This window comes from Emys orbicularis, chromosome 3 (genome assembly GCF_028017835.1).
Source record: "Emys orbicularis isolate rEmyOrb1 chromosome 3, rEmyOrb1.hap1, whole genome shotgun sequence".
Taxonomy (NCBI): domain Eukaryota; kingdom Metazoa; phylum Chordata; order Testudines; family Emydidae; genus Emys; species Emys orbicularis.
In genome coordinates, this window is record NC_088685.1 from 92860453 (window position 1) to 92932541 (window position 72089).

Below are 72089 nucleotides of genomic sequence, written 5' to 3' on the forward strand. Positions count from 1 at the left end.
GAAAATCATGAGAACTATAATGCGATCCATAAAGCTTGAGTTAGGTGCCTAAGCTCCCTATACAATGAAGGGAGAGAGACAGGTGCCTTAGAATGTGATCCACAAAAGGGCAACTTCCTGCCTAAGCTAGTCAATAGGAGATGGCAACAACAGGGGGGGTATCTAAGCCCCCTGCCACCTCTCATAGAAATAGGAACTTATCTGTGTTAGCGATCCACCATCAAGAACCCCTCTCTTGGGGGCTTAGATGCCTAAGCTGTTTCTTGTGAGAATGAGTTAGATAGGGTTACGATATTTGAACTTTCAAAAAGGAGGACACTCCATGGTGGGGGGCGGGCAGCCCCGCCCCCATCCACTCCCTCCCACTTCCCACCCCCTGACTGCCCCCCACAGAACCCCCAACCCATCCAACCCCCCCTTCTCCTTGTCCCTGACTGCCCCCTCCTGAGACCCCCCGCACCCTAATTGCCCCCCTAGGACTCCACCCCCTACCTGTCCCCTGACTGCCCCGACTCCTATCCACACCCCCGCCCTCTAACAGGCCCCCCCAGATCCCCCAGCCCATCCACCCCCCCTGTCCCCTGACTGCCCCCCCCCCCTCCTCACACCCCTGCCCCGACAGCCCCCCCCCCAGGAACCTCCGACCCATCCAACCCCCCCTGCTCCCTGACTGCCCTGACCCCTCTCCACACCCCTGCCCCGACAGGCCCCCCGACACATCCAACCCCCCCGCTCCCTGTCCCCTGACTGACCCGTGGGACCCCCTGCCCTTTCTCCAACCCCCCAGACCCCTTACTGTGCTGCTCAGACCAGCGTGTCTGGCTCCACACGGAACCAGACACGCTGCCGCGCTCCCCCGTGGAGCGCACAGCCCCGCCCCCCCAGAGCGCTGCCGGTGCGGCACGCTGAGGCTGCAGGGGAGGGGCTCTGGCTGCTGGAGGCCCCAATGTGAGTGGCTCAATCCAGCCTGGCCGCTATATCAGCCGCGCTCTGCATTGGGAGGGAAATCCCGGACCTTTTTAGATTTTTACAGTCTCCCCGGACGGCTATTTAAAACCCCAAAATCCGGACATGTCCAGGATAATCCGGACGTATGGTAACCCTAGAGTTAGATGCCTGCTTCACTCAAAACAGCTACAGGAGGAAGAGGAGCAGCCCACTGTATAAATTTTAGCCAAGTGGCTAGCACGCTAAGCTAGGCTGTGGGAGACCCAAGTTCACTTATACTCCTGTCTGCATGATCATAGACTATCAGGGTTAGAAGGGACCTCAGGAGGTCATCTAGTCCAACCCCCTGCTCAAAGCAAGACCAATCCCCAGACAGATTTTTACCCCAGTTCCCTAAATGGCCCCCTCAAGGATTGAATTTACAACCCTGGGTTTAGCAGGCCAATGCTCAAACCACTAAGCTATCCCTTCCCCCATGATGAGGAAAAAGGATTTGAACAGGAGTCTCCCACATTTCAAGGAAGTGCTCTAACAACTGAGCTATCAGGTATTCTGATGGGGGAATCTGTTAGCCTTAGTCTCCTGTTGAAACAGTTCCACTGAAGCCCTCTCCAGAGACTGCTATTCAAATCTTTTCTCCCCCTCAGAAAGAGATGGGAATTGAATCTGACCTTAAAGTTATAAGGTGGGTGCTGCCAGCCCCACGAACCAAACTTTGAATCAGATCTGATCTGGTACACAGTTTCTGAGCATGCCTACTGGATCAAGCCCCACATGCAAGATAGACGCTCCTCTGCCTATCTTCTTTTGGTTTGAGGATCATTCTTACATGCTTACTTGGGAGAGAAGCATCCAGGTGGTGCCTTGAGTGACACAGCAGTGCACATGGCTAGAGGCAGGAATTTAGGCACCAAGGAACTTTTATCCTGAAAATATAGACACAGAGTGAGTTTAGACACGTACAGGGTTAGGCAGCAGTCGAGCAGGAGTTTTGTGGATTGCAGTAGTGCCTAAATCTGGGGTTAGGCACCTAAGTACCTTTGTAGATCAGGGCCTCACTGAACACAAGCCTGAGAATGAGAAGCTTCTGAGTTCTAATAATCCCACCTCTAACACTGACTCAATGGTCTTGGGGGAAATTACTCTGCCTCAGTTTTTCCTCTGTAAAATGGGGATACTGACCTATTTACAAGGATGTTATAAGATTAATTACTAATATTGCAACACATTTTAAAGATGAAATACATATAAATATTAATGTTTTGTTGTCCAATTGTTTTACTATGTTCAATTTCCTACAATTTAAAAATGCCACACTAGGAGAGGCCATAAAATTACTAGTTGAAAAATAATTTTAAAAGCTCTTCCCAGCTTATCACTTTTTCCATGACTCATTTTTTTAATACACTTCTTCCCCACTGTCTGAGTTGAGACACTTTCACTGTCAATCCTGTACACAGGCTTTCTGGGACAAGATTCGAAGGGGAAAACATGCATGATGGACATAAATCAGCAGGCAAAAGTTTTTACTATTTTTAAAAAGGAGCCCTTTTGATGCATTTTCTTTAAAAAGTGATTTTTTTTTAACCCTCAGTGAGCATTGGGATAATTGCATAAGCACGTGTTGGCATAGCTACTGAAATATTTAAATAGAAATACCTTGCTTTTACAATGTGCTCTCAAAGTGCTTTTCAAAGGAGGTCAGTATCATTATCCCCATTTTACAGATGAGGAAACTGAGGCACAACAAGAGGATGTGACTTGTCTGAGGTTACCCTGGCTCTGGTCAGCTAGAACAGAACCCAGATCTCTTATGTACCACTCCAGTGTCCTTGCTTCTAGCCCACACTAGCTAAGAACTGATGGAATTGCTGAAGTTCGCATGTAACCAATGAAGTGTACTGTACATTACTTAAGAATTAAATGAAGAAAAAAAAGAAGCAGCAGAGAAGGGGTGGGAGAGGCTGACTTTACAAATCTTGCTTTCAATAAATTGGGGTCTTGGGAGGGTATCATGGCTTCTCCAAAAACCGACACACAATGTGACATTTTCATGAAAGAAACAAAATCTTTCAGCCTCGATCCACAAAGGGGCTTATGCATTGCAATGCTCAGCACTCCAACACCTAACTTTTAGGCACCTAAAAAAATCACTTGGAACGTGAGCCCCAAAAGTCAACATACTAGACTGGGAGCCACGAAAGGGTGTCCCTTAAGCTTTGCTCCTCTCATGGAGTTAAGTATCAGAGGGGTAGCCGTGTTAGTCTGAATCTGTAAAAAGCAACAGAGGGTCCTGTGGCACCTTTAAGACTAACAGAAGTATTGGAGCATAAGCTTTCGTGGGTGAATGCCCACGAAAGCTTATGCTCCAATACTTCTGTTAGTCTTAAAGGTGCCACAGGACCCTCTGTTGCTTCTCATGGAGTTAGGTGCCTGACCCAAGGCTGATAGTGACCCACAACTGGGAGCCCCACTTCAGGCATCAAGCAGCTGAGGCCTGGTCTACACTACGAGTTTAGGTCGACTTTAGCAGCGTTAAATCGAATTAAGCCTGGACACATTCACACGACGAAGCCCTTTCTTTCGACTTAAAGGGCCCTTTAAACCGGTTTCTTTACTCCACCTCCGACGAGGGGATTAGCGATAAAATCGGCCTTAACGGGTCGGAATTGGGGTAGTGTGGACGGAATTCGACGTTATTGGCCTCCGGGAGCTATCCCACAGTGCTTCATTGTGACCGCTCTGGACAGCACTCTCAACTCAGATGCACTGACCAGGTAGACAGGAAAAGCACCGCGAACGTTTGAATTTCATTTCCTGTTTGCTCAGCGTGGAGAGCACAGGTGACCACGCAGAGCTCATCAGCACAGGTAACCGTGATGGAGTCCCAGGATCGCAAAAGAGCTCCATCATGGACCGAACGGGAGGTACGGGATCTGCTCGCCATATGGGGAGATGAATCAGTGCTAGCTGAACTCCGTAGCAGTAAACGAAATGGCAAAATATTAGAAAAGGTCTCCAAGGCCATGAAGGACAGAGGCCATAACAGGGACGCACAGCAGTGCCACGTGAAAATTAAGGAGCTACGGCAAGCCTACCACAAAGCCAGAGAAGCAAACGGAAGGTCCAGGGCAGAGCCGCAAACATGCCGCTTCTATGCGGAGCTGCATGCCATTCTAGGGGGTGTAGCCACCACTACCCCAACCGTGTGCTATGACTCCCTCACTGGAGAAACACACAGGGAAGCGGGTTCGGGGTATGAGGAAGATGAGGATGGAGATAATGTAGATAGCTCACAGCAGCAAGGAAGCGGAGAAACCGGTTTCCCCAACAGCCAGGATATGTTTATCACCCTGGACCTGGAACCAGTAACCCCCGAACTCACCCAAGGCGTGCTCCCAGACCCTGAGGGCACACAGGGGACCTTTGGTGAGTGTACCTTTGTAAATATTACACATGGTTTAAAAGCAAGCGTGTTTAATGATTAATGATTAATTTGCCCTGGCAATCGCGGCCAGTACAGCTACTGGAAAAGTCTGTTAATGTGTATGGGGATGGAGCAGAAATCCTCCAGGGACATCTCCAGAAAACTCTCCTTCATGTACTCCCAAAGCCTTTGCAAAAGGTTTCTGGGGAGTGCTGCCTTATCCCGTCCGCCATGGTAGGACACTTTACCACGCCAGGCCAGTAGCACGTAGTCTGGAATCATTGCATAACAAAGCATGGCAGCGTATGGTCCCGGTGTTTGCTGGCATGCAGACAACATCCATTCCTTATCACTCTTTGTTATCCTCAGGAGAGTGATATCATTCACGGTCACCTGGTTGAAATGGGGCGATTTTATTAAGGGGACATTCAGAGGTGCCCCTTCCTGCTCTGCTGAACAGAAATATTCCCCGCTGTTAGCCATGCGGTGGGGGGGAGGGGTGAAGTGATCATCCCAGAGAATTGGGTGTGGGGGCGGAGGGGAGTTAGTTGGGTTTGTGCTGCATGTTAACCCGGAAACCGCAGCCCCTCCTTTTACATTGCAAACCCATTTTAAATGGCCAACCCAACGGGTGCTTGGTATGGGAAATGAGAGCGCTACTGTTTGAAACCATTCCCACATGTTAAGAAGGTTAAAAAAGCCAAAAGACTGTGTCTTACCATGGCTGCCTGCAAGCCGAAATCTGTTGCCTGGCACTGCGTGAGTGATCTCTCACACCAAACCGGCAGGCCCTCAATATAAGAGGAAAAATGTGACCTTGTAACGAAAGCACGTGCTGTGTAATGTGAACAGCAAAATTTAACGTGAAAGAGTGTACCCATTGTTCTCTAAAATGTGTCTTTTTTAACCACCTCTCCATTCTCCTCCACCAGCTGCAAATGTTTCTCCTTCACAGAGGCTAGTGAAGATTAGAAGGAGAAAACGGAGGACGCGGGATGATATGTTCACGGAGCTCCAGATGTCCTCCCATGCTGAGAGAGCACAGCAGAATGCGTGGAGGCAGTCAATGTCAGACTACAGAAAAGCACAGTATGAACGAGAGAAGAGGTGGCGGGCTGAATCGCGGGATGAACAGAGCAAGTGGCGGGCTGAAGGTGATAGGTGGCGTCAGCTTGCAGACAGAAGGCAAGAGTCGATGCTCCGGCTGCTGGAGCATCAAACTGATATGCTCCAGCGTATGGTTGAGCTGCAGGAAAGGCAGCAGGAGCAGAGACCGCCGCTACAGCCCCTGTGTAACCAACAGCCCTCCTCCCCAAGTTCCATAGCCTCCTCACCCAGACGCCCAAGAACACGGTGTGGGGGCCTCCGGCCACCCTGTCACTCCACCCCACATGATTGCCCGAGCATCAGAAGGCTGGCCTTCAATAAGAGTTAAAGTTTTAAACTGCAGTGTGTCCTTTTCCTTCCCTCCTCCCCCACCCATCCCGGGCTACCTTGGCAATTATCCCCCTAGTTGTGTGATGAATTAATAAAGAATGCATGAATGTGAAGTAACAATGACTTTATTGCCTCTGCAAGCGGTGCTCGAAAGGGGGAGGGGAGGGTGGGGTGGTTGGTTTACAGGGAAGTAGAGTGAATCGGGTGGGGGGGGGGGGGGCGGAGGGTTCATCAAGGAGAAACAAACAGAAGTTTCACACTGTAGCCTGGCCAGTCACAAAACTCATTTTCAAAGCTTCTCTGATGCGCACCGCGCCCTGCTGTGCTCTTCTAACCGCCCTGGTGTCTGGCTGCGCGTAATCAGCAGCCAGGTGATTTGCCTCAACCTCCCACCCCGCCATAAATGTCTCCCCTTTACTCTCACAGATATTGTGGAGCGCACAGCAAGCAGCAATAACAATGGGGATATTATTTTCGCTGAAGTCTGAGCGAGTCAGTAAGCTGCGCCAGCGCGCTTTTAAATGTCCAAATGCACGTTCCACCACCATTCGGCACTTGCTCAGCCTGTAGTTGAACAGGTCCTGACTACTGTCCAGGTTGCCTGTGTACGGCTTCATGAGCCATGGCATTAAGGGGTAGGCTGGGTCCCCAAGGATCACGATAGGCATTTCAACATCCCCAATGGTGATTTTCTGGTCCGGGAAGAAAGTCCCTTCCTCCAGCTTTCGAAACAGAGCAGAGTGCCTAAAGACGCGAGCATCATGTACCTTTCCCGGCCATCCCACGTTGATGTTGGTGAAACGTCCCTTGTGATCCACCAGGGCTTGCAGCAGCATTGAAAAGTACCCCTTGCGGTTTATGTACTCGGTGGCTTGGTGCTCTGGTGACAAAATAGGGATATGGGTTCCGTCTATGGCTCCACCACAGTTTGGGAATCCCATTGCAGCAAAGCCATCCACTATGGCCTGCACATTTCCCAGAGTCACTACCCTTGATATCACCAGGTCTTTCATTGCCCTGGCAACTTGGATCACAGCAGCCCCCACAGTAGATTTGCCCACTCCAAATTGATTCCCGACTGACCGGTAGCTGTCTGGCGTTGCAAGCTTCCACAGGGCTATCGCCACTCGCTTCTCAACTGTGAGGGCTGCTCTCATCCTGGTATTCTGGCGCTTCAGGGCAGGGGAAAGCAAGTCACAAAGTTCCATGAAAGTGCCCTTACGCATGCGAAAGTTTCGCAGCCACTGGGAATCGTCCCACACCTGCAGCACGATGCGGTCCCACCAGTCTGTGCTTGTTTCCCGGGCCCAGAATCGGCGTTCCACGGCATGAACCTGCCCCAGTAACACCATGATTTCCACATTGCTGGGGCCTGTGCCTTGTGAGAGGTCTATGTCCATGTCAATTTCCTCATCACTCTCGTCGCCGCGCTGCAATCGCCTCCTCAGCTGGTCCTGGTTTTGCTTTGGCATGTCCTGGCTCTGCATATACTCCAGGACAATGCGCGTGGTGTTCATAGTGCTCCTAATTGCTGCGGTGATCTGAGTGGGCTCCATGATCCCAGTGCTAGCTATGGCGTCTGGTCTGAAAAAAGGCACGAAACTAGTATCTGACGGACCGGGGGAGGGAGGGAGGGAGGGAGGGAGGGGCGAGTGACGATATGGCGTACAGGTACAGGGAATTAAAATCAACAAAGGTGGCTGTGCATCAGGGAGAAACACAAACAACTGTCACACAAAATGCCCCCCCCCCAAAGATTGAACTCAAAACCCTCGGTTTAGCAGGCCGTTGATTTCACGGAGGGAGGGGGAAGCAAATGAATACAGAACAAATCTGTTTTTTACATCTTAAGCTGGCAGACGGTGCAGCATGACTGATAGCCCTCAGCCTCTTCTGGGTGCTTGGCAGAAAATACTGGGCGCTTGGCAGAAAATAGCATACTACGATTGATAGCCATCATCATCAAGACAGTTCGCTAGGACTGAGCATGTCTGCCCAGGTGCCCATGATTGACAGCCACTGCAATATGACGATGATGGATACCAATCGTAATATACCATCTTCTACCAAAAGGCAAGGGGCTGCTGCTGTGTAGCAATGCAGCCCCACGTCTGCCAGCCCCACGTCTGCCAGCACCCAGATCGCCCTCGGCCTCTTCTGGGTGCTTAGCAGAAAATACTGGGCGCTTGGCAGAAAATGGCATACTACGACTGATAGCCATCATCGTCATTGTGAAGGCAGCAGAATATGACTGGGGGGATGGGGGACATACGGAGTTCCAGCCACTGCTGTACGATGACGACGGTTACCAGTCGTAATACACCATCTACTGCCAAAAGGCAAAAGGCTGGTGCAATGCAGCCCAACGGCTTCCAGCACCCAGAACGCCGATGAAGGCTACCAGTCATGCTGCACCGTCTACCGCCAAAAGGCAGTTAGCTGCTGCTTCTGTGTAGCAATGCAGTACCACGTCTGCCGGCACCCAGATGACATATGGTGACGGTGAGCTGAGCTGAGCGGGCTCCATGCTTGCCGTGGTATGATGTCTGCACAGGTAACCCAGGTAAAAAGGCGCGAATCTATTGTCTGCCGTTGCTCTGACGGAGGGGGAGGGGCCTGACGACATGTACCCAGAACCCCCCGCGACACTGTTTTTGCATCATTCAGGCATTGGGATCTCAACCCAGAATTCCAATGGGCAGCGGAGACTGCAGGAACTGTGGGATAGCTGCCCATAGTGCAATGCTCCGGAAGTCGACGCTAGCCTCGGTACTGTGGACGCGGTCCGCCGACTAGAGCACTTAGAGCATTTTATGTGGGGACACACACAATCGGCTGTATACAACCGATTTCTATAAAACCGGCTTCTATAAATTCGACCTAATTTCGTAGTGTAGACATACCTGAGACACCTAAGAAGTTTCTTGTGACAATGAATTAAGCAGCTGCCATTGCCACACCCACCAAAAGAGTGTGGGGAGAAAAATGCTGCATCCAGCCTTTAACCGAGTGATTAGAGCACTGGCCTGAGCGCCCCAGGTTCAGCTCCCCGCCTTTGCCTGGAGTTGGGAGGGGGGATTTGAAGAGGCGTCTGGCGCTTTGCAGAGAGAAGCTAGACACGCCGTAGGCGATGGTGGGTGTGTGTGTGTGTGTGTGGCTATTAAGCAACTTGCCGAGCCTGGCGCAGGCTCTGTGTAAAGCTAAAGTACTTGGCCCCGCGGGGTCCCAGCGCTCCCGGCACAAAACGCAGCGCCGCGCCTCGAGGGGCCGCTGTGCCCAGGTCTCTGCCTCCAGCCCCTGTGCGCGCCCGGCAACAACAGCACCCGGACCATCAAAAGCAGGCCTTTCCTGTTGGCCACGTCATTCTCGCCATAACCGAGGAAGTGACGCAGCCGCTAGGATTTCAGCCAATAGGAGCTCGGCGGCGTCGGGGTCAAAGGACAGGCGAAGTACAAAGATGGCGGCGCAAGCGGTAGTGGCTGAGCAGATGAAGCGGTGTCAGTGAGGAGCAGGACAGTGGCCGGGCTAGGCAAGGCGTGGGTGGGGATGATGGTGCGTGGCGCGCGCTGTGGCTGAGGATCCCTTTCGCCCTCTAGCCGTCCCGCGCACCCGCCCCTCTCAGCTGGTGCCCCGGCCTCGCGCTCCCTTCTCTCCATGAGCGGCGCGTGCGAGCTGGTGTGGCGCCTGCTGCACGCCCTGCTCTGCCTGCTGCGCGCGCTGCTCTCGTGGCTCCGCGGGCGGCTGCGGGGAGGCCCTCGGTCGTGGCTCTGGCGCTGGTGGCGCCGCGCGGCCTCTGCCGCCGCCTCCTGCGCGCTCCTGGCGCCCGCCGCCGGGGCCTTCCCCTTCCACAAGCCCGGCGCGGCGCGGCGAGTGCCTGGCGGGCGCGGGCGGGGGCGCTGGGACGGGCGGTCCCTGGAGAAGCTGCCGGTGCACATGGGGCTGGTGGTGACCGAGGAGGAGCCGAGCTACGCGGACATGGCCAGCCTGGTGGTGTGGTGCATGGCGGTGGGCATCTCCTACGTCAGCGTCTACGACCACCACGGTGAGCGCGGGGGCCTGGCGGGGAGAGAGGGGCCTTGGGTGCCACCTTCCCGTGCTCAGTAACGGGCGCGGGGTGGATACAGCGCGGCGGGAGTTGGCTCGGCGCGTGGCCACTGTGTCCTGTCAGGGGGCTTCTCTGGCTAGTCGGTGTTGGAGAAACGCCCGCCCCCTCACCACCACTTTCATGGACTGGGGAGAGGGGCCGCCCGCCCCCTGGGGGGCTCCGCCTGCCCCTGCACGCCCCGGGGGTTGTTACCAATGAGCTTCCTTCCTGCGTGAATAACTCCATGCCCGCTCCTCGTCTTTGCTGTCCTGGGATCGCCAGGCTCATCTCTGCCTGCCTGGCTCTAAGAGAAGCTGTGAAACCAGCAGAGACCTCTTGGCCCTGTTCTGCTGCTGCTTGAGAAAGTGTCAGGCAGCAGCAGAGTCCCCATACCCGTCTGCCTGCTAGCTCAGGAGGGTAGGGTGACATTCATTCACATGAGGTTATGATCCATGGTCTAGGACTAAAGTTAGCTAAATGGGAACTTGGATTCTGTAGGAATTGGTGACTTAGGCCTCTGCTGCTCAGTAGGGAAAGATTCAGGTTTACTGCTGGTAAATGGATTTGCTTGTTCAGTTTGCTGTTTTTATTCTATATTCTTGTGTCTGAGCACCTTTCAGAAGTTTAAGCAATGTAACTAGTGTCTTTTTTTTTTTTCCAAATGATTCTTCCTTCCTCTTCGAAGGGGGAAAGATATGTACATTTTTATTTAAACTTTACATTATTAAACTGTATTACCTGTCATGTGTTATGTTCTGTATTGATGAAGGCAAGATCAAGGAAGTGTGCCTTGAGCTTGGAATAAAGCATTGAGATTGTGAGTCTTAGATCCTGCAGAAGGTCCAGTCTTGGATCACCCCTCAAAAAAGTTTAGTCTCCTACATAGATGAGTTTTACCCTTGTAGTAAACAACTCTATTGTGGCAGAGGAGTGGAGCTGTTGAACGGATGATCTTTAGGTATTCTGGGCCCAAACTATTGGGTTTCTTGACTAGAAGGACAGACCTTGAATTTCTCATTTTATGGGAAGCCAGTGCAGTGAGCAGAGGACAGATTTCATATGCTCATGCTGTCACATGTTGCTGAGGACTTGTACGAAAACAGCACTTGATCTGAGCTCCAAGGAGCTGAGAAGCAACAGGGCATATCTTCATTAGTAACATTAAAGTGCTGTGTAGTTGCGGCACCAGTGCTGGGAGAGAGCTCTCCCAGCGCTATAAAAAAAACCACTTCCACGAGGGGGTCTACATTGCTATGTTACAGTGCTGCAACTTGCAGCGCTCGGGGGGGTGTTTTTTCTCTAGGGTGACCAGACAGCAAATGTGAAAAATCGGGACGGGGTGGGTGGTAATAGGAGCCTATATAAGAAAAAGACCCCAAAATCGGGACTGTCCCTATAAAATCGGGACATCTGGTCACCCTATTTTTCTCACCCCTGAGCAAGAAAGTTGCAGTACTGTAAAGTGGCAGTGTAGACATGGCCTTAGTTTCTTGACATCTGATGGCTTCGTTCCCAGATAGACTACATAGCTTTAGTCCAGCTCAGAAGTGATGGGCATCTATTACTAACGCTAGCTAAGTCTGGGCCCAATCCTTTCCCCAGTACAGCTTTGTTCGTTCCAGCTCAGGTGTAACTAGGGGATTTCTCATGACTGGCAGCCCCCTTTGTTCTGTTTCACCCCCTTTTATATCTTTGCCACAAGGCATGAATCTTTTCTCTCTCTCGGTCCCTACCCCTCTTTCTAAATGGAAAAGCACCAGGTTTAAGATGGATTCCAGTACCAGGTGACATGGTCACATTTCCTGTGAGGACCGCAAGTCTCCATTCTTCCTGGCCTGACTCACAGGAAGGCTTGCAAGTAAACAGGGCCAATTTACAACCAATTGTCCTAGTCAATGGGAGCCATCAAGATTCCAAGCCACCATTAATAGCCCACACTTTGTGATAATTACAATAGGACTTTAGAGTTATACTTCATATTTCTAATTTTAGATACAAGAATGATACAAATAGGATGAACACACTCAGTAGATTATAAACTTTGTAATGATACCTTACAAGAGACCTTTTGCATGCAGCATATTCAGTTACATTATATTCACACTCATTAGCATATTTCCATGAAATGTATGGAGTGCAACGTCACAAGGGGTTTGACATAAAAAGTTTGGGGATCATTGCACTAGTGGAACTACACCATTGCTGTAACAACAATGAGAATTTCAATGAAAAGCTCAGTAACAGCCCTAGTATGACTGCTAATGCTATTTAGAAGCTTTTTAGAAGAAGTCACCCATGGCTTTGGTTAGTAGGTAGAGGAACCTTGTACTGACAACAAATAGTAAGATATCAGAGTAATTTTAAAGATGTAAATATCAATCTCTGAAGTATTGTGGTTCACTTCAGTATAAGAACCGCGGGTAAGATCCCACTAGAACTGCTTACTTGAGCTTGATACTGTAGGGCTCTCTATACCTCACAAGTCTGGTGACACTGATGATATCTAGCTTTATACTTTACCGTCTGGCCTTCCTCTCAGTAATTCCTGAGCATTAACTGTATGCCTCTTAGGGAGAATAAAAATATTACAGCAAGATTTAATTGAAAATGTTGACCACAGTAAGAGTGTGGAACTATTAGTAAGGCATGCTACAACAAGATGATCTGTTTTACTATGCATTTTGTACAGTGCCCAATGCGATGGGGTCTGGACCTTGGTCAGGCCTTTTGGGCTCTAGTTTAGCACAAAGAGTTACTTCTAAATAGACAAAACATACAAAGGGTCAGAGAAGTAGTAGTATTCCCTATTTATAGAGGGAAAACTGAGGCACAGAATAAGATACTTGCCCAAGGTGACATCTGTAGCCTGTGGCAGAGCTGGGGATTAAACCCACATCTCTTGAGTACCAGTCTAGAGCCTTAACCACAAATCCATCTTTCTTTGTATTTAGCAAGCATCCCAAGAAAGCAGCTGTCTAGTAGATCATGCAGACTTTCAACAAAATAGTTCCTGATTCATTATCTTAGTGTGCCAACTGACAAAGTATTTCCCATATTTTTTTCCTTGGGAAGGTTTCCCAGCTGAACTATTCAAGACTGAGAGGGGACGTGATAACCAAGTTTTTCAAGTACATAAAAAGTTGTTACAAGGAGGAGGGAGAAAAATTATTCTCCTTGTCCTCTGAGGATAGGACAAGAAGCAATGGGCTTAAATTGCAGCAAGGGCCGTTTAGATTGGAAATTAGGATAAACTTCTTAACTGTCAGGGTGGTTGAGCACTGGAACGAATTGCCCGGGGAAGTTGTGGAATCTCTGTCATTGGAGATTTTTTGCATTTAAGTGCAACCCAGGATCTACCTCAAAGAAAATGTAGAAATAACAGTAATCTCACAAACCCAAACACCCTTGCCCGGCCCCATTTCCTGCTCCTGACCCACCCCTTCCCCGAGGCCCCATCCTGCTCACTGCATCCCCGCATCCCTCCAGCGCTCGCTCTTCTCACCCTCACTCACTTTCACTGGGATTGGACGGGATTGGGGTGCAGGCTCTGGGCTGGGGCCCAGGGGTTTGGAGTGTGGGAGGAACCCGGACTGAGCCTGGGGTAGGGGGTTAGGCTGCAGGAGGGGGCTCAGGGCTGGGGCAGGAGGTGGGGGTGTAGGGTGCTGGCTCCAGGAGGGGGCTCAGGCAGCGGGTTGGGGTGCAGGGTGCAGGCTCTGGGAGGGGGCTGGGGCAGGGGGTTGGAGTGCACAAGGGTGCTCAGGGCTGGGGTTTTGGGGTGTAGGAGAGTTTTGGGGTGTGGGCTCCAGCTGGGTGCCGCTTACCTCAGGTGGCTCCTGGACGGCAGCGGCGCAGTGGAGTTAAGGCAGGCTCCCTGCCTGCCCTGGCCCTGCACTGCTCCCAAAAGCAGCTGGCATGTCTGGCAGCAGCTCCTGGCGGGGGGGGGGGGGGGGGGAGGAGAGGAGGCGTGGAGGGTCTCTGTATGCTGCCTTCGCATGCAGGCATTGCCCTTGCAGCTCCCATTGGCCGCAGTTTCCTGTTCCCGGCCAATGGGAGCTGCTCTCCCTGCCACTCTGACTGCATCTGGTTCCCAAAGGGCAAGATGTGGCAATTTACAAAAGAGCCTAATGCTGATGGTCAGTGTTTTCTCAACCAAAGTTTATCAAGTTAAGTGTCTTCAGTTGGGATGAAGACTTGTAAGAACCTCTATTTAAGCAGCTAGTTTTTCAGGGCTTGACAAATTTCTTAGGTCTTGTCTACACTTAAAAAGCTACAGCGGCATAGCTCTGCAGCTGCAGCACTGTAGTGTTTCAGTGAAGACTGTGCCTGCACCGATGGGAGGGGTCCTCCTGTCAGAGTAGGTAATCCATCTCCCTGAGAGCCAGTAGCTAGGTCAGCGGAATAATTCCTCCATCAAACTAGTGCTGTCTACACAGGAACTTAGGTTGGCTTAACTATGTCTTTCAATGGTGTGCATTTTTCGTACCCCTGAGCAATGTAGCTATGCTTACCTAATTTTCTAGTGTAGACCAGGCCTCTCTACTAGCGAGAGATTGCCTAAATAAAAACCCACCCACCCTGGACCCTGCTTAGTGCCTTTCTATTTTGTTGGCAAGCTAACAAGCAAAGCAGCTGTCTTATACACTTGATGCTCCATCTCTTCCTAGTTGCCTTTGGGGTGAAGGAGACCTCTACCTTCGAGTGTTCTGGATGCTGTGTGGGGTTTGGAATAGATCTCTGCTATTCTCCCTCCCTTGTTTCCCTTATTTTGGGTTGGGGTGGGGGGTTTGTCTTCCTCTCTGCACAACTGAAATGCCTATTGCCACTGATTCTCATAGCCTGCAGCAGTGTGAAATTGACAAAATCATGTGTTCCACTGCTACCAGTAGGGCTATGAATAGCTGTGACACTGACCAGTTTTGTTAATTTAACTAGACTTCATTGATCAGCAATCTTTTTGCAGACTAGGGCAGAAAAATCTGCATGACTTTACATGCAGTTTACATTTGTAATCTTGTATTTAAAATAGAAGGCTAGGATCTTGGTTTTTTAAATGAATACTTGTGTGTTGTAGAAAATGGTCACTTAGATCCTCATCCATATTGGGGAATTCTCCTCTGGCAAGGGGACTTTTAACCTTGCATTTTTCCCTTCTACTAATGGCTGAGTTGGCACAAATATAGTCCGTTTAAGTTGTATTGCATTGAAAATAATACTAATCAGGGAAAGCGTGAGTGTCTCTCTGTAGCATGGAAGTTTTGGCACTCGCCTAGGATGTGGGAAACCCAAGTATGGGTCCTTGTTCTAAAGTTAATACGAAGTGGAACAGCTTCAACCAGAGAGGTTAAAGATGCACCCTAGAATATCTACTAGTCCAGTGGGAAGGGCACTCTCCTGCAGTGTGGGAGACCCAACTTCAAATCACTTCTTCATATCAGGTAGAGAGGGAATTGCACCTGTTTTCCACAGCCCAGGAGAGTGGGCTATATGTTAAAGGTAATCCCTCCTTCTCTCTGCTTTCCCTCTGGTCCCCCAAAAGGTGTTTTGTGACTCTAGTCTTTTGCTTTAGTCGAAATTCCTGAAATAAATTTTGAGTTGGGATGAAATGTTTGGTATTGACATTACCTAAATATTGTGTGTGTGTTTCAGTTTGGTCACTGAAAAAATTTCACGGAGTTCTAGTCATCCAGGCCATAGAGTTAGCCAGATCCAGGCTAGAAGGATCAGTGAGTCTTGCTCACGGGTGTTAGGGCTGATAGTAACTTATACTTATGTCATCCTCTCTTGCAAGGCTACAGATGTGATCCTTGAAAGGGTTGCTGAATCTGAAACATGCACACCACTTGGACATGAGTTATTTCCATCAGCATGTCACAGACACTACTTTGATGGACACTACTAAAGAAACTTTTAAGGGGATACCCTTCTCTCAGCCTGCTTGTTATAATTAATAGGATTTTTTTAAAAAAGCTACACTTGTATTTACGACCATCAGTCTTTAATGCCTTAATTTTGGAAATTTCTAATTTCTTTTCAATATTAAATGTTTCAGGCTTTTTCAGCACTTAATTTTTACATTAGTACTCCTTTTAATTATGCTAATGAGTTGTAGTGTGTTACCGACCTTAATTCTGATTTACTGTTGATCTAGTTATATTAAATTCTACTTTAGATTATTAAGATTAGAAATTAGGGCTGTCAAGCGATTAAAAAAATTATTCACAATTAATTACACTGTTAATAATAGAATACCATTAATTTAAATATTTTGGGATGTTTTCTACATTTTCAAATATATTGATTTCAATTAACAAAGAATACAAAGTTTACAGTGCTCAATTTATATTTTTATTTACAATATTTGCACTGTAAAAAAACACAAATAGTATTTTTCAATTCACCTAATACAAGTACTGTAATTCAATCTCTTTATCATGAAATCAAGTATCAGAGGGGTAGCCGTGTTAGTCTGAATCTGTAAAAAGCAACAGAGGGTCCTGTGGCACCTTTAAGCCTAACAGAAGTATTGGGAGCATAAGCTTTCGTGGGTAAGAACCTCACTTCTTCAGATGCAAGAAGTGAGGTTTTTACCCACGAAAGCTTATGCTCCCAATACTTCTGTTAGTCTTAAAGGTGCCACAGGACCCTCTGTTGCTTTTTAGCATGAAAGTTGAACTTACAAATGTAGAATTATGTACAAAAAAATAACTTCATTCAAAAATAAAACAATGTAAAACTTTGGAGCCTACAAGTCCTCTCAGTCCTATTTCTTGTTCAGCCAGTCTCTCAAACAAGTTTGTTTACGTTTTCAGGAGATAATGGTGCCCGCTTCTTGTTAGTGTCACCTGAAAGTGAAAACAGGCGTTCGCATGGCACTGTTGTAACTGGCGTCGCAAGATATTTACGTGCCAGATGCGCTAAAGATTCATATGTCCCTTCATGCTTCAACCACCATTCCAGAGGACAAGCACCCATGCTGATGGATGGTTCTGCTTGATAACAATCCAAAGCAGTGCGGACCGATGCATGTTCATTTTCATCATCTGAGTCAGATGCCATCAACAGAAAGTTAATTTTCTTTTTTGGTGGTTCAGGTTCTGTAGTTTCAGCATCAGAGTGTTGCTCTTTTAAGACTTCTGAAAGCGTGCTCCACACCCCATCCCTCTCAGATTTTGGAAGGCACTTCAGATTCTTAAACCTTGGGTCGAGTGCTGTATCTTTAGAAATCTCACGTTGGTACCTTCTTTGCATTTTGTCAAATCTGCAGCGAAAGTGTTCTTAAAATGAACATGTGCTGAGTCATCATCCGACACTACTATAACCTGAAATATATGGTAGAATGAGGGTAAAATAGAGCCAGAGACATACAATTCTCTTCCAAGGAGTTCAGTCACAAATTTAATTAACACATTACTTTTTTTTAATGAGCATCATCAGCACGGAAGCATGTCCTCTGGAATGGTGGCCGAAGCATGAAGGGGCATATGAATGTTTAGCATATCTGGCACGTAGATACCTTGCAATGCTGGCTACAAAAGTCCCATGCAAATGCCTGTTCTTGCTTTCTGGTGACATTGTAAATAAGAAGTGAGCAGCATTATCTCCCGTAAATGTAAACAAACTTATTTCTCTGAGCAATTGGCTGCATGAGAAGTAGGACTTGTAGGCTGTAAAGTTTTTTGCATTGTTTTATTTTTTTAGTACAGTTATGTAACAAAAACAAATCTACATTTGTACATTATACTTTCATGACAGATTGCACTACAGTACTTGTATGAGGTGAATTGAAAAATACTGTTTCTTTTGTTTAGTTTTTAACAGTGCAAATATTTATAATGAAAATAATATAAAGTGAGCACTGTACACTCTGTATTCTGTGTTGTAATTGAAATCAATATACACCTCTACCCCGATATAACGCTGTCCTCGGGAACCAAAAAAAATCTTACCACGTTATAGGTGAAACCGCGTTATATCAAACTTGCTTTGATCCACCGGGGTGCGTAGCGCCCCCCCCCCCCCGAGTGCTGCTTTACGCCTTGTATCCGAATTTGTGTTCTATCGGGTCGCGTTATATCGGGGTAGAGGTGTATTTGAAAACGTAGAAAAACATCCAAAAATATTTAATAAATTTCAATTGGTATTGTGTAACAATGCGATTAAGCGCGATTCGATTTTTTGTTAATAGTGTGAGTTAACTGCGATTAATCGACAGCCCTATTAGAAATATATTGCAGTTTAATTATGCTATATTTACTTCAAAAACTCTGGATTGGAGAATGACTTAATGCATGTTTTCACAGTGAGTTGCACAGTTATTTACTAGTCAGACACAGAATATTGGTCAGGAAGCCTGGATCCTATCCCTAGAGAGAGGAGTATGGGGTATAGAATGGTTAGAACTAGGATAACCAGAACTGGTTTAGTCAAACTCTGCAAGGTACTGCAGTACAGTGAATAAGAGTGGTATTGCTCCTGTTAAAGACCTAGGTTCTGGGTCTGGAGTGAGCTTTGCATAAACTCTCAAATTTATTTAAAAGGTTTGGGCGGGGGGTTGGAAGAAGTTAGGGAAGAACTTCTGAATAGTTCTCTAGGTTGAAGTTCTGGGCTATAGTCAGTAAGTATAGTGAATTGCATGGGGACTTGAACTCCTGGTCTTCTCTTCCCAAGCTCAGGGAACTCTCCCCTAAGCTATGGAGGTAGTTAGGCATATATTCATTCATTCTCTCTTCAGACCTCATTCTCTTGGCAACATTTTTTTTTTCCTCATCAAATTAAAATTCATTGATTTTTAGATTGAGACACACGCTTCCCATTACTGTGATAATGGTGTCATCATCCACCCCCTGCCGAAAGACAAGTGAGAGATTCTCCCAGGGGAAAAAGACAAGCAGCAGCTATTTTTAACTGCTTATTATGTACACCAGACAATCCATAATTGGATAAAGTTTAGAATCACTTTTTACCAAAACTATCTCAAAATCCGCAAGATATTCACCATCATTCTGTCAAAATTAGTTTGTAGTGCAACCTTAACTATGGTGCCGCTACCATAACACTGTAACAAAAGGCATCTTCACAATGATTCTGCGTTGGGGATCACATCTAGGTTTTTACTATAAATTGGGCGTGGCCAAGCTGTGGCTCGTGAGCCACATGCGGCTTTTACAGCTAAAGTGCGGCTCCCGGAGCCTCCCCATACACCCCCCTATTCCATTCTCTGCCTACAAAACTGGGCTGGCGATCTTGGGGCTTCTGCCCTGCGATGGGGTGGTGGGACTAGGGGCTTTAGCCCCATGGCTGGGCATTGGGGCAGAAGCCCCGCATGCTGGTAGGCACCGCCCCGTGGGGCAGGTTGTGCATGTCTTGTGGCACTCAGATTTCTGAAGATTATTGTATGCAGCTCAGAAGGTCAGTAAATTTGGCCAGTCCTGCTATAAATCTTTGGAGACCTTGAGAATCTAGGCTCCACACACATCCCTTTCCCCCATAGATCTGAGGGTAACTAGTGTAGATTCTCAGACAACATGATTGTAATGTGTTCTATGCACGAACAAGTTGGAGTCCAGTTAACTATGTCAGGAAGTATTCAATCTGCAGAAATGGTGCATCTGGAATTAAATGACCCCTGTCTACTCTGCACTGGCAGGTATAAAGACCACCATTGCAGATGAATCAAAAAGGTGCAGATAATCACAAACCGGCCTCTTAAGGTTTCAGTACCTCACTTCACAAATATCAAATGGTCAGTCTGAACACCGACTTATTTACTATAACTTGTTATATTCTCAAGGTTTTGCTCATGAGCAGACAGGGCTCCGCAATGTGTATTGGATGTCTTTCTGTTTACACTGAGGGGATGGGTCTCTTACGCTTTTCCTTAGTTTCCTCTCATTCCTGGAGTAGAGGAAGATGTCAGGAAAGAGCCAGTCACATTAGTAGAGCTAATGAGGGCGTTATAGACCTGGTTCTCATCACCTAGTTTAATCCAAAGATTCCATTCAATCCCTCTGAGTCAGGCTCTTTTTCCATAAGAGGAGTAGGTTGCTGCATCCAAAGTCCCTTCACCAGACAGCATGACTGGGTTTCTAGCACAGGCTGCCTTATCCTTTTCTGAGGAAAGAAAGCAATCCTTTTGGAGCCTAAAAAGACTAGGACATGTTATGTGCCCAGAGAAGGGGTTTAAAACACTTAAGACAGAGAACTGCAACCCGGGTAAAGGCATCTTAGGCTTCTTCGCTCTGGCCAAGTTATGCCCAGGACCTACGTGAAGGCGTTCTTAGCTGTTACTTCAGCCTAACATATCTGTGTGAAACAGAGCACCTAGCTCTTTTTAGGAGGTGTGACAAACTTATCCCATCCTATCTAAGAACTTGTTGACACTAGATTCAAATTCCAAGGATCAACCAAATTTATGGGAGAAGGCTTGGGAGCTTACTCTCCATCACCTCTAGCTGAAGGTTTCACTTATGGAGGCCATTCCTACTCAGATGTTTGAGTTGTAGACCCTGCTTATTTATTGCTATATTCAACAAATGCCAGTTGGTGCTTAATGCTTGACCCACATTTCTAATGAACTGCTTAACTTTTGCTTCTGTCTGCCTTTTTCTCAAAGCTCTATAATCATCTGAGGCGGTTACATACTCTGATATTGAAAGAGATAAAAGCTGTGACTCACTTCTATGTCATATGGAAAGTCAAATGGTCTGTTAGTGGCTCTTATGTTTTTTCTCTGACGTGAGCCATTTTGGATCAATTAAATATACAAGGAGCTATGTTATGAACTTGCTAATGTTCCTGTGCCTGAAGGTCTTGGTACTCACTTAGCTAGGGAGAGAAGATAGTTGCAATGGCACACAGAGCATGTCTTTGTCTGACTCCAGGTAGCTTCTCTAGGGATGTCAGGTTCACACCTTCACAAGCCCCTATTATCTTGATATTTCATCAAGAGCAGAGGTGGGATTCAGGAGTGATTTTAAGAGAGCCTTTATTCTTAGCTGTTTAAGTTCAATCAGTGTATTGTCTATTTGTAATGGTCTATCCTAGCTCTTCATTTAACTTACCTGGTTTGTCCCTCTTCTCTCCTGCTCCTTCCACCTCCCATGAACCCTTGCACATACTTCTGTCATTTTTCTTTTCTCCCTTTGCTTCCAGGGACAATAATGCCTACTGCCTTATCTCCTTCCCTGGACGCTTCAGTCCTGCTGGTAGCTCCAGTCCCTACAAAATACTTCTGTATCCTCTTAAATAGTGTCTCTCTCAGACAGCTATTTTCTTCTATTCAACACCAACCATGTAGCTTGAATAGAGTGCCAATGCCATGAGACAGCCTGCTGTGTGGGATGCAAGCAAGTGCTCCATTTGCCAGTTTTGCTGAGTCTTTCATAGAGAACTCAGCAGTGATTTTTTTTTTTTTTTAAAGCCTTACCTGTTTGAACCAGATTACAAATTAGTCCATTTGTCAGAATTATTAACTCTTGAGAAGTCTGTCAGAATGATTATATTTAGCTTTTCTAAAACAAATTTATTGGCATTGGGAGAGGGGTTGGAAATTGGGGAAAGCATGGTACTGTTTCCTCTCATTCTTGATTGAAGCTTTTCTAAAAAGCTTCAATAAGACTATCTAGTGTGGTAGTCAGACAGTTTTCATCAAATATTTTATTTAACAGGCTAACCTTCCCCTTAAGAAAAGCCCAGCCAGGAATAATAAGCTAGAAGGGAGAGATCACTGAGCTTGCTGCTGCTGTTTGCTTGGCATACTAGTTTGTAGTCACTGTTATGTTTCCAAGTATAATTCTTGTTTCCAAAACACAAGTGCTTACCCTAGCAAAAATTGCACAAAATAACTTTCTATTTAGGAAATGTGTACAGTGTGACTATTGGTTGTTTATAAACAAAGTCCATTCTGAAAAATACATGAGATTTTAAACCTGGTTGAGGCAGCTTACAAAGTCCAGAGGATTTGCCGTTGACTAAATTTGCTTACAGTTGTGTCAAAGTATCTTTTCCCCTATAAGAAATAAGCCTAAAATACCAGCATTTTATATGCATCCGAAGAAGTGGGCTGTAGCCCACGAAAGCTTATGCTCTAATAAATTTGTTAGTCTCTAAGGTGCCACAAGTACTCCTGTTCTTTTTGCGGATACAGACTAACACGGCTGCTACTCTGAAACCAGCATTTTATATATTTCTAAATAGCTTCTATTCAGTGCAGCCTATGTTATCACCAAACCGGCTGTGACTGCTACAGCAGTTTCTCTTCAGATCGTATAAATGTTTTGCCTTTTACTAAAGATTTCCTATGTTGCTAAAACTATTCTGATCTCTTGCCACAGAAAGCTAACGTGCTGACACTGAAGTCATGAGTTTTTAAACTCATAACTATGGAAAATGGCAAACAGGAAGCTGGAGGATATTCCATACATGGAATATATGTTGCTTAGATATATCTTAATACGTTGTCCAAAGGGAAATATTTAAAAAATGCATAAACATTTTCAAATTGTCTTTAGTTAAATAAAACTACCTTAACCGTGCTGGATGCAAAAGGAAAAAAGTTATAAGAATTTGCCAAAAAGTTTTGCATTTAATACTGACTGGCTTAATAAGCAAAGGGAGTACTATTTATAGCTACTGGACTGATTGTTTCTAGTTGAATAGCTCAAGACTTCAGAACTAGTAGATCTGATCCTCTCATACCTTTTTTTTAAAAACCCCATACGTTAGAAGGAAAAACAAACAAGATTTCTTGCTTTCCCAGTTGGTTTCTTAAGTTTGAATGAACTAGTCCTCGAACTGAACTAGTTGAATAAAATGAAGAAAAAATATTTTCTCTGCACCTGCAGAAGAAGCTATTGATGTCAAAAACTGGCTTAGCATTCCAACAAACTCTAGTTCTGGGTGCTTAGCCAGTGACTTCACCAGTGATCTGACTTACTTGTTTGCTGCTGAAGTTATAAAGAATCACTTGAATACTTGTTTTAATTAATTTAGACTATTTTAATGGATTATAGTAAATTTAGGCCAAAACATACGTTGTCGTAATTTCAAAATTAATTCTAAATGTGTTTGCTTTGTAAAAAAAAAAATATTTAAATCAGTTTAAAGAAAAAATATTTCTGCCTTGATTTGGGTTCAGTTTCAAGCTCCAAATTTGGAACTGGAAGTTCCCAAGATAGAACCACCCCTCTGTCCTCCCCAAATTACATGACATAAAAATTAGGGTTTTTTTGCATGCACCTGGGTCAAACTGTGGCTTTGAGAGCATGTCTACGCTACAAGTGCTAGAGCTCCAGCTATGCCGCTTCAGCACCATATTTACTACAGCGATGGAAGGAGTTTTTTCCATCACAATAGTAAATCCATCCCCCTGAGAGGCTGTAGCTAGGTTAAGGGAACAATTCTTCTGTCAACGTAGCTCCATTTCCAGTGGGGGTTAGGTTGACTTAAGTGTCACACAGCCATCAATTTATCACAGCCCTGAAGAACTAGATCAACCTAATGTTTAGGTGTAGACCAGGCCTGGTCCTCTTCAAACATATATCACCCACTTTGAGCTGGTGTCCCACACTTGCTGCCCCTTTAAGGAAGCAATATTTTAAAGGATGTGAAAGATTTGGGGGATATGATGGTCACATTCCATTTTTACTTGATGAACACCATTTGATGGTAACCCCTGGTGTGACTTTAAGAATTCATTCTCTCAGGCTATGTCTACACTACAGCTTATTTCACTTGGGTGTGAATAAACTGAGCGACATAAGTTACACCGACATAAGCGCCAGTGTGCACAGCGCTGTGTCAGCTGGAGAGCTTCTACTGCCATAGCTTCTGCCGCTCGCAGAGGTGGCTTTATTATGCCGACAGAAAGCTCTCTCCTGTTGGCAGAGTGTCTTCACCAGAGGCACTGCAGGGGTGCCGCTGCACGTGTAGACATTCCCTAATAGGAACTTGACAGAGTACAGAGACTGTCTGGGAAGCTGTCACAGAGCAAACAAAGGCCATCAATAGTGAATGGCTCTCCCCTGGTGGAACAATGAGGTTGCTAGTGGCAGGGCCATTGACTTTGAATGACATTTGTGCCCTGAAGTCAGTGGGATGTTGAAGCATAGAAATTCCTCTGTGGAGGAGCATGGACAGAACAGGTGCCAGAGGCATTTTAAGAAAAATGCTCCATAAGGGAAGGAAGCTAATTCATTAGCAGAAACAGGGGACCAATCTGGAGAGAGTGGAGATAGGGACTTTACCTTCCCTGAGGATGCTGATCAAACCCAAGCCTTCACAAAAGGCAGTGAGGTCAGACGAAGGCCTGGTCTACACTAAATAGTTAGATGAACCCAGCTACATTGCACAGGGGTGTGAAAAATCTACCACCTTCCCTGCAGAGACATAATTAAGCTGACCTAACCTGGGGTAGACAGTGCAAGGTCGTTGGAATTCTTTCATTGGCCTTGCCTCTTGGGGAGGTGGATTACATACTCTGAAGGAGAGCCCCCTTCTGCCAGCGTAGATAGTGTCTAGGCTGAAGCGCTGTAGCTGTGCTGCCGTAGCATTTCTGATGTGGACAGTGCCTAAGGGAAAGTGTTCAGGAGTTTTTCCATAGATCTGTAACACTCTTACCTTTTGAGCATTGTGTGTGTGTGTGTGTGTGTGTGTGTGTGTGTGTGTGTGTGTGTGTTTTTTAAGGACTTCATTTGCTAAGCCTGTATTTCCTTACTTTACTTCCATACCCTTTTTGAAGGGTGCAGCTACGTAACCAGAGCTCCTGCAGCCAACTGGACTCTGGGGGGACATATGTCGAAACAACAGTGTCTTCAGAGGGCCAGGAACTGTCTTCAGGATCTAAGCAGTCCGACTACATGGTCCCACTACTTGAGAAGGTTGTCAGACCTTGGCATCAGCACCTGAGAGTGCTCTGGAGCATAGGCGTGTGCAGCACATTTCATTAGGGTGTGCACCCAGGGAGCCCTGCCCTGCCCCCATCCACTCCCTCCTACTTCCTGCCCCCTGACTACCCCCTCCTGGGAGCCCTGACCCTAACTGCCCCCCAGGACCCCACCCCCTATCTAAGCCTCCCTGCTCCTTGTCCCCTGACTGTCCTGACCCTTATCCACACCCCTGCCCCCTGACAGGACCCCCAGAACTCCCGACCCATACAACCCTCCCTGCCTGTCCCAACCCCTCTCCACACCCCTGCCTCCTGACAGCCTCCCCCGAACTCCCGACTCATCCAACCTCCCCCAGCAACTTGTCCCCTGACCACCCCCTCCAGAGACCACCCTCCTTGCTCCCTGTCCCCTGACTGCCTTGACCCCCTATCCACCCCCTACCCCCTGACAGACCCCAAGACTCCCATGCCCCATCCAACCCCCCCCACTCCCTGACTGCCCCCTCCAGAGACCCCCCCCCCCGGGCTCCCACCCCCTATCCTACCACCCCGCTCCCTGTCCCCTGACTGCCCCCACCCCTTATCCGCCCCGGCCCCCTTACTATGAGGTTCCTAGCAGCATGTTTGGCTCCGCGCAGAGCCAGACACGCTGCCCCGTGGGAGTGGGCAGCCCCACCCCTCAGAATGCTGCGGGCGTGATGGCATGGCTCCGGATGAGCGGGGAGCGTTTCTTCCCTCCCTGCGGAGCCAAACACTGCCCCGTGGGAGCGCGCAGTCCCGGCCCCCAGAGCGCTGTGCGCGTGGTGACATAGCTCCAGGGACGGGGGGAAGGCGGGGGAGGGGCTGGTGACTTGCTGTGCTTGGCCGGGCGCTCTGGCCCAGAAGCACAGACCCCGCGGCTTGCCGCACCGGGAGAGTGGGGCCATTTGTCCACCCCTGCATTAGGGTGTGCCTGGGCACGCCCCATGCACATGCCTATGCTCTGGAGTAAACCAGAGCTAGGAGCAGAGATCAGTCATTTCCCAGAAACAGTGAACTTAGCGGCAGGTGGGATTCAGTGGTTGGATCCCATTGCAACAGATGAAATGCCTGTTCAGAGAGTGGTACTGGACCATTTTGTGACAAAAGGTATTAAGAGTAAAAGTTGGATCTACAATGTGGCTCTAGCAAAGCTGCTGAACCAGAGAAAATCACTTGCACATTTGCAACGGAGCCAGCCAGTGTTGCTTGCATGCCAGAGTGTTTGCAAACATCAGAGTAAGTAGGCAGCTCAAGGTAACATCCTGTGACCATTGAACCCAAACAGCAGCCATATACTGTGAGTTCAAGTCCTATCCATGGTAGCATCCTGAGAATGTTTTGTGCACGTTACTGGCTTTCTAAAACATTCATATCAAACTCCAAATCTTCCCCCTCCCATAAACTGTAATAAAAAAATCAAGCAGTGCACAAATTACAACGAACATTTTTAAGTTCTGTTGCTTTGGTTAAAGCATCATTTTTGTAGACTTTTTCCACCCCTCTTAAAATGAAACCCCTGCTTTAAGCTTGTGTTGGTGCTATTACCCGCCAGTGTATTGATGTGTCACATAAAGGGCTGTGGTAGAGCTTGTGGTACAAATGTAACTTTAGCACCCTTGTGGTCCAGATGGAGTCTACTCTGCAGGCAGCTCTAGCCTCTAGCCAAGAAAAGGCATCCGCAGGAACGCAGCCGTGACTGTCCCTTCCACAACAGGGTCACCTGTTCTAACACCCCCCAGAGTAAACACCCATGGGAAGACTACAATGAATATAGAAAAGGGAAATATTTGTTTACAGAGGGATGAAAGGAGAAAAACAACGGGGTGGGGGAGAGGGGAGATGGTGGGGAGCAGTAAAACACGGTTGCATTTAACACAAGGCCCCACCAAGCAATGTTCAGGAGTCCTGGGCAAAGTTCCAGTCCAAGGGCGAGTCTTGAGTGCTCCTAGTCATCTTTGGTGTTAGCAAAGTTTCCCCAACAAACCTCTCTGGTGTCCTCTTCTCCTGCTCTCTGCAAAGCCACACAGAGCAACAACCTCCCCACTTAAGCTAACAGCCTCCTTCCTTATTCCCTTTGCAAAGTCACAAGCCCCAGGAATCATGGCCCCATACAATTCTGGGCAGCAGTGATATTGGATCCAGTTCCAGTTTGTCCTCAGGCGATTCCTCCTTGGCACAGTGCTCCCCCTGCTCCTGCCCTGGGGTGTCCCTGATGGGCCACTCTGTCCATCCCAGGCTTTGTGCAAGTTATCAGCTGCTTCACTTTGTGAGGGCCTGCTGGCCTTCTGTCTGGAGCTCCACACACACACACACACACACACACACACAGTCACTCTCCCCTCACCCCCTCTCTGCTCCTCCCTGCCTCCCAACCATAACTTCCTCCTTCTGGAGCAATCAGCACTCTCCTCCTCCCCCCCCCCCCCAGTAAAAAGATTTAAAGGGGCCATGCTCTCTAAACCCCAAAGGGATTACACAAATTTAGTGTAATTTGGTCAAGGGATTATCAGCATCCACCCATCACATTAAGCTTCTTTTAATTTTTAGCATCATCTCACTGTGCATATGAAAACTGATATCCTACAACAAGGGCTGGGGTAGACTTCATGATGGGGAAAAGAACACCCATGGAGCTAAATGGGTCATCTGACACCTTTCAGAACTATTGTCAGATTGTATTAATCTCCATGGCATGTTGTGATTCATTTCAGAACATCCTACTGAGATGAACAAGCCATTTCACATGTCTCTGCAGTCCTCCTAGCTGCAAAGGGTTTTGCTGAGCTCTTTCTTTCAAAATGGAGTCTGGTGTCCATCTCCACTCCTTGGTGCCTGCAGCTGGTAGATGTGCTCCTTGCAGCCAACCCATAGTCTGTTTTCTCAAAGGTCTCTCAAACGCTACTGGGGGCATGGAGGAACAAGGAAGAGGATAAACCTGGTAGCTTAGTGGCAGCAAGGTGTTTCCAGGAAGACTTTGTGCACCTTTACTACTAGCACCACTTTCACTTTTGAATTCACTGTTTAAAAAAAAATTTGGTTAAGAGTGACCAGCCATGTCTCGTACCCTTCCAGAACATCAAGCACATGTATGGTTGAACCTTAAAATACCAGGACATAAAGCATTAAGGTACCTACCAGACCCACACTAGAACTGAAACCCTGCCCTCTGAGTGAAGCCCCTTTCCATGCTGACAGACAACATAGCACACTATCTTTCCAGATGATATGGGGTCAAAATATATGGGTATGGTAGGAACACCTCTGTCCTCACTAAGGCAAACTCTGCATTTAGAACAGGCTTAGTGAACAAAACTGGCTATGCCTGGCTTGTACTTAATCTGTTCTGCAAAAACATCAGCATTCCAATTGTTACTGTTCCTTGACCTTTATCTTAGTCTCTTGAGAACATTGCCTGCACTTACTTCCCCCTTGAAGTGTACTCTCCTATGGTTTCAGAGTTCTGCAAAACCCCACAGCAAGAATTGGCTGTTGTGCTTTTCAGCTCGTGCAACCTACATAACTCAGCACAGAAATGAAGGGTTCGTGATCTCTTTGGATGTAGATGTACTTCTCCTCATACTGCAGTGTGAACTGTGGTAAACTGCTGCAAGTAATCCTTTTAATTTAATGAAGATCAGTTGGAGTGCATGCAGATGAAGGAAAGAATACAATTATGTAGGGCATACCACATTACATAAAATGGTATGCTTACTTCATCATTCCTTAGGTATGTGTGCTTATTGTAGAGTAGCCCTGGCTGAAACATACTTTCAGTATATTCCCTGTGGCTCTTGCCAGCTCCTAGGAGCAGAATTAAAGTGGGCTGAGGTTGGTGTGTTCTTAAACCTCTGAAAACCAAGAAATGAAGTAAAGTGTATGAGGCACTGGTGGTCAACTTTAAGTACTAATGAAGTTTTGAGCAGTGAAGTTTTGTAATAAAATGAGCAGTATTATTCTCCTAAGTGTCAAATAATGAGTTGATCCCAATATGCTGTAATAAATATAGGCCTGTACTGTCAGTATTGGCTATGAAATCTGACTGTAAAAGTTATAATTGTTCATGTTGCCTCTAACATTCATCTGCCCTAGCTACACTTCTCATAACTTAGTCTACAGTGTATTTTACAAACATTGATTCTTGTAAAGCTGTTAAGAACATGTAAGAGGTTATGCTGTGCACCATCGCTTTACGGCTGAGCTTGCCGTGCACTATTTACCTAGAGAAGTCTTGATGCAGTTTCATTTGTCTTAGGCCACAGAGGGAGCTGGTGCAAGGCTAGCATTAGAACATGGGAATTCCTTGCTTCTGCTTGTTTGTACATCTTCTCTATCTCTAATTGCATCTGACATGTAAATGGTAAATTGGTCATAGAATTAGAGCATTCTAGCAGTGAAGTGACAGTGTTCTACTTTTTAAAGAACTATCAGATGTCACTGTGTAGTGGTTCAGCTATGCCAAGAACAATAGCAGCATACACCAGATCTAAAGTTGTATATAGTTAACTTTCTCTTCCAAGGTCATCATGAAGCCAGATTTATGTAGTATCATCTGCTTCAGTTACTTATTAATCTTGTCGAGTCTAGTTTAAAGCTAGTGTTTACTGCCTGTTTCTTTCTATTTTCACAACGTTCTTTCTGAAAAAGTGGAAACTGAAGTGACTTATGTTTTGTTATGGGTTTTTTAAGGAATCTTCAAGAGGAATAACGCAAGGCTGATGGATGAAATTTTAAAACAGCAGCAGGAACTCTTGGGTCTAGATTGCTCCAAATATACAGTGGAATTTGCAAATCAAGACAAAACAGACCAAGGTAGGATTGTGGTAATGAGCGCCCTGAGAAAACTAAGTGGTTTGTTCATTGAGGGTTATGTATCATCCTATATGTACATTCCACCCTCTCACAGCTACCTACCCCCTCTTTTCTTCCCCTCTTTCTTTCTTAGCCCCTCATTAAAGTGGATGACAATGTTTATAATCTTCCTGGGCTAGTGTTGTTTTTGTGGCAGTTGCTCAAAGGATCCTGTTATCTAAGGCAGTGGCTCTTAACCTGTCCAGACTACTGTACCCCTTTCAGTAGTCTTTGTCTTGGGTACCCCCAAGTTTCACCTCATTTAAAAACAACTTGCTTATAAAATCAGACATAAAAAGACAAGTGTCACAGCCCACTATTACTGAAAAATTGCATACTAGCTCATTTTTACCATATAATTATAAATCAATTAAAATATATATATTGTACCTACATTTCAGTGTATAATATATAGAACAGTATAAACAAGTCGTATGAAAATTTTAGTTTGTACAGACTTTGCTAGTGCTTTTTTATATACCTGTTGTTGTAAAACTAGGCAAATGTCTAGATGAGTTGATGTACCCCCTAGAAGACCTCTGCGTACCCCTAGGGGTACACATTTCACTGGTTGAGAACCACTGGTCTAAGGGGCATATTGTCCTCATAATCTGTGTGAGAATTATTAGTGGAAGAAAATACTCTTAAATTTAAATGTCCATAGTTGTGCTAACACTTCACAGTTAGCTGTAGAAATGAGGGGGACGCTTCCCAATAGAAGATGCAGAATAAGCTCATTTCGTAGGGGAGAGGTCACCTGCATATTCACTCCTGCTTGGTTTTTTTGCATGCCGGCCAGCCTCCTCTCTTTATGTGAAATTAACTAGTTCTGGGTAGGAGAGGGATGTCGGAGCAAGCATTGCCACGATAGTAGCAGTGTGCACAGTACCCCTAGGAGGGGAGAAGGGAAGAGTGAACAGAAGCTCTTCCACTGCTGCGTGCAACAGTAGCTTCCTCATGAAGCATGTGGGGACCCAGGCAGGAAGGGCAGGAATGTCTACAATAAGGTTACTTTCGCAATTTAGCATACACAAACAAATCTAGTGAATGTTTCCTGTTCCACAATTAACAGGAAGACACTAGGAATCAGTTCTTCTGACTCAGCTAACTAGCTTCAGAGTAGTAGCCGTGTTAGTCTGTATCAGCAAAAACAACGAGGAGTCTTTGTGGCACCTTAGAGACTAACAAATTTATTTGGGCATAAGCTTTCATAGAATCCACTTCATCAGATGCATGGAGTGGAAAATACAGTAGCAGGTATATATACATAGACTGACCTCCCCCCCCCCCCCCCCCACACACACACACTTGGTAAGGCAACTCCCATCTTTTCATGTACTAACAAGACAATTCAATTAACAGTAGAATACCAAGGGGGGAGGGGGGAAATCACTTTTGTAGTGGTAATGAGGGTGGCCCATTTCAAACAGTTGACAAGAAGGTGTGAGTAACAGTAGGGGGAAATTAGTTTTTGTAATGGCCATCCACTCCCAGTCTTTATTCAGACCTAATTTGATGGTGTCCAGTTTGCAAATTAATTCCAGTTCTGCAGTTTCAGGTTGGAGGTTTGGCCAATGTACATGGCAGAGGGGCATTGCTAGCCACCCTCATTACCACTACAAAAGTGATTTTTCCTCTCTTGGTAGTCTACTGTTAATTGAATTGTCTCATTAGACTGTTAGATTTGTTAGTCTCTAAGGTGCCCCAAGGACGACTCCTTGTTTTAGCTAACTAGCTGACATGGCTAAATATATTTGCTTTCTTGATAAGATAGAGACCTCCATGTGCAAGGGGGACAGCGTGTAACTGAAGGCCTCAGTATATAAACTTCTCTGCAAGTGTTTTTAAGGCACTGGGTAGGATGCTGCAAAGTGCAACTGGCTGATGGGGTATATAACTGATATTCTAACAATATAGTGCCAGACAAACAATACTATTGTGCTAATCAAGGAGTGTATTTGTAAAGACAAATACTGTACTTGTAAGCAATGCTACTTGCCAAACAGAGATTGTTACTTTAAAAGTACTGTCATCAAGTTGTATCCTATTGTGAATGTGAGGGACCCAATAATTTTAAAATTAGTCTTTTACTGCTTGAGTCATTCAGTTCTTTACACTCACAGGGTTCTCTCACCAGATTTGCAGTACTGCTTTAGAAGATTTCCTGAGAGAAGGGATACATTCCTTTTAATGTGCCAGCCGGCATCTGCCCCAGAAGTTTCTATTTATTGGCAGTTCTTCTGAAAAATAAATTTTAAAGTTTTTTTCATTTCCTCAACTGCAAGAATTCTGGGGTGAATTTCTATGTCTTATGTGCCATATAACATTAATAAAGTACACATTCAACAGGGGTTCCTTGGATTTCCAGGGTGTAAGACTGTCTTGTTGCCTATCTCCTCTTCCAGTAGTGAAGACACGCTAACAATGAGTATCATGTTCCTCTTGTCCCCATGCATCTAGATGCATCTGCTTCTCACCTGCTCACTTATCTGTTCCTCTCTTGGTAGACAGCATGGCAAAGTCTTGCTGGTGATTTTGGTTTTAGACTGCAGCATCAGTTTCCTCTCTCTTTTCAATGCAATATTTGTATTAAGTAACATTCAGAGACCCCGCTGTACTAGGCAACGTATAGGCATGTTATCTAAGCCCTGGGCTACACTACAGAGTTAGGTTGATTTAAGCTGCCTTATGTCGACCTAACTCTAAATATCTACACTAAAATTCAGCTCCCACTGATGTAACTCGCCCACTACGCTGACTTAACTTCACCTCTGCGAGAGGTTGATGTAGTTAGGTCGACACAGTGTCAGTATAGACACTGTGTTGCTTACATCAACTGTTGCTGCCTTTCAGAAGCCGTCCCACAATGCCCCACGCCGGCAGTTAAATTGGTGCAAGTGCTCCTGGTGAGGATGTGCACTGTGGACACAAGGAGCAGAGTGTGGACATGCAAAAGCCATTTAATTACTGCAATGGCTATAAGTCAACGTAACTTAGGTAGACTTAATTTTGTAGTGTAGACTTTCTGTAAGTATCATTGGCTGAATTCTTACTCTTGTCTCAGCTTCCTCATGTAGGGCAGGCTCTTAGCTGTAAGAGTTTGGGCTCTTTGATGCCAAGGTAGGTCAGCCTCATTTAGGCCAGCTGCCAGTCCCTTTGTCCTCTCAAACAATAGTAATTGTGACATCAGGGGGAGCTGCTGAGTGTTCAGCACTTCCGAAAATGAGGCCACTTATTTGTGTCTAAACATACGCTTATTTAAGAGCTTAATTTTAGGCATCCATTTTTAAAAATATCTTGGTCCAAGTCAGTAAAGTATCTTTAGAGATCAGATAATTCTTCTTCGAGTAGATGCAGACATCTGTTCCACTTAGATGAGTGCATGCCAGAGCTGGAGATTTTTCCCTACCATTACCCATAATGGGGCCACACTTGTGGCTGTGACCCTTCCGCTAGCTGTAAGAGGTGGCAGCATTTGCTTTGTTTCAGTGAGGCCCACCTTAAAAGAGCACTGTTTTGATCTGTAAATCCTTTTTAAAAAGGAGACTCAGGTGACATTATACCTTGGGTGCTGCCTGAGGCAGTTTTTGAACAGGCCATGCTGTCTGATCCCGTACCGAGGCCTTTCTCAGGCCAAAGCTCACCCTCGGGCTTGGAGGGCACTGCTGCCCCTTGTTCCAGTGCAGACACCTCGTCAAAGAGAGAGAGGAGCTGTTCTCCATTGGCGCTGAGGAAGAGGTCTCATAAGACTAATCAGGACCACTCCAAGTCTTGGGTGACTGCTCTGCCTCCCCCAGGAAAAGTGCAGACTGGCACGGAGCTGGTTCTGGTGCGCAGGATGACACAAGTACCTCTGACCCTTCCCCGGTACCGAGTGGGGAGGGCAGAAACTCTGTACTGTTGACTCCGGCCTCCAGGCACCCCTTGAGTCCAGTACTGCTGAGGGAGATGCCGGTGTCGACTCTGTCCATGTTGTCTGTATCAGGCAGCTACAGACTTCCTCTGCCTTTCATTCTGAATCTAACCGTTGGTCTAGGGCTGTCCCACCTATAGTCCCTCCAATGGAGCAAGCTGCTGAACCTCCGTGTCTGTCGCCACTGCATCCAGACCTTCCTCTTCCTGTGGTGGGGATGGAGCCAGTACCAGAATTGGGGCATGGGACTTCAGCACTGGGGACCCTCTTCGGCCCCACCGCATTTGACGCTGCAAGTGCTCCCATGATGGCTCTCACCACCCTTGACGTTGACGCATTCGGGCGCTGTGGTACTGATGTTTGCACCAGGACTGACACTGCCCATGGCACCAGCATGCTCAATAGAGATGATACTGTCTTCATCGCAGATTCCCTCCTCGTTCTGGGTGATGGATAAATCGGACCGCCTGTTGCCTCCCTTGTGCGTCGCTCTACCCATGTTGCTGAGATTCCAGGGCTTTGATTCCAAGTCGGAGTTATCATCTTTCCACTCCACATCACCTGAGGAACTCAAGGGACTGCCAATGGACCAGTTTGGCTTCCAGGGTTGGTGTGTGGCAGGGACCGTGGTCATTGGCCCGGCCCCTACTGGCCACCAATGCCCTACACATCAGTGGCCTTGGACTCAGTGGGATGTTTGTTGTTCACCGATCCTGCTTTTCATCCTGGTTGAAGCCAAAGCCATGCCAGGTCGACAATGGTGGCTTCGGATCAGCTGCAGGCCCAGGCATTGGCGTTCTGCCTCCCTGCGGAATTGCTGGAGTCCTCCCTTCTGGGTATATCTCCCCAGGAGCAAAAGCTTATTTTGGCTCAGCCAGGACCTTCATCCTCATTGCTTGACAATGCCGTGCTGCTTGGTTTGTCCTCCCCTTCTATCCTGGAGAACTTGAAGAGGGACCAGGACCTTTTACTCCACATAGCCACATCCCTTGGCATCCAGTCAGAGTTCCTCCAAGAGAACATGCATAAACTGGCCATTTTACACCCTGCTGTCCCTGGGAGAATGGCCCTCCCGGTCAATGATGCACTCCTCAAGCCAGTGACAGCCCTGTGGAGAACACCGGCCTTGGTACTGCTGATGGTGAAATGCATGGAAGAGCACTACTTTGTTCCCATGCAGGTATTTGAAGGGTTCTATTCCCACCCGGCCCTGAATTTCCTGGTCATAATGGTGGCAAATGACAGGGCCTGGCAGGGTACATTAAAGTCTACCATCCAAGGATGGACTCCAAGCAGTTGAATCTGCTGGGCAGGAAGATCTATACCCCATTGTCTGTACAGATGAGGATAGCTAATTAACAAGCTTTGCTGGCCAAGTATGATTTCTTCAGTTGTCAGCCATGGCTAAATTTGAGGACCAGTTGCCCGAGGGGTCATGTGAGGAGTTCCAGGCATTTGTTGCAGTAGGCTGTTTGGTGGCCAAAACTTCCCTGCAGTCCACTTTTGATTTTACCTTGGCCAGGGTCATGGCCTCTGTGGTAACTATAAGGAGGGATTCCTGGTTGCAAAACTCTGGGATTGCTCTGGACATCCAGCAAGCCATTGAGAACTTGCCCTTTGATGGGTGAGTCTTATTCTCTAACAAGACGGATGACACTGTGCACTCCTTCAAGGATTCCAGGGCTACCTTGGGAGTGTACACGTCTTATTCTATAAACAGTCTCTGGGTGTCTTACCCTTAACTATGGGGACTGCTCTCTTCTTATGAAGAAATTGAAATCAGATGTTGGGGACAAGGGGTACTGGGGCACCGGCGATGGTCTCAGACTGAGACTTATCTGTATGTTTCAAGAGATGCGGTTTTGAGAGATAGGGGAATTGAAATCTGCCTTGTGCTAAAGAGTACGAGTCCAGCCAAGCGATAGTTGTAATCCTGTTTCTCTTAAGGTTCAAATGTGTATATTCTGCAGCAGCCTGTATTGGAATAGCTGTGCTGGTCCCATCTTATTTCTGGGTGCTTCTGCAAACCTCCAGGCTCTCCTTTGCACTGAAGAACCTGGACATCCTTGAAAGCAGCTCAAAACAAGGAGAGCCAGCACTATCAGCAAGTGCTCTGTAGTCCGTGACTAAGTCTGAGAACCTAAATAATAAACATGGTGTGTTACACACAATACAAAGCCTATTTAATGATTCCGAGCTGTATTCCTGGTTCTTTGGATAAATGCATTGGATGCAAGTAGTCAGTTGAGGCCCATTACAAAGCTTGCCCCTCATGGATGAACTTGTGACTGACTATCTTTCTTCACTCGTCAGACAAGAAATGTGGAATGTATATCTTCTTTCAAAAATGGGCCATAAATACATCAACTAGTAAGAAGCTTGTGTATTTTAGCATGGGTGCCCTGCCTTCATCTCTTCCATTTACTTAGACTAAAAACTAGTGGTTGTCTTCCCTAGGAGCCTCATAACCCTTGTTGTGTGTGTGTGTGTGTGTGTCTGTCTGTCTGTCTGTCTTAATTTTTCTGTTTATAGCCTTTTCAAAGACTCCTGTCAAGCAGTTCCTTGCAGCCAAATACTTTAAAATTATAAATGTATTATGAGTTTCTTAAAGATCCAGTCTGCCTTTCACCCATGTCCCATTATGCTGTGTCTGGAATTGTCACATCCTGCCTCCTGTTTTTTGTTCTTTGTGCTGCTCCCTTGTTTTTATCTGTTCTTTCTTTCATTTGTCTCACCCTTCTGTTTTTTATTGGTATGCTTTCCATTTTTCACTCGTTTGCTACTCCATTTGGAGTCCAGGTGATCCCTCCATTCTCTCCCCTGCCCCACTCCCCAGTGCCATAGCCTTCTGGCAGAGTGCTTCCAGCAGTCATATGCAGCAAGAGCCAATGCAGCCTTCTGGAGTGGCCTTGCCCTCCAGCCCCACAGGTTGGAAACTGGCCTGAGACTAATGGCACTGTTAAATTTATAAGTGGTAGGCTTTTAGGTACTTACAAGATCCCTGTAAGATGTCCTAAGGTCAAACTGCAGGAAATACAAAGTCCAGGTAACAAACCTGGAGACTATCAACACCATAAACTTTTAAAAAGATGTAGTTGTGATATACATATTCGTACACTGTGTAGAAATGCTTAATGCATTGCTTCTTAAAATGTGAGATTTCAAGATGTGCACACTTTGTTATTGATACAAGAACTTGCATCCCTGTCCCTGTTCTCTGAATAGTTCATCAACCTAGAACTGTAAACAAATAACCTTTCTTGCAAAAGTTCACTTGCTTTTAAAACAACTTTGTGCTTTGTACTTGCAGTTTTAAATTGCCAATCTACATTGAAGGTGCTGTCCCCAGAAGATGGAAAGGCAGACATAGTGAGAGCCGCTCAGAACTTTTGCCAGTTGGTAGCACAACAGCAAAGAAAATATACAGACCTGGATGTGAATGTCTTAAACAACTTACTAAATAGTAAGTATTCTATTGTGCCTGGGGCGGGGGGGAATACTATGTGCTAACAAGTCAATTTGTAACAGGCATATTTGGATCAGAATGGCATTGGATTTACATCTGGATTTGATCTCCTGCTCGGCATTGATGACCATTTTAGAACTTTTGCCCATATCTTGATAATATATAGCTTAAATCATAACATTTTTCATGTCCCTGTCACAGAACTAAGCAAATAATATTTTTTTTTTTTTATTATTTCAGTGTTTGGGAGTAAAAAATGGTTCATTTTAAACCAAAATGGAATTTTCATTTTTTTCCCCTCGACTAAACAAAAAGCTTGAAAACCTTTCAAATCTCAACTCAAAGTGACATTTTGAAAAAAATGTGGACACTTAAATTTTTTTAGTGTTTTTCAGCCTAAACTATTTCCCCAAATTTGAGAATAATTTGAGCTCCTCCTCCCCGCCCCTAAAGATGTGTTTTGGCAAAATTTCTATTGGTCAAAAAAATGTCACCGAGTTCTGCTCCATTTGAAGATGCTGCTGCTAAACTCTTTTGCAGACCACTCTGAAAACATATCTCACTGGCTTCCTCTCCCTTTCTGCATCAGTTTCTTCTATGCCTTCAAAGCTCGATTTAACTCCTCCCCTCCAAGTCTTCCTCCTGTCTGTGTTCTGTATAGCCTCTCCAACACCAGTCTTCATATCTTAGTGTGTTTTATGGGATTCTCAAACAACTTCCTTCTGAAGGTAGGAGAGAAGTTCAACTGAGTCAGCTGAATGTATTAAAGCCTGTCTTCACATTCAAATTAACTTGAATTATCTACACTCAGGCTAATGCCAACCTACCTCAAGTGAGAGCAGCCAAACTACAGAATAATATGATGCAGAGTGTGAATTTTTGTTAACTTTTAACTTAACTAGAACTTGGAAACTAAACTTTTTTTGAAACTAAGAAAATTCAAGCTTTACTCTTGAATTGTGCTGAAAAATTGGTGTAGATGCACAGTTGCTTTTATGGACAAAAGACAGGTTTGACTTTTAGGGCCAAACAGAATGCTCTTACTGACAACATCATAATACTGCTGACATAACTCTAATTTAAGTCAGTTGTTGTCTAGGAATTAAGTTTGTGTACATATCTGAAATTAAAAAAAATTACAGGTAGGGCTTAATTATCTCTAACACAAGCACTATAAAAATCAGGAATTTCAGAATTATGTTTAGTTATTTGAATGCTAAGAGATTAGGTTAAATTTAAGAAATCTAAACATGTTAAGGTAGCAAAATGTACAGTAAAGATACTTAATTCTCCCCTGTAATGACACAAAGAGGGAATGTGGAAATGAAAAATCAGTTGAATCTATGACTACAAGCACAGATGTCGTGATCAGAATTGTTTGGTTACTGCATGGCATTATTACAGGGCAGAGTTAAAACTAAGGAGAAAACTTTCTCCCCATTCTTGATCTCTATATTGCTGTGTCCTATACTGACTTGCATGTCCTTCCTAGCCAACTTCCTAGAGTACATGGATGAACTGAGCTCAGTGACTGCTTTTCTCTTTGTCCTGAACTATTTTGTGGGCCACATCAATGGCTCTGGCATGGAAGATGTGTGTTGGAAGCTACAATTCCTTTGCAACCCCAAATCTGTCCAACTAATCAGGGCACCACACTCTCTCCAGCCTCTGGAATGCAGTAGGAAACACTCAACAGGAGCACAAGATAGTTACTGTGGCTACCTCAGACTTGTCCCTCCTTCTATGGAAGCCTTTCTTGTGTATATCACCATATAGTCCGAATGGCTCTAAATCTGAAATGTCCCTTTCTTTTCCTTCAGAGACTAACTCTTCCAGAGGCGAGGACGCTTGCCTCAGTCAACCACTTCCATACCTAAGGTTCTGTGTCACAATCCTAAAAACCAGAATAATCTCAACCAATTCCCAGAGGAATGGAGTAGGCGAACAACCCATACTCCAGTGATAATTCTACCCTTATCAGAAGGTTTTGAAATGATTTTTAGCATGGCTTGGTGTTGTGCCTTTGTTTGGGACTTTCCCATCGATGTCAGATACAGGGCTCCAGCTCTGCAAGAAGAACTGAGCTACTTGGTCCTCTGTTTCCTCCCTTAACACAATACTAGAGCATCATCCTAGGAAATGAAGGTGTCAGACTTTCCATATAGACGGTTCTTACATGTCTAATTTGAAAGAGGCATATCCGATTCTTGCTGTACATGGAATTACTCCCCAAAATGAAGGAAATTTGATTCCAATCTTACATTTAATACCAAAAAAACCCAAGCCTAGGTATTTTCTTACTGTGGGGCCATTCAGTTAGTTAAACTACTGACAGAACTACAGTATGTTCTGCAGATGGTTGAAGAGACCTACAGTATGATTGGCTCTATGTGGGAGTTGTCCAAGATGGATGTAGGCAGAGCATTACAGTGTAGCCTGAAGTGTGTAGTGTGGGTAGGAGTTTAAATGTTACCACACAACCCTGCTAAGCCTGCTTCTAATAATCCTGCATTTTTAAAACTACCACAATGACAACTTTATCAAACCATATTGAAATGGAATTAGTCTAGTTTACAAATTGAATCCACAGAGCTGGAATGCAATGTGGCCTAAATAGAGCACTGGACTGGGACTCTGGAGACCTGGATTCTATTCCTGGTTCTGCCAGTGGCTTGCAGAATGGACTCTGGCAAGTCACTTTATCTTTCTGTGCCTCCATTTTCCCACAGTATTCTTGCCAGCAAGTTAAAGAAGTATGGATTGGATGAGTGGATTGTAAGGTGGATAGAAAGCTGGCTAGATTGTCTGGCTCAACAGGTAGTAATCAACGGCTTGATGTCTAGTTGGCAACCGGTATCAAGCGAAGTGCCCCAGGGGTCAGTCCTGGGGACGATTTTGCTCAACATCTTTATTAATGATCTGGATGATGGGGATTAATTGCACCCTCAGCAAATTCACAGATGACACTAAACTGGGGGGAAAGGTAAATACGCTGGAGGGTAGGGATAGCGTCTAGAGTGACCTAGACAAATTGGAGGATTGGGCCAAAAGAAATCTGATGAGGTTCAACAAGGACAAGTGCAGAGTCCTGCGTTTAAGAAGGAAGAATCCCATGCACCGCTACAGGCTGGGGATTGACTGGCTAAGCAGTAGTTCTGCACAAAAGGACCCCGGGATTACAGTGGACGAGAAGCTGGATATGAGTCAGCTGTGTGCCCTCGTTACCAAGAAGGCCAACGGCATATTGGGCTGTATTAGTAGGAGCATTGCCAGTGGATCGAGGAAAGAGATTATTCCTCTCTATTCGGCACTGGTGAGGCCACACCTGGAGTATTGTGTCCAGTTTTGGTCCCCACACTACAGAAGGGATGTGGACAAATTGGAGAGAGTCCAGTGAAGGGCAACAAAAATGATTAGGGGGCTGGGGCACATGACTTACAAGGAGAGGCTGAGGGAACTGGGGTTATTTAGTTGCAGAAGAGAAGAGTGAGGGGGGATTTGATAGCAGCCTTCAACTACCTGAAGGGGGGCTCAAGAGGATGGAGCTCAGCTGTTCTCAGTGGTGGCAGATGACAGAACAAGACGCAATGGTCTCAAGTTGCAGTGGGGGAGGTCTAGGTTGGATATTAGGAAACACTGTTTCACTAGGAGGGTGGTGAAGCACTGGAATGGGTTACCTGGGGAGGTGGTGGACTCTCCATCCTTAAAAACCTTTAAGGCCCAGCTTGACAAAGCCCTGGCTGGGATGATTTAGTTGGGGATTGGTCCTGCTTTGAGCAGGGGATTGGACTAGATGACCTCCTGAGGTCTCTTCCAACCCTAATATTCTATGATACTTCCCTCCTTTTAACATCTACTGATCTCAGAGGAGGTAAGTATTGTCTATAAGAGACATTATGGGGTCAGAGGCATCCTTTGTGGATGCATTGGGGTATCTCCATGTCCAGGAACACTCTGGATGAAGACAGAAATGCATTTGACCTTAGGATTCCTACAGACACTTTATTAGAACTACGTATTGTTACTTGTCTAAAGTCATTAAGAACAATGGCGAAGTACAAGAAATTAAGCAGTTCATGTCTGTTTTTGTGTTTAAAGCACAGGGATCACTAGATAGTAAAAATCTGTCAGAAGCTGTATGTTAAGAGCAGGCTGCTTTTTTTTTTTTTTTTTTTAAGTTCTCCATGTAATAAATTACTAAGTTTTCTCAGCTGTGTCCCAGTGATTGGGGTGTTTTGTGGAGAGTTCTGTGATGTATGTTATGTGACGTCATGGTCAATATATCAGCTAATTTGATTTTTCACAGTAGGATTCTAATGTCTTCACATATATATGTGAAGACATTAGAATCCTACTGTGAAAAAATATATATATATTCATTTTTATTTTATTTTATTTTTTTTAAACCAAGTCCCCAGACTATAGCTGGTGCAAGACATAGAAGCCCACTCTTACCAGTAATGGCCTCAATCCAGTTACTTGTTTCAAAAAAGGTGCAGGGCTCATCTCTTTTCTCTAACACTTTTTACTGTCTCTTATGTGATTTGATTTTTTTTAAATGAACAAATGCATATTGCATGTGAAATAAGTCTTTTAAAATTCTAATGAGTCTAAATATCTAATCTCATAAACTTTAATTAATTTCCCTCTCTTTATTTATTTATTTATTCATTTATTTTGTAGGTAATAAAGGTTTCCCTGACCCTGATTTAATTTTGAAGTTTGGTCCTGTGGACAGCACATTAGGATTCCTTCCCTGGCACATCAGACTGACAGAAATCATGTGAGTTGGTTATAAATCATTATGTTAACCAGAATGGAATATAGTCATTCTTTAACTTAACAGTTTTAAATGTTTTTTTTTGTTTTTGTTTTTGTTTTTTTAATTTTAAAGTAGTGCAGAAAGAAAGAGATGAAATCCCTCCAGCAGACAAAAAGTAAGTCCTAAGTTCTGCTTGGAGACAGTGATTGTACAGAAAGTATCTGTTCTGTGCATCAGTTTTTACCGTCTCCTATTACAGAGAGATAATATTGATTGGTTCCCCGCTTTTGGGCTTTGCTTGTCTCCTACAAGAAGCATTTACTCCATTAGTTCTAGAGGTTTTTGTCCCTTGAAGCCCAGAGAGGATATATTTCCAGTGTCTCTGTTAATTGATTATTGCACTTCAGTTCCTTTTCTGACCATGATGCCCCCCCCCCAAAAAAAACTTCTAAAAGTGTTGTCATGACCAGTTCAGTTAGGAGGATCCTGAATCCTTTTGTTATATGCCCTGTTTGATAGGTTCTTCAGAAAAGATTCAGTAGCATCTTAAATAAAGACCATTGGCTTGATAGTTGAAAAGGTATCAAGCCATCAGTTTTGTGTGGCGGTGTTGTGCCTCCGCTTATATCAAGTTGTCTTTGAATTGTATGTGTTTGACCTTTGCTCATAACAGGAGCATGTCTCTTGCTGTTGATACGTACTTTTCACTTAGAGTTAAGTTATGTAAGGCTCTGTTGCCCTCTGTCTACACATGGAGGTTGTTAAAATATACTTGTCTGTTTTCTAGATTTAACTGAAGAGATGTTACGGGGTCAGAGGCATTCTTTGTGGACGTGTTGGGGTTTTTCCATGTCCAGGAGCACTCTGAATTAAGGCAGAAGTGTGTCTGACCTTAGGACTCCTACTGACACTTCATTAATGAAGTCAAACCTGTAACTGTCTTTGAGTGCTTTAATAGAAAAAGGGCTCAATCATACTTTCACCCAGAAGATTTAAACTTTCTTCTGTGGTTTGAAAATATTCGAAAATTTATCAGTGTTGTGGGAAGCAGCAGCTCTTTGTGCTATTTGTGGGCTACTTCAGAAGCCAGTAGAAGAACTCTTAAATAAAGGGCATGGTAATGGTACTACATAAGTTGCTTAAAAGTACTCTAGTGTCTTAAGGCTTTTCTACACACAAATTTACCATATTTAAACTGAAATAGCTAGCCTCTCCGTAATTAACACGGTTTTTATTTTGGCACAAGTCTCTGGCTCTCACTTATTTCACAGTGCTCTGTAAGTGTCCACGGACAAACTTGTGCCAAAATAAAAAATGTGTTAATTACAGCCAAATTAGCTTTTTCAGTGCAGTTTGTGTATAGATAAGCCCTTCATTATGAGGGTTATTTGAGGGGTACCAGAACTCTGCAGCTCAGTTAACTGTTGTGATTGTGATAATTAACCAGAAATTACATTTCCTTGCCCGGGCAAACTCCTTTATATAAAATAGTTGCCTTAATATGACTCCTTCCTAATTTGTTTCCTCAGTTCTTTGCCTTCACACCTGAACATCAGTTATGAAGATTTTTTTTCTGCCCTCCATCACTATTCAGCCTGTGAGCAGCGTTGGGGAAAATGACTTCTTGCTGAGCGCTCTGTCAGGCTTTCCATGGAAAGGATCCAGTATCTCTGTTTACAAGCACCCTGTGATCTGTACAAGTCTGGTTCATAGTAATTTTCTTAATTTATCAACAAACTCAATAAAGTGTCTTACCTTTCTAGAGAGTCTGTCGTGTGAGTGTGTGAGAATCCTTCTGCGGAAAGGGGGAAATGCACAGGTTTGTTAGTTTGTGCAAATGACCTTGTATAAATTTTAAGCAGAGCTGATCAAATGCTCTATGCCCCCACCTCTGTCTTTTTCTTTCCAGTGACCAAAATGTTATGTAAGAATAATGTTGCTCTTTTCTAAGGGGAAACATTCATAGTATCATTGTGAAAACTACAGTGCAATATAAGACGTTGCCACATGCATTGGAAAAGTGGAAGACTTGTCTGCCATTATATGCCTGTCCATTCCTTATCCTCCCTGTGTTCCTCATAGATGAACACTTGAGAACTATTGGCCTGGTTATCTTCAAATATGTTAGGTGTGTGTTTGTGTATTGTGTATATCAGTAACTGTTCTGGTGACCATAAAAATGGAATGAAAAGATTCCCATTTATAAGCTGACAAGACAAAGCGTCTAATAGGATAAAAAGCACAGGTAATAAGTTTCTGGAATCTGAAGAGGCCACAGATTCTTTCATTACCTTATTTTGGGGTAAGTGCATTAAGCAGCAGTCTGTTATGAAATATCCAGGGTGAATTGTGGGGTTTTTGGGGGGGACAAGGATGTTTAAAAGCAAAAGCCTTCTAAAAATGTACGTATAGCCCTAGATATATTCCCTTCCCTAGGACCCAGCGAAGCCAAATTCCAAATTCCTGTTGAGTTCAATGGACACTGAATTGAGTAGGTGAAGAGATGACGTAAATTGAGATTTCCAAAACATAATTAACATTGTCAATTACTTTTTATATTCCACTGATCTGGTACTATTCTTAAAATTAAAACTTTAAGTGAATTAAGTCTCTAGCTGGATAAACCAGTCTCGGATTGTGTTAGAATCAGCAACCCAAAATCTAAATCTATTTTTCAATCTCTATTTAAGAAACCATACAAATTGCCACTGTGCTTTCCTTATTACTGTTTAGCCATAAGGCAATGTTTAATTGTGTACATTTCAGGGAAGTCTCCATCAGATGTAAATATACATTCTGAACTAGATATGTTCAAGATTGAGTTTAGGAAGTCTGCAAATAGCAGTGAAGAGAAGGAATGGATTTAGTGAACAGACAGTGCTCTTATGTGTTTTTCATGTTTGCGATCATGAATGATGAAGCAATGTAACCAGAAGTGCAGCATTAGGTTAATATCTGAATAAAGAACTCTTGACAGTTACAGGGGGAAAAAACCTCCATGACAGAATGTCCTCATTTAATTATTTAAATATAGAAAATACACTTGAAATAAAAGCTCTTAAATTGAAATTGTCATCTGTCTAAATGCTTTTAAGTAGGAAAGAATAAGCAGTACCTAAAAAGAGAGCTGTACTGTTTATTGCTGAATGTTTGTCTTTTTGAAACTATATCCTTTATTTTGTCCTTGAGTTTATGGAATTGTTAGCTGATTCTTGAACAAGTGTTTCAGATCTGTCCCCCTCTTCAGAGATTTAGTCCTCTTTTGCTTTCTCTTTAAGACGGTGGGAAGCTTGGTAAAGCACTACATGGGAAATCTTTATTTCAGTTTAAAAAGGGAACTGTCAGATTTTAAATGTGTGGGGTTTTTTTGTTTTGTTTTGTAAAATAACACACTTACTATGCTTTGTCATGGATAGATATAATGTTACATTACAGGTTGGAGAGATATTGTTAGCATCAGTAATTTTTACTTTTTATTTTCCTCTCCCTCCTTTTATATAGTGTTGCAGGTCCCAAAAGAACCTATAATAATGTGAACTGCCTCATTTCAAGTTTTGTATGAGACAAAGGGACCTTGATCAAGTTGCTCACTGCTTTGAGCTGATCCTTTCAAGGACGTCAAGATGATATTCCCTATGGGTTGTAATGCCAGTACAGTGTATTTAATCTCATTCGTGGGGTTGGCTTTTGATGTTCACCCTGTTTCTACTATGATAAAACAAGATAGACAATTTAACATGCAATGCCTTCTTGGGGTCCCTGTAATTCCCCACTAAACATACATTTAGCTTTTGGGGATGGGATGAATGACTTGCTCTTGAAGAGAGAGCTTGGGTATTGTGAATTAATTTTTTCGCGAGGCAAAGACCACCTTCATGTAAACATAAAGGTTGTCAAGCAGTTCTGGTATTGGCAGTAAACAGAAATAAAACAGGAAAATGAGACTTAATTCTGTGTTTCTTTTGATCTTTTCACCAATCTGCAGACTGCCAAAAAAGTCTTGCATTACCTGAACTGGTTTTTGGCCCTTAACAAATTCCTGAATATCTTTACTAAAGCAAGTATTTCCTGTTTCAGAGCCAGACCTTAAGATTTAGTGAGCTGTGCCAAATACACTGTGTATATCCACAACTTGATCTTCGAATGTGTCATTGCAGTTAGCTCCCCCACCCCAGCTTGTCCTGTGTACATTATATAGCTGTGACATTGTGTGGCTGTAGTCTCTGGCTACATGTAAATAATGTGTAAAGCAAGTTTTTTATGATTAAGGAATCAATTTATTTAACTTTATTATTGAAAGTTAAACCTGAATCTGTAAAACAAGAAACCAATAAAAGAATATAATCTTTCTACAGCCTATGGTGTTATATGAACACTTTCTCTAGAGTTTTGAATTGGGAAATAATTTATATGGCTCACAGTGGAATGGTATCACTTTTCTCTCTTCTGGAGTGTCCTGCTCCAAGCAGGCCTTACCTCTTGGGTGAACCTCCAAAACATTTTTTGTGGACTGTCCCCCATTTTTTCTGTGAACAATTCATGTCCATTGTGTTCATATTATCATGCAGAGCATCTGCACTGGAGAGTTGGTGAGATTGTGTGGGGATGGGGGGGCAAAGAGGGGAGGGAGAATCTGAAACTTAACTCAGTCCTTTTATATAAAGGGATCTAAACTTTCTGCTGTAGAAGTGGAACCCAGATGCTTGTTCTGGGGCTTGTTTACATTTTTTTTATTCTGTAAACAAGCTAGGAGATGCTAGTCCCTCAGCCACAAGGAGTTTGTATGTGTTCCAGTGAATCTTGCCATTAAATAGTAATACTTCCATAATGATCTCCAGTTTAGAGGAGGGAACAAAAAAGATTTAAGTGGCTTATGATCAGTTGTTAGAGCTGGAATTAGAATGTACTAACCCTTGCTCTACCTTGTATTTAGTCCACTAAACCAATATTCCTCTTTGAATTACTTTTCTGTAGCCCAGTGATCACATTAGCTGTTCAGCTGTGGAGTAGCTTCAGAAGCCAGCTGGGGTGAAGTTTGTGATTGATTTAGTAGAGTTTAAAAGGCACGACTTCATACTGCATATTCCAAAATCAGGAATCACTGAATAATGGGTCTCAGAGGCAAGCTCTGATCAGTCATCTGTGGAGGCAGAACTCTGAATAACCTAATGATCTGTTGTAGGTTTTCCCATATTTTCAACCTTAATAATTAGTCTTCAGAATGTAGATCTAAACTGTCTTTTCATGGGAAAGGTCTATAAACAACTTTCTTAAAATTTAAGATAAGATTCACACTAAAGATCCTTAAAATGAGGGAGTGGATGCACAGTTGGATCATTTTTTACCAGCAGTGACAAAGCACTTGAACTGAGACAACATTCCTTTCATGATAAACGTAGAGATCTTACATAACAGGTGCTGGTAATAACCTCTGTGGTTTGGTTACAAAATACTCTTCTTGTGATGCTGTTTCTACACACTTAACTTTGTGAAACTGCTTGCATGACTGAAACTTGGGGAAACTTATCCCAAGCTGCTCCCTGGGATCTTGAGTTTCTCTCAGTGGAAATGGAGATTTCTCCATCTTAAACAATACCTCTATGTACACACATCAGTCCTGTCAGGCATTTTAGAAGTGTTGATGTCAGGATTTTGGAGCAGCTGGACTAAACCCTGTGGGTAGGGTCCAGCTGAGCTAATGCCATTTTGTAAAAGCTTCGTATTCACAATGAGAAGAATCCACAAATTGTATGTTTGAGGGGGTCAACAAACATGGACAAGAGTGATGCAGTGAATATAGGATACTTGGACTTTCAGAAAGCCTTTGACATGGTCCTTCACCAAAGGCTCTTAACTAACTAAGCAGTCATGGGATAAGATGGAAGGTCCTGTCATGGTCCATAACTGGCTAAAAGACGGGAAACAAAGGGTAGGAATAAATGGTCCATTTTCAGAATGGAAAGGGGTAAACAGTGGAGTTCCCCAGAAATCTTTACTGAGACCAGTGCTGTTAAACATTCACAAATGAGCTGGAAAAGGGGGTAAACAGTGAGGTGGCAAATTTTGCCAGTGATGCAAAATTACTCAAGATCAGGGATCAGCAACCTTTGGCACGTGGCCCACCAGGGTAAGCCCCCGGTGGGCCGGGCCGGTTTGTTTACCTGCCGCGTCCGCAGGTTCGTCTGCTCGCAGCTCCCACTGGCCACAGTTTGCTGCTCCAGGCCAATGGGGGCTGCTGGAAGCGGTGGCCAGCACATCCCTTGGCCCACGCCGCTTCCCGCAGCCCCCGTTGGCCTGGAGCAGCGAATTGCAGCCAGAGGGATCGGCAGGTAAACAAACCGGCTTGGCCCGCCAGGAGCCTTACCCTGTTGGGCCGCGTTCCAAAGGTTGCCGATCCCTGCTCAAGATAGTTAAATCCAAAGTAGATTGTGAAATGTTACAAAGGGATCTCATAAACACCGTGATGAAATTCAGTGTTGATAAATGCAAAGTAGTGCACAATGGAAAACATAATCCCAACTACACATACAAAATGATGGGGTCTAAATTAGCAGTTACCACTCAAGAAGGATCTTGGAGTCATTGTACATAGTTCTCTGAAAACATCTCCTCAATGTGCAGTGGCAGTCTAAAAAGCTAACAATGTTAGGAACCATTAGGAAAGGGATAGATAAGACAGAAAATATAATGCCCCTATATAAATCCATGGTACACCCACACATTGAATACTGTGTGCAGTTCTGGTCTCCCCATCTCAAATAGAAAAGTTAGAGAAGGGCATCAAAAATAAGGATATGAAACAGCTTCCATACAAGGAAAGAATAAAAAGACTGGGACTGTTCAGCTGGGTAAAGAGATGACTAAGGAGGTGGGGGGACATGATAGAAGTCCACAAAATCATGAATGCTGTGGAAAAAGTGAGTAAGGAGGTCTTATTTACCCTTTCACATAACAAGAACCAGGGCTCACCCAGTGAAATTAATAGGCAGTAGGCTTAAAACAAAAGGAAGTACTACTTCACACAATGTGTAATCAACCTGTAGAACTTGGTGCCAGGGGATGTTGTGAAAGCCAAAACTGTACCTAGGTTCAAAAAAGAATTAGATAAATTCATGGAGGATAGGTCCATTAGTGACTATTAGAATAAGATGGTTAGGTATGCAACCTCATGCTTTGGGTCTCTCTCAGCCTCTGACTGTCAGATACTGGGACTGGGTGACAGGGAATATATCACTTGATTACCCTTTTCTGTTCATTCCCTCTGATGCGTCTGACTGTGGCCAATGCCAGAAGACAGGATACTAAACTAGATAGACCATTGGTCTGACCTAGTATGGCAATTATGTATTTTGCACCAGTTAATCAAGCCCCCTAAACTCTGACCCACAGTGAAGTGTCTTGCATTGGGAAGTGAGTGCCGTATTCTAGATTTCCTCTGCACACAGGGGAAAGACATCCTGTATAACACCTGCCTGTGATAATGGGAAGTCCATTACTCATGTAATACCCAACACTTGCTGCAAGTTAACTACACTATAGCCCTGAACATCAGTATATTTTTCTTTGAGCTGAACTCTTATACCTAGCTAATATTAGCTTCCTAAACTACTTGCTGCAGTGAAAATTGTTGAGCTGCAAAGTCACCTGAGATCATTGTGAGCTCTCTGCTTGGGATCTGGAGAGAGGTAAATTTGGGAAAAACTATACTCTGCATATCTTGGTGTGGACCTGTGGTTTGGGGGTTGTTGGTTTTTTTTTTTTTTTGGGGTGGGGTGGGGGGTAGCAAAGTGTGGGTGAGTTAGGCATTCAGCACAGTGGCTCATGCATGGGGGAGCTAATGCTTAATTGGGTTCTCTGGTTTGGGGGGCTGAAGCCTGATACAGTTACTTGTGGGGATACTGTACTTCTGGGGCTGCAGGCATTGTATCCCGTTGTAGATCAGCTCAGGGTACAAAAATGTTAATGAGAACTGACGTGGGGTTCTAAATACTTAACGTGTGCCTAAGTTTAAACAGCCAGAGAGCTGAGAGAGTAAATTGGTTTCAGAGGAGATTTAAAGTGATGGACATGGACACAAGCTACTTGTAGATAAGGGCTCTCCCCCCAAGATTTTGGTTATATTGTATTTGCTCTTTCTTTTTTACCAGATATACTTAGGATTTACAGGGAAAGAGATGGTAGATTTACTCAAAGTTGGCTTTTCTGAATACCACTATTACTTGAAGAGCAGAGATGGCTACTCATAAGAACATAAGAATGGCCCTACTGCGTCAGACCAAAGGTCCATCTAGCCCAGTATCCTGTCCAGTGGCCAGTGCCAGGTGCCCCAAAGGGAATGAACAAAACAGGTAATCATCAAGTGAGCCATCCCGTCGCTCATTCCCAGCTTCTGGCAAACAGAGGCTAGGGACACCATTCCTGCCCATCCTAGCTAATAGCCAGACATACGTTTGTAGAGGTTGGCACAATATAGAATCCCTCCTGAATTCTGTTGGGGGAGGATCCTCATTAATCGTGCAAATCTCAACTCTCAGCGATACCCACAGACTCCATTCTGCCTTTTCAGTCAGCTGGTTGACTTTTGTGAACAGTGGGGGAGAGAACAGCTACAACAAGCGCCTAAGGAGACTGCTTGTATTTTACTTATACAATATTTATCTACTGAATGTCCCATTGCTTTTGTATCATGAGGGAGGGTAAATAGGAATGCCTGGTAAGCTTGGAAAATGTGGTAAAGGAGAGAGGTAACACCCACAAGTAAATCTGATCTGGTTACATTCCCAAACACCGATGCCACCTTCTTGCCAAAGATGTGGCAATAACAAATAAAGCCAGTCAGCCAGCCAGCTCAGTAGCCTTTCAGGCATCTGCTGCCTCCACGTCTGCCACTATAGCTATGCTGGCATGTTTGTGTCCCCTTCTAGTTTAAAAATCCTTCCATGATATGTGCTTCTCTGGATGACCTGAGTTTGACAGTAAAAGCAATGAGTTATAATTCAGTGTCGTAACACCAGCTCTGGCTAAAGGTGTGGAAAGCAGGTGGTGGTCACGGTGAAGCACATTGGGGTGAATGCTCTGAGACCCTATGGATAAAACTCCCATGGAAACGTCCTTTGGGGGGTGGGAGAGGGGGAATCTAAGAACCTTGTTCACCTTCATAATTAAAAAGAAAATAGACCCTGTTGTGGGTCCTGGCATACCTTTCAATCAGCTAAGACTTACACGAGGCTTATCAAACCACCAAGAAAATCAAATGGACCTTTAAAATACATTTTTTTTAAAAAAAGGAGATGGATGCAAAGCATTTTCTTGCACTTTCAAGCAAGCATGACCATAGACTTACCCAGTCCTATGTGATTCCCCCATAAAAGGGGCATGCTGCAGGAAATGTTCATGTTTTGGATCCATATTATGCCAGGCACATGGGTCTTAGGCACATCCAACTTGGGTTACTTCTTAGAAATGAATGCAACTTCAAATCCAATGTTACTGACACCACCTATTTCCTCTAACCAATTGAAACACCACCATATGTAAATAGCAATATATCACTGGTTTCAGTTTAGAGCAAATGAGGACTCTAATCCAAGCATTCCAACAACAACAACAGAGCAGTACTCAATCTGAAGTTTTCCCTCCAAAAGCTAAAGTTTCAGGAGGGAGACCACCCATTTCCCAGTCAGAGAATTTTTTATCTACATACTACTTTATAACTTTCTCAAGAGAGGTCTGTCCACTTAATGTGCAAAAGACAACCTCCTCAATATGCTGCTTTTTACCCTTTGGTATACCTACTTCTCTAAGAGTGTTTTACCAAAGTGCTACTTATCTTCTGTACATGAACTCTTTCCAGCTTCCCATTATAAAATGACCTGTTCATCAGAGCACCTTGCCTGGAGAAGACTCACAAAGCAATTATTACACCTGTTCTGGAACAACATAGATTTGTCAATACTACTAAGAGTCCTATGCCTCCACCCAGTTTATTGCATCTGGGGAAGTCCTAGATGCCAACTTTCAAAGTGGCTTTTGTTTTTTGTTTTCTCTAGCAGGAGCTGGTGCCCAAGATACCACCAATGTTACCAATTCTCTGTACATCTTTGAGGACTCTGATGGCTTCCTGGACTGATGTACTGCTGTGGGTGAAGTTCTATGTACTTCCTCTCAAGAAGTTTCTCATCTTCCTTAGCCCACAGTCTGTGTCCTCCCTAGTCCTAGTGCTCAGAGGAGCATAAAGAGAACATGCTCGCTCTGTGGGGCTAGAAGAAGGTAGGTACTCAGATGGCCACACCATGTCAGGGTTGGTGGTGACAATCAATGGCCATTTCAGAAGCTCAGTCAGGGAACGTGAACAAACACAGCTCCAACACTATAGCAAGTGGCTTGAGCTCAGAGCAATCTACATGCCCTAACAACCCCAACTCCAATCCTGATCAACAGGCATCCTTGTGATGTCTTACAATGCTTTCAGCAGGGACTTATATCAACAAGTAAGAGAGGTACCAAATCCTTGCTCCTTCTACAGGAGCCCAATCTCCATTGTTCTTGGGCAGACAGGAATCTACACAAAAGGGGAGCTAAACATGAAAGATAGGTCAAGTTGGTAAAGAATACACGTGGGAGAGTGGAGCCCACACTCTTTTGGGGAGACTTGGGGCCCTGTATACCCATCAATTGACCTGTTTACATTTGGGACCAGACAAAGATACTGAAATTTTCCTTCCAGATATAGCAATGAATAAAGGATTGCTGCAGTTTTGCTCTTCCCCCATTGTCAAAAGCATGATTGTATGCCATTCATAGTGCTCTCCAGTACTATTCACCAGAAAAAGACAGCAGAAGTGAGGCTGATGGCTCCACATTCTTCATGGCTCTCAGATCCAGTTCAAATGGCACCCATCACTCTGGTATTCTTCCCCCATAGGAAAGACCTGCTCTCACAAGGTTCAGCAGCCAGGACCAAAGAAAATGAAATTACCTGCTTGGTATTTGAGAGGCACCAATTAAAACAGATTATTCAGACATATTCATAAGCACTTTTCTTAGGTTCCAGAAAGTACTCCATGAATAGGGCATTGTTCTGAATCACCTACTATGTTCACTATAAAATTTTAGAGCTCTCTTCACGTCCAGAGTATACCAGAGGTTCTCAGAATGTGGTTTGTATATGGGCAAAAAGATGGAATGAATTCTTATGACCTATAGAATATAGAGCATATTGTAGGGGTGAAGGTTGTGTTAACTCTTTGCACACCTTTGCCCTCTTCAGGTGTCCAGTGCATCTATTGATGAAGCATCAAACTCCAAAAGTCTTCTTTCCAAAAGTGATTGTCACCAGGAAGACAACCTTTAGAAAGCATATAAAAGCACTACTAATAAGGGATCAAAAAAGGATAGATAGTATTAGATTTTAGTCCCCTGGCTGCATTTCCATATTAGCCTAAGCCTGATGTGTGAAATAACTCTGAAAACGCTGATGTCCAGATGAAATGATGTCTTGTTCTCACGTGCTGCTTCTAGCACGTTGGAAAAGGTCACCAGTTTTACCGTTGCTTTGACTAGACCCATGCTAATGCCTTTGCACCCTGCCTTAAATAAATAAACCAAGCCTTTGAAAATCTAGTTCTTGTTCTGTACCATGTATCATCATCATTCCCCTTCAAAAAATGGGTTAAACTGGCTAAATCTCCTCTGAATGGCTGTTGTTATTCACTCAGCCATGGCAGCCTCCTGGTTCAAAGGATCATATGCAACATACAGAGGTCATGTAGGGGGCCATCTGGTTATCTTTCTACATCTTCACTAAGGCTTGGTCTACACTTACCCCCCAATTCGAACTAAGGTACGCAACTTCAGCTACGTGAATAACATAGCTGAAGTTCGAAGTACCTTAGTTCGAACTTACCTCGGTCCACACGCGGCAGGCAGGCTCCCCCGTCGACGCCGCGGTTCCCCCGTCGACGCCGCGGTACTCCTCTCGTCTAGCTGGAGTACCGCAGTCGACGGCGATCACTTCCTGGTTCGACTTATCGCGTCCAGACAAGACGCGATAAGTCGAACCCAGAACTTCGATTCCCAGCCGCCGAACTAGCGGCTGGGTGTAGACATACCCTAAGTTAATAAACATTCAAACTTCTTCTTTTAACTTACCCCAAAATGTCAAGTCCACAGATCCATCCCACCCAGCACAAGTATTACAGTTCCGAGGGAAGGTTTATGCTACCATAGCTCTCCTCCATTTCCTCATTGGTGCACAATATTTGTCTATCTGTCAGTAGCTGGTTGTGAAGTGTTTATATAAATTTTTTAATTTTATTTTCTATAGCCTGTTCATTAAAGGAATTCACTCTACAAAGCAGCTTTGGAAGTATTTTGAACTGCCTGGGTCTTCAGGGTTGTGGCTGCTCCCAGCCTGCCTTCACTGACCGGTCTGGTTCTGCTTCCAAGGAACTACAAGTGCAAAGTAATATGAGAATTAATTCTTTTCTCCACTTGATGCAAGCACAAGGATATAATATGTCAATTAACATAGCCACCTCTGTTCTTTAAAGGAAACACTCAGTAAGCATAAGAGAAATATGTAACTTAAGAACATAAGAACGGCCATACTGGGTCAGACCAAAGGTCCATCAAGCCCAGTATCCTGTCCTCTGACAGTGGGCAATGGCAGGTGCCCCAAAGGGAATGAACAGGCAGGTTATCATCAAGTGATCCATTCCCTGTCACCCAATCCCAGCATCTGGCAAACAGAGGCTAGGGACACCATTCCTGCCCATCTTGCCTAATAGCCATTGATGGACCTATCTTCCATGAATCTATCTAGCTCCCTTTTGAATACCGTTACAGTATTGGCCTTCACAACACCCTCTGGCAAGGAGTTCCAGAGGTTGACCGTGCATTGCATGAAAAAATACTTTCTTGTGTTTGTTTTAAACCTGCTACCTATTAATTTCATTTGGTGGCCCCTTGTTCTTGTATTATGAGAAGAGTAAATAATACTTCCTTATTTACTTTCTCTTAACTTATTTTAAATGTCCTCTAACATATATGAAACACAATAATTTTTAAATCTACCTGCTGGGATTCCCTCATGTTTCATAATTTCAGTTTGTATATGAAATCAAGACTGCATTGAATGATCCAGAGTGATTTGCTAGAAGTGGAAGATTTTCCTTTAAAAATAAATTAAATGTATGTCTTTATAGTTCTATGAATATCTCTCTCCTATTAATCAAGGATTTGCTGTAATTAAAAGATTGGTTTATGTAACTCAAATGTGCATACAGATGGTTCCAGTCTTCATCTGCTTAAACCAGATGTGCCATCTGTGTTGCTTTAGTTTACAAGCTTCATAATAATGTTCGAGATAGGACTCTTAATTTATCTTGCTATCAGGGATTGCATCACAGGATTGTCACATGCTGACAAGTCAGCATTTCACAAAGGCATTCATTTACAACTAGAAGAGTATTAGGGGACAAATCTGTTTCCTCACTGCTAACATTTTACAGCAGGGGTCAGCAACCTATGGCACGTGTGCCAAAGGCGGTACGCGAGCTGATTTTCAGTGGCACTCTGCTGCTAGCCTGGGGTTCTGTCTGCCAGCTCCACTCAGACCGCTGCCGGCCTGGGGTACCAGCTGCCGGCCCAGGGTTCTGTTCCTGGCCTCAGCCTGGCGCTCTGCAGCCACCTCCAGCTGTGACCCAATGGCCCCAGCCTGGGACAGTGAGAGGTGCAGATGGGCAAGAGGGGGCGCAGCTCAGAACCCCCATCTTAAAAATTGTTCCAGCGCCACTGGGATATTTTTAAGTCCTGATTTGCTGCTTATACCACGCCACGTGGAACAGCACATTGCGTTTGATGTTGTGCGTGCCGTCTGTCGCGATTTCCCCCCCACTGTGAGTTGAGGGGTACATTTGACAAAATGTCAGCTCCTAAGAAAGCAAAATTAGATGTCCATTCATGTCAGCCTTTTTGGACAGACACGTGGATTTATTCGAAAGAAGGAACGTGCTGTGCTGTTTGTGCTTTCTGTTGTGAAAGTGTTGTTTGTCACACATCAAGTGTTTGACGACATTTTGAAACGAAGCACGAGAAAACCTTTCTTGACAAAGCAGACAAGACTGAATCGATCCAAAAGGCAGTAGCAGGATCTGAGAAGCAAAGCAGTGTTTTTAAATGCTTAAGTGTAAGTAAAAATCAAGCTACAGAAGGAAGTTACAAGATTGCACAGTGCACTGGAAAAAACAGAAAGCTGTTTACAGATGGGGAATATATAAAAGAAGTTTTTCTCAGCAGTTCGAAGGTTTTGTTCAATGATTTGCCAAATAAAGATACGATCGTATCTAGAATAAAATAATTGCCTGTCTGTGCCAGAACAGTTGAGAGACGCGTAAGTGAAATGGCAGAAAACATTAACGAAAAGCAGACGACTGCATTAAAAGACACAGGAGTGTTAGTGTTGCAGTTGATGAGAGTGTGGATATAAACGATGTTCCACGTTTGGCAGTTGTTGCAAGATATTGTGTTTCCGATGAAATCCAAGAGGAACTTTGTTGCCTAAAACCTCTGCATGGCACAACAAAGGGGGAAGATATAGTGGAAAGTTTTGTAAACCATTTTGAAGAACGAGGAGTTGACATCAGAAAAATATTTTGTGTGACGACAGACGGTGCTCCTGCCATGGTCGGAAAACAGAAGGGATTTGTAAAGTTACATGAAGATCAAATTGGCCGCCCGACGGTCAAATTTCACTGTATCATCCATCAAGAAAACCTGTGTGCTAAAATTTTTAATTCAGAGCTTAATAATGTGATGAATACAGTAGTGTGAATTGTGAATTTCCTTGTTGCTCGATATGCTTTGACTCACAGGCAGTTCCAAGCACTGCTAGAAGAGATGGACAGTGCTTATAATGACATTCCACTTCACAGCAACATTCGGTGGCTAAGTCGTGGCAAGGTTTTGGTGTGCTTTGTAAACTGTTTTGATGCAATCAAGACCTTTTTGTCCAAAAAAGCACAAAACTACCCCGAACTGGATGTTGACAAATGGCTGTGTAAGCTCATGTTTCTAACTGACATCACTGCTCAGATAAACGAACTCAACCTCTGTCTCCAGGGTGCAGGGCAAACGGTTCTGGATTTTTATGAAGCCTGGAAGGCATTTGTTGTAAAACTAGCATTTTTTTCTTGGGATATTCTAACTTCGACTTTCCGCTACTTCCAACACATAAAAGAGCTATTGACACGTTGCACTGTCAGTGTCGATGAGATTGGAATGTACATGCAAAAACTGGAATCAGAATTTTCTGACAGATTTCAAGATTTCCAGCGATTTGGCCCAATGCTTTCTTTTCTAATTAAACCTGAAAAGTTCAACAAAAGCGACTTGGATTTGTCTGTATTTCAGTGGATGGGTGTTGAAGATTTCGAAATGCAGCTAATTCAGTTAAAAAGCTCAGAATTGTGGGCATCAAAGTTTGGAGATCTGTGGAGTGCACTTGAAGCTACCGAGAGAGATCCTGGGGCCTCTATTCTGACCTGCTGGACGTCCCTGCCAGTGAAATTTAACTGTTTGAAGAAAATGGCATTTGCAAAGCTTTCAACATTTGGATCCACATACCTGTGTGAACAGATATTTTCACATATGAATCCGGTGTGCAGCTTAAAGTATCCAAATACGTGCCAGACATTGGAAAACTCATCAAGGAAAAGCAAGGGCAAGGATCACACTAAACTGATAAGATCTGCATTTTAATTTAATTTTAAATGAAGCTTCTTAAACATTTTACAAACCTTATTTACTTTACATACAACAATTGTTTAGTTATATAACATAGACTTATAGAGAGAGACCTTCTAAAAATGTTAAAATGTATTACTGGCACGCGAAACCTTAAATTACAGTGAATAAATGAAGACTTGGCACAGCACTTCTGAAAGGTTGCCGAACCCTTGTTTTACAGGATGCTGACTTGTGTGCTACTGCCCTCTACTGGATGGGAACTCTCAGCTCTTAGAAAGCAACAGAGGGTCCTGTGGCACCTTTAAGACTAACAGAAGTATTGGGAGCATAAGCTTTCGTGGGTAAGAACCTCACTTCTTCAGATGCAAGAAGTGAGGTTCTTACCCACGAAAGCTTATGCTCCCAATACTTCTGTTAGTCTTAAAGGTGCCACAGGACCCTCTGTTGCTTTTTACAGATTCAGACTAACACGGCTACCCCTCTGATACTCAGCTCTTAGAGTGGCGGCTGAGGGTAATGGCTTTGCTCTCTTGTAGCTTTCCTGAACAGAGGCTCCCCGCTCCGGTCCTGAGAGCTAATGCAGAATCTTCTTCATCTCAGCTGGAGCACAAGGAGTTCTACCTCATGCTATGTGAGGGTTACAGACAACCAAAGTTTCTAAGCATGTGGCTATATACCTTATCTGTATGACAGGAGTATTATTAGTGAATGTCAACAACTTCTGGCTCTGTCTGCCAAGAGCTGAGCCGCTCTGAAAATATTTAAATGTTAGTTTAAATGAGTTAAACAAGGGCTATTCTTTAAATATACACGAACCGTTCCCTTAAATCTGCTAAGTTTAAAAGATATGTTTGCAAGCACTTCCCTTGCTATGCATGGCTTTGTTAAATGATGCAAGACCTTATTGAATTCTGTTGATTCAATCTATTGAGAGCCTTTGGATTGTTCTTAAATTGCACCTGAAACCACTGTCTTAGAGGCTGAATAACGTTACATATCTTTATATGTAAGCGTGCCTCGATGCTGAAGCACTTCATAAATTAATATTTAATGAAACTGTTTGCCTTGAGGTTTTTCTCTGTCCAAGCTAACTGGCTGAATACCAACACGATCCCTGGTTGTTTCATTTCCCAGACAAGCTTTTGCTGCATTAAAAGAATGTATATTCCCTATCCCGCAAAGGTTAATGTTGTCATGTCTACAAACAGGGGTTTTTTAGTACTATTATTTTTTGTCTATGTCATTAAAACAAAACAAAAAACCCCCAAAACCTAATGGATTATTAATGATTATTCTACAGGCATAATTCGGGGCTCTCTTTTCTGGACAGGGCTTCTGCTACCATGTTTTCTTCCCTTTGATGTGTATAATCTCCATTTCATATTGCTGCAGTGCTTCAGCACAAAAGCCTAGAGATGGTACCTTTGGTCCTGTGCAGCCACACCAATGGAGAGTGCTCTCTTAACACCCTATATTTTCTGTTGAACAGATAGTGTTTTATCTGTTTGTCTGCCCATGCAATTGCAAAGCGTTCCCACTCTATGACAGAGTAGTTTTGTTCAGTAGAGTTCATTCTTTTACTTCAGAATGCAGTGGGGGAGTTTCTTCTGGCTCTCCCCTGCTTGCATTAAAACTGCAAGTCTGGTAATGGTGGATGCATCTGCACACAGCTCAAACCCCTTACTAAAATCAGGGCTTGCCAGAACTGGCTGTTCCGAAAGGATCCTTTTACTCTATCAAAGCCCTTTTGACCAGCCTCAGACCAAACCACTTTGTCTGGTTTCTTCTTTTTACAGAAGTCGGTGCTAGCTGATACAATATCTCTTTACCCTTTACAAATCTGCAGTAATAATCCACCAACCCTACAAACGATTGCACTTGCTTTTTAGTTTGGGGTATAGGCCAGTTGACAATAAATTCCACCTTTAAGGGACCAAGGCAAACTTACCCTCACCCATCAAATGTCCTTTCACTGGTATTCCTGTTTACCATTCTTCCTATGCAGTCTGACTCTTTAAAAGACTTTGCTGCACCAAATCCATTGTGGATTTTTAATGTTCTCTAAACGTGGTTACATATTCAGTTAGGGGCTTCCCTTTTGGTTCAGAACCCTCCTTCCAGGAGTTCCTAATAAGATTTAGGGTGTCACTGACCTTTCTTCCATAAAAGAGGTCAAACGGGGGTGAACCCCATGGATTTTTCAGGTACTTCCTGTCATCAGTTGTTGGATACGTGTGTGTGTTCTCTGGCTCTGGCTGCACTGGCTCTGGCCAGCTGGCCTGTACAGCAGGCTCCGATCGAACTGCCCAAGAAGACCACAGACTTGGTTCCATAGCAGAGGCACTCGGCCAGGTTTTTTGTCAATGGAGCACGGTCCTAATGCCCTAGCTCAGTGGTTAAAGATACATTAACATATATATGCTCGTTGCAATGGACTTGGCTCAGTGAATGGCAGAACTTTCCATTCCCCCTCGGCCGGACAAAGACACACTCTCTGCGATGCCTCTTTTATACACTGATACAAACAAGTTACGTATTGTGCCTCTGACATGGTTAGTTACCATCCTTTACCTTGTACATGTTGGTTTGAGCAAAACATTTCTATCCATCACCCTGGCATCCTGACCTTATCTTTAAGAGGGGCCAGTGTGTCCCTGCATCATCTTTGGGGAGTACGTTTACACCATAACTTTGTATCGGGGTGTTCTGGTACTATCCTTCTGGAATGTGTTTACGTGAGTGTCCTGTGCCTAGCACTTCTTAGGAGTGTTTGCATTTTTGCAATACTAGCCCTGTTCTTGCCAAGTTCTGTGAACTTGCAAGTAGGTATGTTTTGTATCAGAGCAGAGCCTGACTTTAGTTTGGGTCTTAGGGCTTACATCAAGCCTTTATACCAGGCCTCATGTCTCAGGCACCCTCTTTCTACTACACTTCTCTGTAAGCAAATAATAGGGCAATAACACATCTGAATCTCCAGCTTTTTCTGTCCACATACATTCTTCGTATGGATTTAAGAGTCCCATTGACCCTTTCCAGTAGACCTTTTGTCTCTGGGTGGTAAAGCGCAGACTTAGATTCTTTTACCCCATGCCTCTTCATTAAATATCAGGGACATAAAATTTGACACTATGATAGGATTTCATTTCGACAACCCACTCTGTTGAATGACCTTTTGGGCACTATAAACTGTCTGTGAGGTTTCCCAGAGCACCTGTTCTTACCCAGTTGGACTTCCCTGTATATCCTGCCCTCCTGCAGAAAGAATTTACCCTTGCTTTCCCCACTAGGTTCATTGCAGCATATAGCCTTCCTTACGCTTTCTAGCGAAGGGTCAACATTTTGCTCTGTGACAAATGTTTTTGCTCCCACGCAGAGCTGTCTCCAAATCCACAAAGCATACTTTCAATATTAATACATTATTCCTTAAATATTGTCCGTACATACATCTTACAGTGATTATGAGGCTTGAAAAGTTATGAGCTATCTGTAGATACCTTACATGTTACTCTTTATGGATAAATATCCTGTAAGACTTGTGTTAAGTGTAGAGAGTGTGACGGATTGGATCACAGAAACCCCCTTGGGGCTGCCAACTGATGTGCCAAGACTACTTCTGCCCCGGCTTTCCCTACCAGCTTGGGACTCCAGAGCCCTGCCTGGATGTGCCAGACATGCTTGCCGGCCACAAACACAGACCCAGGTCTGAACCACGTCCCACAAACTGCAAGCTTAACTGAAAGCAGCTTAAGAAGTGTTCCTGTCTTTAACACTCAGATGCCCAACTCCCAATGGGGTCCAAACCCCAAATAAATCCGTTTTACCCTGTATAAAGCTTATACAGGGTAAACTCATAAGTTGTTCACCCTCTATAACACTGATAGAGAGAGATATGCACAGCTGTTTGCCCCCCCCCCCCAGGTATGAATACATACTCTGGGTTAATTAATAAGTAAAAAGTGATTTTATTAAATACAGAAAGTAGGATTTAAGTGGTTCCAAGTAGTAACAGACAGAACAAAGTGAATTACCAAGCAAAATAAAATAAAACACACAAGTCTATGCCTAATACAGTAAGAAAACTGAATACAGATAAAACCTCACTCACACCCCCTGTAGTTACTGTCCTTTGTTCCAGTTTCTTTCAGGTATGCTTTGAGGGTGGAGAGGCTATCTCTTGAGCCAGCTGAAGACAAAATGGAGTGGTCTCCCAGGGGTTTAAATAGACTTTCTCTTGTGGGTGGATACCCTTCCTCCCCATGTGTAGAATTCCAGCTACAAGATTGAGGTTTGGAGTCACATGGGAAAGTCATATGTCCAGGCATGATTCAGAACTTACAGGTAGCAACTATGGTTCACATGCACTTTGAATGTCCTCATGTAGACTTCTTATGTGGATTGGAGCCTTCCAAGATCCATTGTCTGTTAAGTGCTTATTGATTGGGCACTTAACTTGCAAATTCCTTTCTAAAGAAGCTGACCAAATACCTTACTAAGGCTATTTAAAATCAAACAAGTATACAGCCAATATTCATAACTTTGAATACAATAATGACACATGCATACAAATAGGATGAATAGATTCAGTAGATCATAACCTTTACATAGATATGCTACATGGCGTATGTAGCATAAAACATATTCCAGTTATATCATATATACATTCATAAGCATATTTCCATAAAGCCTTATGGGGTGCAATGTCACAGAGAGTTTGTCAGGTTTGAAGTGAAAGATGTTTGCAAAGAACACGCAAGCCTTTGCCAAGGGGTCTCTGTGTCACACCTCTCAACACTGGAAGATTTCCTTCCTAAAATGGCAGTATTCTCTAAGCTAAATGCATCCAGTGGTTTCTGGCAAATTCCTTTAGCCAAAGAGAGTGCTAAACGGAGTGCATACTGTGCTGGTGCCAGTAGCTATGGCCTCAGTGGTATATTGTTGTCATTACATGGATCTGAGTAGAAGCCAGCTGCATTTTATTCTCATACACTTACAGAAGCAGAAAAACGATATGTGCAGATAGACAAGAAGAGCTTGGCAAGTGTATGGGTATGTGGGAAATTCTACAGCTATCTGTGTGGGTTGAGTTCCTTTAAACTGAAAACCAACCATAAACCTTTTGTAATTGCAAGTTCAACTCCTACCTGGCTTGTGCACCCACTCCCCTGTCCCACTGATGTGGTAGCCCAGCTTCTGAGATCCCCTTTGACCTCTTTCAAGCAAAAGCAAGCTCATAGCACTCTTCAAGGGTCACTAAAGGAAACAGCTGCAAGCCCTCAGAAGGAAAGCTACTATCAATGAGGATGAAGGCTCAATGACCAACAGTCTGACACCGATGTGATTCGACCACACAACCTTCTGATCTGGACTCAGATGCGCTACTTTTGCACCACACGGCCTGCTGCTGGAAGGTCAAATCTCTGGTCAGGCTGGGGGGGTGTTTGAAAGTACAGACTGCCTTTCCTTCCTGTTGTGCAAGTGAGGGCTCACGATCCCCGCCTGCCCTGATCTCACCATCAAGCCAGGAGCTCGAAGGAGCCCTTTTGGCAATGCTGGAGAGCAAGCAAGCTGCTGGGATGGCCCGAGGAGCAGTCCTTCAGGCTCTTTCCTCTTGGTGAAGCAGGCTCCTGAGCATACACGGGTTGACCTGGTGGCTGGAGTTTTCCCAGGCTATGCTTGTACATCCTGTGGCCCTGGCTTAAGAGTGGGAAGGGGCTTAATACCCCACCTGAAAGAGCACGCTTCTCACCAAGCTGCTTCTGGCCCTCATCACTGCTCCTCCGAAAGGAAGAAAGGGGCAAAGAGCAGCAGCACCCCTACCAAGAGGCTCTCTCAAGTACCTCAGTCTCTGAGGCCAGAGAGTAGCTTGTGAGCCAACCACACCCACAGCAGAGGCCCTGGGAAGAGAGCCACTGCATAGGCTGGGAATCAAACCTAGACCTCCTACAGGGCAGGTGAAAATTCTACCACTGACCCACCAATGTCCTGCTCCTCACTGACTGCAACCAGACCATCTGTATCATCCAACAGTCTGACCCCCATGTGACTCAAACACAGAACCTTCTGATCAGGAATCAGACAAGCTACCATTGTGCCACAAGGCCCACAGCAAGGTAAAGACAGGACTGGCGTAGCCTGCAGGAGAGTGCTTGAGTGGCTGATAAACTGGTGGTGTCAGGAAGCTAACACCCAGTTACCACAAGCAAGACTCCCTCAGTCTGGAGAGAGGAGGTAACAAGATGATTCACAGTCCTGGATACCCCAAGAACCATCACAGATGGCAACTCCAGACTACTGTTCCAAGCCTGGAAAAACATCTATCCCTCAAAAGGCCACAACTGAGAGGAGTAGCCATATCAGATCAAGGCAAAAAGAGCTTATGAACACTTTTATAACCGACATCACTCAGAGAATTGCCTCATCTGGAGCCTGGTGACCATGTTTGTGTCTAACAGGAGGGAGGAAAAGGATGGAGAACACCAGCTGTTGTTAAAGAAAAAGAATGCATTGTCTAAATCATACACTACTGAGACAGACAGTGGGGAGTTCAACAGAAACCGTTGACATGTTCAGTTCATTCCAGAGACTGAACAACCAAATGAGCAAACTCTACAAACTGCAGATGCAGAAGCAGGAGAAGAAGGTTCACTTATTCCAAACCTGTCAGAGACAGCCCTTGCAAATAAAGGCAACCTAGTTGCCAAGTTGTTACTCATTCTTATTACCCCGAAAGACAGGTTTTATGGTGCCCCTAGAATAATCCACCTCTTGCCCCCTTAATCTGTCCTTCCTAAGGTATGGGTCTCCAGGATAGCTAAGGCAAAACTTGGAGGACATGGATACAGCCTTCCAATAAATGATAGATTGACACAGGCAGTAGTCTTTCCAAAACAAAATATTTTTTTATTGATGCAAATAATAATCCCTAATACAATAATAATCTAAAACACAAATCCCTTATAGATGTTATAAAACACAGATCCTTTACAAGCGAAAGAGCACCCCAATCTCAATATCTAATCTGGTAAAGAATGTGAGCGAAGCCAAACAGCAAAAAATGAGAAGTTTGTACACCAATGCGAGGAGCCTAGGTAACAAATGGAGGAACTAGAGTTACTGGTGCAGAAAGTGAAACCAGATATTATAGAGATAACAGAAACATGGTGGAATAGTAGTCATGACTGAAGTACAGGTATTGAAGGGTATGTACTGTTCAGGAAAGACAGAAATAAAGGCAAAGGTGGTGGAGTAGCATTGTATATCAATGATGAGATAGACTTTAAAGAAATAAGAAGGGATGGAATGGATAAGACAGAGTCTGTCTGGGCAAAAATCACATTGGGGAAGAAAGCTACTAGAGCCTCCCCTGGGATAGTGCTTGGGGTGTGCTATAGACCACTGGGATCTGATCTGGATATGGATAGAGACCTCTTTAATGTTTTTAATGACGTAAATACTAATGGGAATTGTGTGATCATGGGAGACTTTAACTTCCCAGATATAGACTGGAGGACAATTGCTAGTAATAATAATAGGGCTCAGATTTTCCTGGATGTGATAGCTGTTGGATTCCTTCACCAAGTAGTTGCTGAACCAACAAGAGGGGATGCCATTTTAGATTTGGTTTTGGTGAGTAGTGAGGACCTCATAGAAGAAATGTTGTAGGGGACAACCTTGGTTCGAGTGATCATGAGCTAATTCAGTTTAAACTAAATGGAAGGATAAATAAAAATAAATCTGTGACTAGGGTTTTTGATTTCAAAAGGGCTAACTTAAAAAAATTAAGGAAATTAGTTAAGGAAGTGGATTAGACTGAAGAACTTGTGGATCTAAAGGCAGAGGAGGCCTGGAATTACTTCAAGTCAAAGTTGCAGAAACTATCAGAAGCCTGCATCCCAGGAAAGGGGAAAAAATTCATAGGCAGGAATTGTAGACCAAGCTGGATGAGCAGGCATCTCAGAGAGGTGATTAAGAAAAAGCAGAAAGCCTACAAGGAGTGGAAGATGGGAGTGATCAGCAAGGAAAGCTACCTTATTGAGCTCAGAACATTTAAGGATAAAGTGAGAAAGGCCAAAAGCCATGTAGAGTTGGCCTTTGCAAAGGGAATTAAAACCAACAGTAAAAGGTTCTATAGCCATATAAATAAGAAGAAAACAAAGAAGAAGTGGGACCGCTAAACACTGAGGATGGAGTGGAGGTTAAGGATAATCTAGGCATGGCCCAATATCTAAACAAATACTTTGCCTCAGTCTTTAATGAGGCTAATGAGGAGCTTAGGGATAATGGTAGGATGACAAATGGGAATGAGGATATGGAGGTAGATATTACCACATCCGAGGTAGAAGACAAACTCGAACAGTTTAATGGGACTAAATCGGGGAGCCCAGATAATCTTCATTCAAGAATATTAAAGGAACTGGCACATGAAACTGCAAGCCCTTTAGCAAGAATTTTTAATGAATCTGTAAACTCAGGGCTTGTACCGTATGACTGGAGAATGCTAACATAGTTCCTATTTTTAAGAAAGGGGAAAAATGTGATCCGGGTAACTACAGGCCTGTTAGTTTAACATCTGTAGTATGCAAGGTCTTGGAAAAATTTTTGAAGGAGAAAGTAGTTAAGGACATTGAGGTCAATGGTAATTGGGACAAAATACAACATGGTTTTACAAAAGGTAGATCATGCCAAACCAACCTGATCTCCTTCTTTGAGAAGGTAACCGATGTTTTAGACAAAGGAAATGCAGTGGATCTAATTTACTTCGATTTCAGTAAGGCATTCGATACGGTTCCACATGGGGAATTATTAGTTAAATTGGAAAAGATGGGGATCAATATGAAAATTGAAAGGTGGATAAGGAACTGGTTAAAGGGGAGACTACAGCGGGTTATACTGAAAGGTCAACTGTCAGGCTGGAGGGAGGTTACTAGTGGAGTTCCTCAGGGATCGGTTTGGGGACTAATCTTATTTAATCTTTTTATTACTGACTTTGGCACAAAAAGTGGGAGTGTTCTAATAAAGTTTGCGGATGACACAAAACTGGTATTGGTACAGAGAAGGACCAGGATATCATACAGGAAGATCTGGATGTCCTTATTTGCCCACCTCTGCAATAGAAGGTGCTATAACAATGCAAAGTGTTAGTCTCTGCCAATGTCCGGAGCAGCAAACCAAGGATCCTAATATGTGACCCTCTCTGCTAAAGAGGGTCTTAGCATCAACTCCTTTAGTTAGTGGAGCAGCCCCAGCTGTGGAAACACCTGTTTCTTCTCACCTCTTGAACTCATTTGTCATAAGCATGTGCTGACCAGCTTTCTTTACACAGCCCACCCACTCTTCCTGCTGTGATTCTTGAAGTGAAGAGGTGTGAAATTTCTTTTCTATCTATAGCAGGCTTCCTGCCTGGGAGCTGGGAGCCTGGCAGCAACTATTTTTTCTGGATGCAGCAGCTGCTTCTCTCACTAAGCACCTCCAACACACAACACTCAAAATCAAGAAGTGAGAGCAGGGTTCCTAAAGAGCAAACTTAATCTCAATGTGAATTAATAGGCTGGTTTATTTGAAAAACAGAACCAGATGGTTTTATTTATAGTAGGGCTTTAAAATATGTTGAGTTTGGGTGGGTGGTGAGAGCAATACTTCAGAGAGAGGCAGTTTTAAAAAAGAAAAAGGAAAGGAAATATGGAATGTACATTAATGCAGTATCACTGGTATGAACTGGAATGCATTTCAGATGAACAAGTACAAATTCTTATAGTTGCATTAGCTCATCCACATTGCACATAAAATAAACATTTAATGGTTTGACAAGTAATCCAATTACTTGTGCAGACTAGTCAATGAAATGTCACTCTGAGAGCTGTAACCTTTTCCAGTTCCTGATGGTATATACATTCATACACAACCTGGATATTGCATTTATAGAGCTTATGTTGCATTTATTTGATATAGTGAACTGATCAACTTTATCCATCCATCCTATGCCCTATCTGAAACAAGCCATAATTCTGCTACTGTCTTTAAAGTGGATGAAATCATCATTCTCCCTCAACCACAGAGGACTAGATCTTCAGAAGTGGGTGCAACTATTCTTCACATTCCTTACATATGTGAACCTCTAGTGGGGAATTACAAAAAAGGAGAAGCAAGCCACTAATGTAAATGGTGGATTCTCTGTAACTTTAAGTCTTTAAATCAGGATTTGAGGACTTCAGTAACTCAGCCAGAGGTTAGGGATCTATTACTGGAGTGGGTGGGTGGGTGAGGTTCTGTGGTCTGCAATGTGCAGGAGGTCAGACTAGATGATCATGCTGGTCTCTTCTCACCTTAAAGTCTATGAGTCACTAGACACATGTGGAATTGCATATGTGCATTGGGGTCCTGCTCACACCACTGCTGAAATTGGTAGTAACCACAAAGCTTAAACATATTTGCTGTTAAACACCATTCTCTTTGCCAGCGTGAGAAGGGTTTTTGCCCCTATGGAGCCATGCTGGCCATTTTCTCCCCCTCTCCCCCTCCCCTTCAGGTAGCCTACAGATGGTTCCATAACATGGTTCATAGAAGTAAAATAGCTATCTAGACTGGTCAGGGAAACCAAACACAAATGAACGAGGGTGTTCACAGCAGCATTTCAACCATAGGCTGGATAACAGCAATGCCTGTTGTGATGGGATCCTCCCAGGGTGCAACCGAACTGGGGTACAGCTGAGCCCTCTACCTTACCAGTTTGGCCTTCTTCTCACACTATGACACTGTGACCAGCGGGCCTTTAAACGTCCAAAAGCACACTCAACAGTCATTCTGCACTTGCTCAGCCTGTTGTTGAACTGCTCCTTGCTGCTGTCAAGTTGCTCCGTGTATGGCTTCATAAGCCGCAGCATTAAGGGGTAGGCGGGATCTCCCAGGATCACAATGGGCATTTCGACTTCCCCTACGGTGATCTTCTGGTCTGGGAAGCTTCTTGCAGCTTCTTGAACAGGCCAGTGTTCCGAAAGATGTGTGCGTCATGAACCTTTCTGGACCAGCCTGCGTTAATGTCTGTGAAACGCCCATGGTGATCCACAGGCGCCTGGAGAATCATTGAAAAATACCCCTTCCAATTAATGTACTTGGTGGCTAGGTGGTCTGGTGCCAGAATTGGAATGTGCGTGCCATCTATCTCCCCTCCACAGTTAGGGAAGCCCAATTGTGCAAAGCCATCACAATGTCACGCACGTTGCCCAGAGTCATGGTCTTTCGGAGCAGGATGAGATTAATGGCCCTGCACACTTCCATCAACACGACTCCAATGGTTGACTTTCCCACTCTGAACTGGTTAGCGACCAATCGGTAGTGGTCTGGAGTAGCCAACTTCCACAGTGCAATCTCCATGTGCTTCTCCAGCAACAGGGCAGCTCTCATTCTCGTGTCCTTGAGCCGCAGTGCTGGGGTGAGCTCATCACACAGTCCCATGAATGTCAAGTATGAGAGGGGTAGCTGTGTTAGTCTGGATCTGTAAAAAGCAACAGAGGGTCCTGTGGCACCTTTAAGACTAACAGATGTATTGGAGCATAAGCTTTCGTGGGTGAATGCCCACTTCGTCAGACGCATGTAATGGAAATTTCCAGAGGCAGGTATAAATATGCAGGCAAGAATCAGTATGGAGATAATGAGGTTAGTTCAATCAGGGAGGGTGAGGTCCTCTGCTAGCAGTTGAGGTGTGAACACCAAGGGAGGAGAAACTGCTTCTGTAGTTGGATAGCCATTCACAGTCTTCGTTTAATCCTGATCTGATGGTGTCAAATTTGCAAATGAACTGAAGCTCAGCAGTTTCTCTTTGGAGTCTGGTCCTGAAGTTTTTTTGCTGTAAGATGGCTACCTTTACATCTGCTATTGTGTGGCCAGGGAGGTTGAAGTGTTCTCCTACAGGTTTTTGTATATTGCCATTCCTGATATCTGACTTGTGTCCATTTATCCTCTTACATAGTGACTGTCCAGTTTGGCCAACGTACATAGCAGAGGGGCATTGCTGGCACATGATGGCATATATAACATTGGTGGACGTGCAGGTGAATGAACCGGTGATGTTGTAGCTGATCTGGTTAGGTCCTGTGATGGTGTTGCTGGTGTAGATATGTGGGCAGAGTTGGCATCGAGGTTTGTTGCATGGATTGGTTCCTGAGTTAGAGTTGTTATGGTGCGGTGCGTGGTTGCTGGTGAGAATATGCTTAAGGTTGGCGGGTTGTCTGTGGGCAAGGACTGGCCTGCCTCCCAAGGTCTGTGAAAGCGAGGGATCATTGTCCAGGATGGGTTGTAGATCACTGATGATGCGTTGGAGAGGTTTAAGCTGAGGACTGTAGGTGATGGCCAGTGGAGTTCTGTTGGTTTCTTTCTTGGGCTTGTCTTGTAACAGGAGGCTTCTGGGTACACGTCTGGCTCTGTTGATTTGTTTCCTTATTTCCTTGTGTGGGTATCGTAGTTTTGAGAATGCCTGGTGAAGATCTTGTAGGTGTTGGTCTCTGTCTGAGGGGTTGGAGCAGATGCGGTTGTATCTCAGCGCTTGGCTGTAGACGATGGATCGTGTGGTGTGTCCAGGGTGGAAGCTGGAGGCATGAAGGTAGGCGTAGCGGTCAGTGGGTTTTCGGTATAGGGTGGTGTTAACATGACCATCGCTTATTTGTACTGTGGTGTCTAGGAAGTGGACCTCCTGTGTAGATTGGTCCAGGCTGAGGTTGATGGTGGGGTGGAAGCTGTTGAAATCGTGGTGGAATTCTTCCAGGGTCTCCTTCCCATGGGTCCAGATGATGAAGATGTCATCAATGTAGTGTAGGTAGAGAAGGGGCGTGAGTGGACGAGAGCTGAGGAAGCGTTGTTCCAGGTCAGCCATAAAAATGTTGGCATATTGTGGGGCCATGCGGGTGCCCATGGCGGTGCCACTGATCTGGAGGTATATATTGTCACCAAATTTGAAATAATTGTGCGTGAGGATAAAGTCACAGAGCTCAGCAACAAGTTGTGCTGTGTCATCATCAGGGATACTGTTCCTGACAGCTTGTATTCCATCTGTGTGTGGGATGTTTGTGTAGAGAGCCTCCACACCCATGGTGGCTAGGATGGTGTTTTCTGGGAGGTCACCAATGCATTGTAGTTTTCTCAGGAAATCAGTGGTGTCACGGAGCTAGCTGGGAGTGCTGGTGGCATAGGGTCTGAGCAGAGAGTCCACATATCCGGATAGTCCTTCAGTGAGAATGCCAATTCCAGAGATGATGGGGCGTCCAGGATTTCCAGGTTTGTGGATCTAGGGTAGTAGATAGAATAACCCCGGTCGGGGCTCTAAGGGTATGTTGATTTGTTCCTGTGTTAGTGTAGGGAGTGTCCTGAGTAGATGGTGCAGTTTCTTAGTATATTCCTCAGTGGGATCTGAGGAAAGTGGCCTGTAGAATTTGGTATTGGAGAGTTGTCTGGCAGCCTCCTTCTGGTAGTCAGACCTGTTCATGATGACAACAGCACCTCCTTTATCAGCCTCTTTGATTATAATGTCAGGGTTGTTTCTGAGGCTGTGGATGGCATTGCGTTCTGCATGACTTAGGTTATAAATAAATATATGGAGATATCCTATCGCCTAGAGCTGGAAGGGACTCTGAAAGGTCATCAAGTCCAGCCCCCTGCCTTCACTAGCAGGACCAAGTACTGATTTTGCCCCAGATCCCTAAGTGGCCCCCTCAAAGATTGAACTCACAACCCTGGGTTTAGCAGGCTAATGCTCAAACCACTGAGCTATCCCTCCCCCCCCAAGGAGGCAAGCGATGTTGTTTTCCCACAATTTCTGCCTGTGCACGTCGGCGAAAGCATTCTATGTATAAGTCCAGACTGTCATTTCGACCCTCAGGAGGAGTCCATGTGGAGTTCTTCTTCCTGTGTTGTTGGTGGGAGGGCATCTGTGTATCAGTGCACTGTTCAGTGTTATCTTGAAAGTATTCTTTGAGTCGGAGGCGGCGAAAGTAGGCTTCCAGATCACCACAGAATTGTATCATGTTTGTGGGGGTGCTGGGGCAAAAAGAGAGTCCCCGAGATAGGACAGACTCTTCTGCTGTGTTGAGTGTGTATCTGGATAAATTGACGATATTGCTGGGTGAGTTAGGGGTGCCACTGTTGTGGCCCCATGTGGCAGGTAGGATTTTAGACAGCTTACGGTCCTTTTTCCTTTGTAGAGAGGTGAAGTGTGTGGTGTAGATCTCCTGTCTTATTTTAGTAAAGTCCATTTGTGTGGAGGGTTGGTTATTTATGAAAGTCTCCAGGTTGGAGAGCTCTTTTTTGATGTTTTCCTGTTTGCTGTATAGGATGCTGATCAGGTGGTTCCTCAGTTTCTTTGATAGTGTATGGCATAATCTCTCACTGTGGTCTGTGCAGTATGTAGATAGCAATGGATTTTTCACCTTCAATACTTTATAACTTCACATACAATGATAGCACATACAACTTAACAGGATATTAATGTTCAACAGATTAAGACTTTTAGCATACCTCACAAGGCATATGTTGTACAAAACATATCATAGTTATATCACCAGGGT

At 44.4% G+C, this 72089-nt stretch overlaps 1 protein-coding gene across 1 annotated transcript; it reads left to right on the forward strand.

Moving 5' to 3' along the window:
* Window positions 1–9466: 9466 nt before the first annotated feature.
* NUS1 (NUS1 dehydrodolichyl diphosphate synthase subunit) lies at window positions 9467–43549 on the forward strand. Its single transcript, XM_065401818.1, has 5 exons — window positions 9467–9854; window positions 29488–29610; window positions 36873–37025; window positions 41712–41811; window positions 43320–43549. The coding sequence occupies exons 1-5, from the start codon at window positions 9467–9469 to the stop codon at window positions 43408–43410; spliced, it is 855 nt and encodes a 284-aa protein (XP_065257890.1). The 3' UTR covers window positions 43411–43549.
* Window positions 43550–72089: the final 28540 nt, after the last annotated feature.

Bases quoted from the DNA above. Each gene is read 5' to 3' on its own strand.
- NUS1 (XM_065401818.1), top strand. From the start codon at position 9,467: ATGAGCGGCGCGTGCGAGCTGGTGTGGCGCCTGCTGCACGCCCTGCTC. The intron at 9,855-29,487 runs GTGAGCGCGGGG...GGGTTTTTTAAG, and splicing joins CAGCGTCTACGACCACCACG to GAATCTTCAAGAGGAATAAC. The intron at 37,026-41,711 runs GTAAGTATTCTA...TTTATTTTGTAG, and splicing joins CTTAAACAACTTACTAAATA to GTAATAAAGGTTTCCCTGAC.